A 71,917-nucleotide genomic window follows, 5' to 3' on the forward strand; every position below is an offset into this window, starting at 1 on the left:
TGCCATTTATACCCCTCTGAAGATGGACAATTTTAGAGCCATGTAAATTTGTAAGTAGAGGCTTCTTATTGGGACTTTAGGAATTCTTCTTTCTTGCTTGCCCATTAGGCCTCGGCCTCTTGCCTATGGCCCAAAAATTCTCTCAAGGGCCAAGTTCTCATTAAACAATCGGGCCCTCTCTTGCCCGGCCTGCTCAGCACTTGCGTTGGCCTTTGCCTCTGCCACCTCGGCTTTCTTCCGAACTTCTTTGAGCTCATCCCCCAAAACAACTCTCTCCTCTGCTGACTGGCTCTCCAGGTGACGAAGCAGTTCCATCAGCTACCCATCACGGGCCCAGACTTCCTTTAGTTCTTTCATTTTGGAGTGGACCAAGGCCTGGGATTTGGCAACCCGAAGCGAGTTGAGATAAAGTCCGGGAAAGTAAAGAAGCATGTTAAAGTCTTACCTGAAGAAGACCGAGAGCCATCTTCTCATCCACTTCCCGATCGTGACCATTTGCACGGCTAACAGGTCCACCTCGGGAGCATCTGGAGGGTAGTTCAGCCTGAGTCATCCTGAATTAGAGAGACTATGGGGGCAAATAGGGGTCAGGGGTCAAGAACCGGGATTTGTGTTGGAGAATCCACCAGGTCGACATAGGGCTTTCCTCGATCCCTCGAATCAGAGCCCTCACCCTCAGCTGAAAGGCCCGGCACTCAGACACAGAGATTACGATCTCTGGCCTCGGCGCAATTTGAGATGGCGTCTTCCTCTTCCAAGACAGTTTCTCGACCATCTCGGGAGAAGCCTGTTCAGAAGCCTCCACCTCACTTTTCTTCCGCTTGCATAGATTCATGCAAGCGGCGCGGCGGAGACGGAATTCTCTTTTCTTGCTTGTTTTCTCTCTTTTCTCTCTTGATGGCTCACGATTATTGGATGAGTTTTCTTCTGAATTTTCGTGCTAGGTGGAGTGAAGAAGATGGTGAAGGCTTGTGGTCAAATAAGGTGGTGTATGGAAGAGTAAATGATGTCAAGTTGGGGGGAAACATGCATGATGAATGGGTGGTCTTTGTTTTGTTGTTGGGGAAGTTAAATGGTGTCAAGTTGGAGATTGTGTGGAGTGGAGAAGACCGAGACTTGTCTTCCCAAATTGGTGTAGGATTTGTTTAAGTTTTGCTAAGTAGAATCCTATGTTAGATAAGCTTGATTAAAAGGATAATTAAGCATAATCTTGATTAGGGAAAAGCCCTTCCCTACCAAAATCTCCATATATAACCGACACAATAAATTGTCCTGAACCAAGGTAGTAGTTCGGAAGCATTTAGCTGACATGATGGCCAAGAAGTTCAAGAACTTGGGCTCGGGGGTAAGGGGATGAGGAGATTGGGAGGCGATTTCATTAGCCCAACCCATATCACATACTCAGTGCTCGGATTCGGGAGCTTGAACATAGAAGAATCGGTTGGGCCATCCTTTATGGGAGGTGGGGTTGTCGCCCAGAAACTTGCGTTCGATCTTAGGGCTGATGTAAAATTTACCCAAGCCAATTTTCTTAATGAAAACAAACATAATAAGAAGGCCTACTAAGATCTACAGAGCGAAGAACTTAATAATAAATCCTTAGGATAAAAAGGATGGCATAAGAGTTCGGGAAAGAGTATTTAGGGAAATGTCAAAGTATTTGCATGACTCTTGGATAGTGAGGGGAATGGGGAAACGGAGGCCCATATCCACGTGGTCAGTATAGAAAGTGTGATAACCAGGAGGGGGAGTATGGGCTTGGTCCTCGGCCTCAAGCATGGCCAGGTCATAACCAACATGCATGCTTGAGCCCTCCCTAATTACATCACCTCTATTATGGTTAAGGTAGGATCCGACTACCTCATATCACCTTAGCCCCTCTCTTCTCTTAAGGCGTTGCTCTATGGCCTTAACGGTCATCGACCGACCTATGTCTATGAGCTCTATCCTCATCAATATCCTCAGAGACCGAGGAACTGGCTTTCAGATCGGCTATGCCTACCCTTTCACCCCGGACATTCACACCTCTATTTGGTGGGCATCTACTTTCTCGATCACCTCTTCAAATATTGTATGATCAGTGCTTGACATTCTAAATTTGGCTGAGAGAATATTTACTGGCCAAATGGTGATTCAAGTGGGAATTTTGGTGGGGACAGATAGCAAATTTGGCAGAATAACGATGCGAAAGTGAATAAAGAAAAAACAAGCTCTATTTATAAGGGAACAAATTATCACAGCCACACGATCAAAAGTTAAGGGACAGTTTCGATGCAGCCAAATAGCTAAGTAGTTGCCTCGAGAAATGCAGCGGTCAGAAAATATGTATCGCCCGTTCTAAATAGGACGGTTGAAACAAATTGATTACGTGTTGAAATCGTGTTCGGCCACTTGTACGGACTGGAAGAGATCCGCGAAAGCACAAAAAATCACACACATATCCGTGTGCTTGCTAAAGCATTCTGGTCGGGATCGTCTCCCGCCAATTTCGACTGATCGGATGAGGTCTAAACAAACATAGAATCTGGGAGGACACAATTAAATGTCATTCTTGTTTGGGTCGGTTGTTACTCTAAAGGTTCTGAACTTCGTACTTCTTTTAAACAAAAAAAAGAGGTACTATTGATATTCCCATGATTTCCAACCCAGCACGGATATATTTTGGCCTGAGCCCATCACTGCGTGGACTCAACATCAGATGATGGGCCCCAGATGGCCGAATCCATTTAAAATCGATCACATGTCTTCCGAGCATAATCATCTGACAGGCCGAGTACAAGGGTTCCGAGCTAAAAATAGCCAAGATAAGTATGAATCTGTTCGGTAGTATGCGTAGTCCTAGCCATATAAGAACTCTCGAACGAATATTTGATGATAAGGAAAGAATCCCGAAAGAAAAAGGATATGTTATTCGAATATGTGAGATAAGGCAAAAATCCATGCAATCTAGTATTTTTGGGAGACTTACCCAGCAAAGGTTCCTGCAATCTTAGAATTCTTGTCATAATAGGAATCTTACTATATGAGAGTTATTTCCATACAAAGTAGCTAGTTTCATCTCTATAAATACCAAGTACGTGTTATGATTTAGGAGGATGGCTTCACACAAGCACTATTATATTTCGGCATACTGACTTAAAATTAGAGGGATTTTCGGCACCCTCTAACGTTCGTTCGCATGTGCAGACTTTAGATCGGACCTCGGAAATATTCCGGTTTGCCTCAAGCTATTCCAGACCAGCATCTTGCATAACCGATTTTACTCTCCAAATCGAAATCTATGTATGTGAATTTCTTTGCATCATCAAACTTTAAAGGAGGAAAACTTCTCCTTATTCCACTAATTTAGTTGAAAATTCATCATGTAAGTTCCAAAACTGTTTTTCCAAAAACCAAAAATCATATAGCACACATCATGTGTGCACGATCATTAGTAAGAGATAATACACATCACGCTTATTTACACACATTTTATTTGCAAATATTTTTGTTTTTGAGGTGTTTAAAGTGCATGTATGTGTTTTTTTTTTTAAAAAAAAATTGCATGGATGTTAAAGAGTACTAATTTAATAAATGGGATTTTATTTATTTTTATTTTTACCACGGTGATATATGCCGTTATCCCGTTTAATTTAATGAAATAGAGAAGAATGAAATTAGTATTTTAGTTTTTTTAATTATAAAAATATTAAATTAACATGGCGGCCAAATCCCGTGCATGCAATTTCTGAATTTATTAAACGATGGGTCAACTTTGGCAAGCATTTGATGACGCGAATTCTACCATCGAGCGAAACAAGTCAAGCCGCCGAACAAGAACTGTTTGCTGAGAGTGGAAGTAGGCAGAGAGAGAGAGAATAAACATTAATATTGTGAATTTCGAGCAACATAATCGGCACAAAAACAGGTAATAATCACGCCTACTCGGGTTGTCGATGGATCTGTGATGTTGTTTCTGATGATTCATTGATCGGCTTTCTCCGAAATCAGTAGAAATTTGGTGTTTCTTCCCTTTTGGTACTTGATTGAATGATATATTATATCTTCCTGTTAGAGTAAGTCAACGGGTTTTCTATATTTTTTGAGTAAGATGTGATCACTCATTTGTGATTCTTTAGATTGCTGTGAATTTCGTAGGACGGATTATGGAAATGAATGTGCGTTATCCTTGTTCTTTCAGTTAATCGTGGAAGAAAATTGATGGTGAAAGTTGTTCTACAAAGATATTATGACTGTGAAAGCTTTTTCTTGAGGACTTTGCATATAGATAACAATTGTTTGAGTAATGCATTCAATTGTTGATGTTGGTGCAGTTGTATATTGTTCAGTACTTCAAAAAATGAAAGAATTAAATGATTATCGAATCGAAGTAAGATGTTGTGTATGAGAATGGGAACCATGGAGTGTACTCCTTGGCGGACTCTTAATCCATGCTCCACCTGTAATAAACTAAAATCATGTGCATCAGTTAAAGTCACAAGAAACTAGCTGCGTGTAAGCTCGCCCTGAAGGATATCGAATAAAGAACTCGGCTCTCTTATATAAGAGTTGTTGAACTAGGATTATATGTTCTACTTTAGTGTCGTGTTACTAAATTCACATGCCTGCTGTTTGATTAACATGAATATGGCCAGTAGCAATCGTCTTCTTTTTTTCCCTTTTCAGGTAAGATAAAAGATGAGTTCATTAGATGTTGCCAGAGCAGAGCTTGCTCTTGCTATCATTTATCTGAATAAGGCTGAAGCCAGGGATAAAATATGCAGGGCCATACAATATGGTTCGAAATTCTTGAGTAATGGAGAGCCTGGAACGGCTCAAGATGTTGACAAATCAACTAGCTCAGCTCGAAAAGTTTTTCGTTTATTTAAGGTCAGCGATTCAAGTATTTTCTACGAGGAAAGTGTAGTTTCCATTCCAGAGAGATATTATGTTCTAACGTTACAGATGAGGGATGTTTTGGTCTTATATCTTGGTTGCATGCTTAATCTTGACAGAGTTTCTATGTTCCTTTGTATTTTACAGTTTATCAATTGTCTCCATCCTCTCATCAGTCCAAGCGCTCCCGAGACTCCACTTCCTCTGATTCTGTTGGGAAAGGTATTGAATCCTTGATAATGATTCCATTTGATCTTCTTCTGGGCTCTATTACCATTTTAGTTGGTCCAAAATGCAGTCGACAAATGCCCTCTTGTCCACTTTCTTGTTTTTGGATCAAATTTCATGGTTGGGTAGGACAGGAATATATAAGGTAAGCCTCAAAACTTCTCTAATTCAGCCCTTATTGGTAAAAATTTGTTGTTGGAGTGAGCAAGTGTTTTCTTGATGCAGAACAAAGAACGTCTAGAACTAATTGGAAGGATATCTCTCTTCTCTTGGTTAGGCGCTTCTGTCTGCACCATTTTGGTTGAGGTATATTGCCAACCTTCCACTTCAATTTTGTAGCCTGAGCATGAAGTTTTTGTTTGATTCCTGTTTAAGTTTAGTTGTAGAGAGGAATAAAACAAAAATAACATAAAATTTGTACAGTAAAACCATCAGGCAGTAGTATCAACTATCAACTAACAAATGACCAAAGGGATGAAACTCTTACTATGCTTTCTCCATTTTGGATGCAACCAGCACATTCTCATGGGTGAAAAAATAGCTTAAACGTAAATATGGTAAAGAAATTTACTATAAATAAATCAAAATAAAATCAAATTATGAATTAATGTAGGTACCATTAAATGTTATTAAATCTTATTGGCTTTGATTTCAATCGATCCTGAAAAGGCATACAAATCAACTAACATGTTTTGTGTGCTTACATTTGTTGCTTCAGATTGGTGAGCTTGGTAGGCTTTCAGCATCAATTAAGAAGTTGGAGAAGGAACTGAAGAATACCGATAAATACAAGGTTTGTTGTATGGATGTGACATCACATAATTTGGTTATCTAAACCTTGAATTTGTCTTGTTAATACATTCTTTTGCCATCCTCTTTGATTGTTTCATTACAGAATGAAAACTATCAAAGTAAGATGAAAAAATCCAACGGCAGATCGATAGCTCTTGTAAAAGCGACCATGGACTTGGTGGTTGCAGTTGGCTTGCTTCAATTAGTACCCAAGAAAGTCACTCCTCGGGTAACTGGTGCCTTTGGATTTGCAAGCTCTCTCATCTCCTGCTACCTGGTATTTCTTTTTTCATGTTGCGTTTTTTTTATATTCTTCTATAGTTTGGAATGATAGACTAGTTGTTTAAGATGATGAATCGACGCATTTTGATTATGCAATGCTGTTTCCTTGTTTTGTGCAGTTGCTTCCTTCACCACAGAAGGCGAAAACAACCTGAAAAAGGAACTTTATTTTGTCGACATCGCTCAGTCATGAATCCGTGCATGATGCTGGACAGTCGGTTGTGGTTCGTCACCTTGTTTGATGTCAACTGTTGCCGTCGCTCGTTTCAGTAAAAAACACCATATTAATAATATATTTGCACCTTCCTAAGGTGATCAGCTGAACCATACCAAATGACTGCTACTACTTTCACTATATTAATTAGCAACATCTTGCAGATTTACAAGGCATTATGTTCTTGGGTATTTTCATGCTCCATGCCTGTATGGAGACTTAAATTTAAATATTTTGACTATTGCTTAATAGAAAATATTTAGTGCGAACGAAAGATCCAGAAGGAGAGAGATATATAAATCTAAGGCATAGTTTGGTACACATGATAGGATAAACATGTGATATATAATATAAGGATAAGTTAATGATAAATAAGATGTAAGATATTATATTTCATGTTTGGTATGATTTTAATAAGAGTGATTAAATTTATATATTATATTATAATGACAAAATTAACCTTATCATAATAAATTTTATAATTTCAAATTTGTTGCTTGAGTTCATATTTCTTATCTGTTCAAGCGCCGACAGTGCTTGCATGATTTATTTATTTTTTTACCTAATTTTATATATTATATAATATGATAATTGAACCCTTGATTTTGTGAGTCAAATATCAATTTTTAAGGTTAATCGCGTGATACTAATAATTTTATCGAGATTTATACAAATCATTTATATAATTATCTCAGTTCATTTATATAATTATCATATTATATAATATATAAAAATAAATAAAAATATTTATTTGATTTTAATTTCTACCTGCAAGTAAAATGAGATAACGATATGGTTTATGATTTTTATATATTGAGGGCAGTTAAGTTATTTTTTAGTGTTTTTATCAATATATTAAAATTATCACATCTCATAAAAGAGATATTTTATCCCTATATAAAATTATTTATCACGGGCCCATGATATTATCATTGGATCTCTAAAAAGGTACCAAACGTGGGATAAGAGAGGATTATCTATTAATCCATCTCTTATTCCATTTACCAAACTATACCTAAATATACAAGGAGAAAATATATGAAAAGTCAATTTTAGATTTATATTTTCTCTTCCACTTAAAATCTAACTTAAATATGGTTTTCCAAAAAAAAAAAATCTAAATTAAATGGTATAAATGATTGCCAGTTTCACTCCCATAACTTTTAAACATCTATAATTTATCAGCGATGCTGCGGGATCTGCTCCTTTTCATGAATTTCTTAGAATTATTAAAATGGGTTGACGGATATATACAAGAGATACATATCTTCTGCAGTGGGAGGAAAACAGCCATATGTTTTGTGTAAACAAAACGACGTGATCATCTCAATTCAAAATAAAAAATACTTAGAGCTGAGTCAAAATGATGGTTTTGAATCTAAATTTACCAACTTTCGACAAAAAGTAAAGTCTGAAGTACAAATGTAAAAATTTTCAATTTGGGTACACAATGTCACCTCCCATTGCAGAGGATTCGGATCCTGCTCACAAGGGCCGACTCGACCAAAATAATATAAATATAAATTTTTTGAGTTTCTTGGGGTTTTGAGTTTCATGGGGGGAGTTGTTTCTTGTCCATCGTGTAACTTCCAAAACATCCAACATATATAATTACGGTAATGCAGAATTGGGTGATGATAAACATATTTATCTTAAAGAATTAATATACCACAATTACTGAAACTTTTGGGTTGTGAAAGTCATTCTTCTCCATTTTGTGTTCGGTATCGGACCACAAACAAGTTATTATATGTCGGAAAAAACTAGTAAATGTGCTCAAATTTGTGAAGTAAATAAGCGTTTAGCCAATAGACATGAGTACGATTCCTCTCACCAACATCTTCTCATCGCTAAGGGCTTGCCAATTACAATATACCTTGCTAGCGACAAGACTGAAGAATAGCGGTTGCGGATTAAAAAAAAAAACTAGCTATCCAACTATAAAGTTCTTAGGAAAAAATATGTTTTTGATGTTAGAGTAGGTGTCCAACGAGCCAACTTGTGGCTTGAGATTTTATTGACTCTAACGTAAAACAATATTTATTTTAATAATATTTTACGATGTTATTCAATTATGACATTATACTTTATTTGTTTACTCATGCAAGCTGCATAGATAAAGTACTTGAATATACAATAGGTATCATGAGGTCTGCCTCTCAATGTAAGATCATGAAACTCATTAAGAAATGTACTGTATATTCTAAACAAGTTCCTATTCGAATCAACCGCCTAAAACAAGGATAAAGGTCGCTCGAGCTCGAGACTAGCATCTATGATGTAAACGTCATGTTTCATTAGCAAAGACATCAAGATGTCCATTCACATAGATGAGTGATCATACGATGATGCACTGAACAACCATTCATCAGATTTTCCAAGTGATTCTCACTTATCGAGTGAAATAATCCGCGGTTATGGTTGTACACCATTAGCCTTTTGACCCAAGACAATGTAGGGGCTATACGTACTAGCATGCACTTTGATCCGTTTACCGACTTTATTGAGGGTCGTCAGGTGGCGAAGTTGGATGTAGTTTCGAAATACGTAGTAGCAAATGCATTGTAGTCTGTGGGATTCGTCGTTCGCCTACGAGTGAATATATATTATGTGATCTGATTAGTTAATAGTGCAAGGAGTCTCTAACCAGAGCGAGAAAGATGCTTTAGGGAAATGTGTTTTTCTAGTTGCACATACCATGCCACTATTAGTACTCAAAAATAATGCACATCGTTATCAAATTTATATGCAACTCTCAATATACCAATGGTTGCAGATTCGATCGGGATATATGTGTTGAAAGGACCGTGTTGTACGCTAACTATGACTTAAGGTTCTTGCAGGCACTATCAGTGATTCCTAAAGGATCATGGGGCGATGCTATTAGACGCACTTACCATAATCCGATGGGTGCAATCAGAAATGAGTTCTGACAATCTTGATGAATGTGTTGATTAAAAGAATGGAGCTAACTAGGGTAAGCCCAAATAAGAATAAATGTTATTCTAAATCACATGGAGATGTGAATCCACGACTAGCTGTATCCCTGAATCATTAAAGGTCACACAAGTATCGAATTCTGTGTTCCCGTTGAGAAAGTCAAAATTCAAGGAGTTGAATTTGACGACTTATAGTTTGATGGAGATCAAATAGAAAGCTTATGTAATGCCCGGTTACTCGTACAAATGATTAATAATGCGTTTATGTAATTTATTATGTGGTTATATTGGCTCATTATGTTTTACATGTTGATTGAGATATCGATAGCGAGATTGAATATGATTTATATATTGTCCATGGTGTATTGAGAAATGAGAATGAATATATGTCTAAATAGTGATAGTAAGATGTGTAGATAAAGTAGTGTAATGGAAGTTGATATGAAAATGCAAGAAATGAGATGAAAAATATGACAGTTCTTACGGATTTTAGCATAATGATTTGGATATTGATCCAAATTGTGTGAGGCGATAACCATTAGAAAGCTAAGATAGGTCACAACTTTTATATTTTGGGTTTTGTCCATATCATTATGGAAGACAAGCCAAAAGCACCCCAAAGTGTGTCGTGTGAATCGTCATTCCTACAATTACATATTTTGGTATATTGAGCATAACTTTTTGCTCAGACCTCCAAATGATATGAAACTAATTGGAGATGCAAGCCAAGATATAGGGCTACAACTTTCATGTTTACCACTTTTTCAGATTATGAAAGAAAGAGACGTTTCTGGAGCAATCTTTGATGAAACTGTGTGCAGGGACAGAAGGATCGGCGCCCGAGCGGTAAGATTTTACCGCCCGAGCGTCGGTGCACTACAAATTCAGTATTTGGGCAGAAAGTTCCGTGCTCGAGCGGTAATATGTTACCGTCCAAGCGCCGCTGCACATATAAAGTGATAAACTTCGAATTTTCTAGGCATCTTCATCAATCCCTCAGCTTCTTTAACAGTATAAACTCGAAAGAAACCAAGAACTCTTCCTCCAAAAGCTCCTTTCTTTTTCTTTTCTTCTTCTTCTTCTTCTTCATTTTGAAGCTAGACTTGCATTATCCATCACAAGAACATCCTAGATGTGTAATTTTTCATCTCTTTTGATTGGTATACATGTAGAGGACATTAAAGGAGTGACTTTCACCTAGTATAGACATAGTGATTGGTTTATTGATGTATTTGACAGTATAGAAGCGAGAAACATCGTCTCAAACTAGTATTCGTACACTTGGACTGCAAGTTGGCATGTTCTTGAAGTAATACATGCGTACTATTATGAATTTCAAATGCTTTGTATTGTTTATTGCTATATGTACATTGTTAGTATGCTTATTGATAAAAATATAGCATCATATTCCATTGTTATGTATTAAATATGAAAGAAATTCATGAATGTTGAAGATAGGTTTCATGTCATGAACATGAACATGAAAGAAAAGAAAATGACTGATTTTTATATGATATATGAGCTTGTTGACATCATGGGTGGTTTTAAGTCCACCAAATCACCTATTGGCCAATATATGTTCATGGGACGTGGGGTTGTCACAGGGCACCCTGACGTCCAACACAGTAGTAGCTATATAATAAAACAAGCACAGTAGTACATGTCAACTAATGAGGCTCAAGTACATAAATGAACATGAATATATGCTATGGTATGACATGGTTTAAAGATTCATTGTCGATCACGACTTGATATGTATTTTCCTTCGATGCATATTGATACGTATAAATGCCAACTTATTGAGTTTTATAAACTCACGTAGCTCATGTATTACAGGATCAGGTAATGAAGATACATAGGATACCAGTTCGTCAATGGATGTTTGTGACGTGCCTTACCTCGACAAGAACCTGGGTGTCTTATTGTATAGCTTCTGCATATGTATTATAGTGGATTATATGTCAGGGCAGGGTTTGAAACAAGTTTCATCCAGGTTCTTATTGTATAGCTTCTGCATATGTATTATAGTGGATTATATGTCAGGACAGGGTTTGAAACAAGTTTCATGACGTTTATGAATATATGTATAATGATTCAGTGTATGTTTGAGTATGATTATATGTATGTATAGATTTTGTTGCTTGGGTTGTTGGCTTATACAAAATGTAGGGACATCATGCCAAAATTTTTATAAACTGTCAAATTGATGTCCCTTGTTTGAATTGCTTCATGATATAGGTATATCGTTCAAACACTATTTTGATTACAAGTATAAGTATCATTAATCATGTCAAGTACTGAAGAAGGGTGTCACAACTTATAAAAGAGTTTATAAGCAGATTTCATAGGATGGAAGAAATGGAGTGATACCCCTCTAAGGGTTCGGGATAATGGTGACCATTTCCGGGTTAGTGATGACCTGGGTTATCGGTTGAATAGCCCGGATCAGAAGACAGCTGTCCGGGCACTTCTTCTCCACCCGGTTTCTCATACAGGTACCCAGGTAACCAACTACCCAGGCCACCTCGAGAATTGCACCACACTCGAGTGTGATCGATACAGGCAGCCTAATCCGTCAGAACCACTTGGGCTTGGAGTGTCCTAGAAGTCATCAGAAGCTACAAGTATGGGCAGCCGACTTGTCATACTTAGTAGGTGGCACAAGAATCGAGGTACCTACCCCATTTTCTACTATAAATAGCAGGTATTAGTGTCATTTAAACATTCGGAAATCTTTGAACTAAAATCACTTACATATTTCCCTTCAAATATTGCTTGTGTTCATAAAAAAGCCTGCTGACTTAAGCATCGGAGTGGCCACGCCGGACATCCCTCTGGCGCCCATTCACGAGTTACTTTCTTGTTTACAGGTGTTGATCCAAGCCATTATCTTCACTCAAATTTCCAAACATTATAAATTATTGATTTGGTCCGTTGAAGCCCCGTACCCGGCTCACCTATTTTAACGAGATCACATCATTGGCGCCGTCTGTGGGAAAAACACTGAGTTCGAGACGTTGATATGGCTCGTACGAGAAGAACCAACCAGGGTAATTCTCACGCCCAGGGTGATGGGGGGCAAACTTCAAGACAAGCTGATGTTAATAACATTGGAACAAACCTCATTACCCTGACCCCTGAAGAGTTAAAGAAAATGATGGCCGATGCCGTTGTGCTAGCTATGGCCAGGAAGGAGGTCTCTCACCCTGTCAGACCACCCGGTGATAAACAGGGACGTGATCAGGGACTTGAGCAGGAGCAGGAGCAGGGGCAGGGAAGGAGGGATAACGAGATGGTAGGAGTAGACGAGGGATCCAGTGCTGGGTCCAAATCTCCTACCGTGGCAGAGGAATTGATGGAATTAAGGCAGAAGATGAGGGTCTTGGAAGGACAGTTGGAAAGACGGAGCGTTGTCCGGGCAGTCCCGAGAGGATGCCCGTTTTCTGATATCATCGTCCGGGAGCCTCTTCCTGGAAATTTCAAATCTGCGAAGGTGAAAGACTATGATGGCAATGCAGAACCGGAGGAACACCTGGCCAGGTTTGAAAATATGGCCATGTTGCACTGTTACACTGATAGAATCAAGTGCAAGGTGTTCCTAACAACACTGGTGGATTCAGCTCAGAGGTGGTTCGAAGGCTTGACTTCCCAAAGTATCAGTTCCTTTGAAGACTTCCAGAAGGTGTTTTTACACCATTTTAGCAGCAGTAAAAAGTACAAAAAGACTGCTTTTAGCCTTTTTGAAGTTAAGCAGAACCCAGAAGAGAGTTTAAGGGCCTATATCAGAAGATTCAACAGAGTGGCCCTAGACGTCCCTACTTGTGCCACTGAAACGAAGACTATTGCATTCACCCAGGGTTTGAGAGAGGGTGAGTTCTTCAAGTCACTTACTAAGAAGGTGCCGGGAGATTTCGAGGATCTATTGTCGCGAGCAGAAAAATATATCAATATGGAGGAAGCTCAGAAACAAAAGAGGGACTCTGTGAGAAAAGAAAAAGGAGACCGGATGTCTAAGCCCGAGGAGAGGGGACAGAAAAGTGGCAATACATGGCACTTTTCTCATCACGTGCCTCTGAAAATTGCTCGGAGAGAGGAAGTGCAGGAGTGCAGCAGAGATTTGGCCCCGGATCATCAGTTATCCCGGCCAGAAAAAAGTGGATTTTGCTCTTTTCACAAAGTATGCCACCATAACACTGAAAACTGCAAGGCACTAAAGGGGAATTATGCCTCATCCTCCATCCCGGGACCCAGTAACAATAGCCAGAGGCCGAGAGTGCCACCTTGGACATCTCGGCCACCAGGATCCAGCGCCCGAGGAGGAAGTGTGAGGAATATCCCGAGGATTGAGCCCGGTAGAAGAAGGGAGCCTGAGCCCGAGAGAAAAAAGAATTCGCCCCCTGCCACAGGAATGATCAAAATGATATTATGAGGCTCTACTGATGGAGATTCTAACCGGGCGAGGAAGGGGAGAAGCAGGAGGGAATGTTTGGAGGTAGAAGGAGCAAGAAGGAATGAGGCGATCATTAGTTTTGGCCCGGAAGATTTGAGAGGGGTGAGTCTGCCCCACAACGACGCCCTGGTGATCCAAGCCCGAGTGGCGAATTATGATATTCTACGGGTCTTTGTGGACTCAGGCAGCTCTGTAAATGTAATTTTTAAAGATGCCTTTGTACAGATGGATTTGCAGGGCTACCACCTAGAGGTTGTGGAGACTGCCCTCTTTGGTTTTGCTGGCCATATGGTTTACCCGGAAGGGGAGATCATGTTGCCATTAACCTTGGGTTCTCAGGATCTTAAGAGGACGGTGATGACTTCATTCACCGTAGTGGATTCCCCGTCATCATATAATATCATTTTGGGGAGACCGGCTATGAACGAATTGAGAGCCATAGCATCCACATACCACCAAAAGATAAAATTTCCAGTAGGAGCTCGGGTGGGAGAAGTCCGAGGAGATCAACCATCCTCTCGGAAATGCTATGTGGAGGCAGTTCGGGCGGATCAGAGTAGAACAAGGAAGGAAGGGAAGAAGGCAAGGGTGGACGGGGAAAGAACGATGGGGAGAGGAGAGGTGCATTTTGTGGCAGAGGAAGAACAAGAAGTAGTAGAAATCGGACCAGGCCAGCAAATTCGGGTGGCCCGAGATCTCAGTATATCCACTCGGGTCAGTCTGATTCATTGTTTAAAAACTAATATTCATGTGTTTGCTTGGTCCCAACAGGAGTTGACATGGATTTCTCTCTTGATAGCAGAACATCAATTGAACATCCTCCCGGGATCTCACCCAGTAAAACAAAAAAAGAGGCACTTTGACCCTGAAAAGGACAAAGTAATTGATGCGCAAATTAAGTAGCTTCTGAAAGCTGGCCACATTAGGGAAATTCAATTCCCCACATGGCTTTCGAATGTGGTCTTGGTACCCAAATCTACCGGGAGGTGGCGCATGTGTGTAGACTTCCGCGATCTCAACAAGGCGTGCCCCAAAGATCATTATCCTCTGCCCAGGATTGATCAGCTGGTGGATTCCACCTCGGGCTATGAATTGCTAAGTTTCATGGACGCATACCAGGGGTACCATCAAATCCCTCTGGCTAAAAAGGATCAAGACAAAGCCAGCTTCATCACCTCGGAGGTACATTTTGTTATATTGTAATGCCTTTCGGGTTGAAGAATGCAGGGGCTACTTACCAGCGTCTGATGGATAAAGTCTTTGAGAAGCAGCTGGGACGGAATGTGGAAGTCTATGTGGATGACATTCTATCCAAATCCCGAGAGGGTGCCAGCTTTATTAGTGATCTAGAAGAAACTTTTGCGACTCTCATGCATTATGGAATCAAGCTTAATCCTGCCAAGTGTATTTTTGGCGTGAAGAGTGGCAAATTCTTGGGATTCATTGTGACAGACCGAGGGATCGAGGTGAATCAAGAGAAAGTCGAATCTGTGCTAAGCATGCCATCTCCCCGATCTGTCAAGGAGTTACAAAAGCTAACTGGGAGAATTGCTTCCCTTTCCAGATTTATTTCCCGATCAGCACACCGGAGTTATCCTTTTTTTCAAATCTTAAGGAAGGCCCAGCAATTCGGATGGGATGAGAAATGTGAACAGGCCTTCCAGAACTTGAAAATTCATCTTGCCGGGCTCCCGGTGTTGGTGAAACCAGAACCTAGAGAAAAATTATATGTCTACCTGTTCGCTACAGAGTATGCATTCAGCTCTGTTCTAATAAAAGAGGAAGGAACTGATCAAAAACCTGTCTATTATGTCAGCCATGCTCTGAGGGGGCCCGAGCTCCGGTATAGCGAAGTGGAGAAAATTGCTTTGGCCCTAGTCATGACCGCCCGGAAGCTAAGACCTTACCTTTTGTCACATCAGGTTATTGTTCTTACCAATAGTCCTCTGGGTAGGATCATGACTCATTCCGAAGTATCCGGGCGAATGATAAAATGGACAGTAGAGTTGGGTGAATATGACATCGAGTACAAGCCCCGAGTGGCCATTAAAGCAAAGGCTTTGTCAGATTTCTTATCTGAAATGATCCAGCCCAGTGAGGAGGAGGTATGGAAAGTATCAGTGGATGGGGCATCTAGCCTGATGGGGTGCGGAGTAGGGGTGGTATTAGTGTCTCCCTTGGGAGAAAAGGTCAAATTAGCATTAAGAATTGATTCCCGGATAACCAATAATGAAGCTGAGTATGAGGCTGTTCTTGCAGGTATTCGAGCTGCCCGGGAAGTTGGAGCTTCTCGGATTATTCTATATTCTGATTCACAGCTCATCACTCAACAAATAAAGGGCATTTATGATGCTAAGGATGACAAGATGCTTAAATATTTACGGCTCATTCGAGCCCAAGCAGAAAGCTTCATGGATTGGAGTATTGAACAAGTACCCCGAGAAAAAAACAGTGAGGCGGACGCTTTGGCTAAAATGGCTGCTTCTTTATCAGAAGTTAATACTCGGGAGGTGTTGCATATTACTCGGCTGGTTCTCTCTACGGAGGAAGAAGCATCACCCATGCCTGAAGATTCATGGATGACACCACTAATCGCGTATATTACGAACCATGAGCTCCCTGAGGATAAAGCCCGAGCTCAGAAGATCAAAAGACAAGCCCCCAGGTTTGTTCTCTTAAATAAAATTTTGTACAGAAGATCATTCCAAGGACCGCTTTTGAAGTGTTTAAATGAAAAAGAGGTGGATTATGTTCTCCGAGAAATTCATGAGGGGTGTTGTGCCGAGCACCTCGGAGGAATGTCTTTAACTCGAAAAACAATGCTTGCCGGATTGTGGTGGCCCACCTTAAAACAAGATTCTGCTCGTTTGGTCCAGATTTGTGAAGGCTGTCAGCATCATTCGAATTTCAGCTACAGCCCGGCCACTCTCATGAAGCCTATTTGGGCATCCTGCCCTTTTGATCAATGGGGCATGGATATTGTGGGTCCTTTTCCGGTTGTCCGGGCTTAGAAAAAATTCTTACTAGTAGCTGTTGACTACTTTTCTAAGTGGGTTGAAGCTGAGCCTTTAGCAAAGATCACCGAGCAGGAAGTATTGAAATTTTTATGGAAGAACATTGTGTGCCGGTTCGGAGTGCCCAGGAGAATAATCTCAGACAATGGAAGACAATTTCAAGGCAAAGGAATTACGTCATGGTGCCAGGAAATGAAAATCACTCAATCTTTTACCTCTGTTGCATATCCTCAAGCCAATGGTCAAACAGAAGTTGTCAACAGAGTCATTGTGCAAAGCATTAAAGGCAAGACTTCAGGGTAAAGGAAAGGATTGGGTGGAGGAGTTACCTAGTGTCATATGGGCTTACAGAACTACTCCCCGGGCACCTACTCAAGAAACTCCCTTCAGTTTGGTATATGGTTCTGAAGCAGTTCTTCCAGTAGAGATCGTGTAAAGGCCCGTATTTCGTATTCATAATTTTGCGGAATTATAAAATTTTTTTCTAAATAAATAATTATCTTGTCCCATTTAATTAAAGTAAATATGTAAATAATTTTAACTTTAAAATAACAGCGGAAGCAAATATTGTTTTCAACCAACAATTTAAAAATAATTCAACGTAAACATGAACTTAAAAATAATCCAACGTATTAAAACTGAGTTTGAATAATAAAATATGCATAAATTAAATCATGAGGTCCTCGGGTTTACTACTGAGTCTAAAGACTCAACATGTATATATCGTGAATAACAAGTAAATATATCATAAAATCGCATGCAACGTAAAAATAAAGTATCGTAAAGCGTACGGTAAAAATCATATCAAGAATAATTATAACTACGTGCATATCTAAAAATCATACGTAAAAGCTTTGCTCAATAGAGCTCTGTCATAACATATCATAATTTTCTGGTAGAGATAATGTTTCTAAGCTAGTGGCTCATAACATAGCGTAAGCGCCTGATCAGACTAAACCACAGTATACTGGGCGGTAGAGATCAATCACAGCCCTTGGACTGGATGTCCGTACCCATACATAACCATAAACCGGTCGTAAGTCACCGGGCAGAGAGGTCCTCGGTTGTTCCTACCGACTTCCAAACCCATAAGCATAAGGTGGCCACAAGACATATCGCATATATCTCAAAAATAAACATTTTATATTTTTATGCACGTAATATAATTATAACCTTATTTTTTTTATCGGATGAGTTGGATCGTTTCCAGGCTTGCTGCGACTTACTGCTAATATGTGACACATGAAATAAATCTTAACTTGATAAAATCTTAACAATAGAACCAAAAACGAGACGATTCGGACCAACAACTTGATTTTTAACCATGGCTTCGTACCAACCCGAACCAACATTAAACCGATGTTTAACCATGATTAAAAATACCCCAAACATACTGAAAAATATGCATAATAACTGTAAAACACGAAAATGGGTGAAAGGAATCCAAAAACATAAAACACTCTTTCGAGAGTCATTTTGGCACCTTTCACCGTAAATTCTCGTACGACCTCTAAACTCGACCGAATCACGAACGGCCAAAAACATGACTTTCCTAACTCATTGAGGTACTGTCTAGTCCAAGGCCATGGGCTAAAAGCCAGCCAAAAACTCAAACCAACCTCATGAACCGAACAGCAAGTTGCTGTCAAATTACAGCAGGAGCAGCTTGTGTATTTGAGGGGAAATTCTGAAATTTAATGACCAAGGGCTTGAACCACCACCCAAAGACTCTTACCAACATCCTAAGGCATGGCATTGGACCATGGCTAAGGGCTAGAAGCCAACCACAAACCAAACCACACCCCAAAACCAAAACACACTCACACAGGAAATGGAAAGACCGAAATATGCACTTGTGTTGTTGTTTAAAACTTTTGAGGGAACCATGAACCAAACCTTGAAAGGACACCCTGGTAACGTCCTAGACATGGTAAGTGAGGGTTATAACCATGGCTACAGTCCCTAGGACAGCCAATATTAGAACACACACCTTAACCACCCAAATGACCAAAACCGTGACTCATTATTGCACCTAAGGGAAAGTTGCTGTCATTCTTTCGTTCTTGAGTGTATGGACTGAAACACATGAACCAAAAACCCCCTAACATACTCTAAATCATGCCTATAATCAGCCTTGGGAGCCTGGAACCGAAACAACTCCTGAAATCACAACAAACATCTCAAACAAAAACATAAGCCAATTCCAAGGACCTGTGCAGATTTTTCGAAAATGTTGCTGCCATAATTTCGTTTTGCCTCATGAATCTTTAACATATAATGTTTAAAAATATTTATAGGACTTGATTGAAGAGCAAAGAAACAACATATACATGCCTGGAATTTGTTTTGACAAAAACAAATCAATACGACAATTACGAGCGACGGAGTCGGAGTTGAGAATTCCTTCTTGTTCTTGTGCTGTTATTCTCGATTTTTAGCTGCTGTTCTCTTCTGTAAATTTCGAAATTATGGATGAAGGGCTGCTAGGTAATGAGTATGAAGGTTACAAGGGGTGATAAAGGAGTCTTGAAGTGCATTTAGTTGGAGGTTACAAGTCAAGAAGTTGAATGGATATGAATTGTTTTTCCTCCTCTAGTGTTGTTGTTCCTACCCTCTCCTCCTTGCTGCTAATTCACGATTTTTCTCAGATGTTTCCTACTGATTTTTTGAGCATATGAATGTAGGACATGTAGATAAGGAAGAGGAATGTTAATAATGGTGTTAAAGGGTCCATTATATACATTAAAATGAGAGTTACAAGTGAAGGAGGTGAAGGATTTTGAATTGTTTCTTAATCCCCTTATTGCCGTTGGTTTGTTCCTTATTTCCTACTGCATTTACACGGTTTTGTTGTCTAATAGGTTGAGTAGAAATGAGGTATGTTATTGCATTTAAATTTACTACCCGTTAGATAATTAAAATGAGAAATGAATACCCCATGAATTGTAATTAGGAATTGTTGGAATGAAGAGTTATCCACCTTTGAATATTTTAAATGTTGGACCCAAAATTATTACTTATTTGCATGGTGTTTTATTGTTTACATCTTGTATGTTAATTGCTTAAGGTTTCAAATACCCATTCTACATTTTAATGAATTTACACCTTAATTTATAATGACCTCTTGCATGGCATTGCATGGATTTAACTTTAAGCATTTAAATACTATGTTTAATTTCTTGAATACTTCATACTTAGATTAATTCATTCTCTCTTGTTTACATATTTTAATTTAAGCTTTAATTAAATATTGAACCTAAAAGAATTTATTTACCAACTTAGCTCTAATTAATTATATAAATTCTAAAACATTCTATTTCTTTAAATTAAATTATTCCTTGACTTAAATTAAATTTAGGAATGTCTTTCTTATTATTAATCTTATCTTCAATCTTCAAACTACGGTCCGTCCTCGCGTATTTAACTGAAAAGATAAAACTAAACTTTTGCATTTAAAATAAATAGTTATGACTTGTCAAATATCAAAATGAATTAGACCCTTCATATATATATATATATATCATTTTTAAATTTAAATAGTAATAATTATGCATGGCTTATACGTAGTCTGATTTTCGGGTCGTTACAATCTTCCCCCCTTAAATTGAATTTCGTCCCCGAAATTCGCTAATCCTCGATAATCCAAAAGTTTAGATTCTTAATTCTATTATCCCAACAACCACGCTACCGCTGCGCTACTCTGATAAAAATTAAGTCATAGGCTGTCCTTACGTTTCTTCAATCCTAATTAGATTGCCTACCAAAAATCTCATTTGCGAATCGCAACTTAAAACGACTTATGGTAACTTAGCTTTACTTTACTATCACCTCGAATTTTGACTTTTCTCATCGTTCCCAATATTAGAATTGGTGGTTCAAACTTATCATGTCTTACCTTCCTTATACTATACCCGTAATGTTCAACGACCTATTACATTAGCATTTACGCAGTTCAACTTAAAGACTCTTAGCACCAAAGGTTACTGATCAACTTCTATCCTCGGTGATACACTTAAAAATTAAATCTTATCTCAGCTCCATAACAAAATTAGTCTAAGATCCTTGAATCGAATCTTTATCTTACAACCCAAACTTATATAACTTAACTATTTACGAGTATACCCCAAATATAAAATTGTTGCAAATCTTAAACCTCAAATAACGTTAATCCATAAAACCCAATTATACAACATTGACCTTCTACCAATATTTTAAAGCCCTTCAAGTCTCAATTTTATGCTTAAACCATTTTCTTTCCAATTACAATATAGTTGAGGCCTAAGACTCTGGACTTTCCTCATTGAAACAAATGTCGCATTCTTAAGTATCATCAATGCTTAATTAAGTCTAGTGTATAAAACGTAATAAGTTATCTCATGTTAGCGATAAACTTACTCTAATAATTCAACTTCGCTCATATCACCCATAGAGTTCTAAAATTCCCATATCAAGATTTCGGATTTCTTATTCAATTAAAATCTTAATGTTAGTTCATTGGTACTCTATGTTGAACGCCTCTAATTATTTTTTTTTTATTTCACCCAAAACTTATGTATGAACACCTATCTTATAAATCTTGAAATTCAAGCTTATGCAACCCAATAATATTAGATAGTATAACTCCAGCCCACATATCCGCTTAGTCCCAAATTTCTTAATGACTTTCAAAATTCCTCAAGATAAGGTGTCTAATTCAATTCTTACATGCGTCTATCGAGTAACCTAACCATCCATCATACTCAACTTTCTAGAAAAATCAAATTCCCCCAAAGGTATAATTCTAACTGTTAAGATCCTGGTTAAAACTTACGACACATCAAACTTAAATTCCCAAAAAAAATTTCTAACTCAATGTTTATCCTTATAACTTAACTAACCGATCAAATTTTACCTTAAATCGGCATCACTTTAAATCCTTAATTTGCCACAACATGATTTCACCTAACGCTTAAATTTTCATGCCTAAGATTGATTCATCCTACAATGTCCTTGGTTACCATTCATTATAACATTATAATCCAAATATCTAAATATTCTATATTTCCTTCGAGCCTAAATAACCGAAAATTCCTACTATTTAAACCGTTCAATTCTCACTTACTACTAGATAAGTTCTCAAATTTCTTAAAATTGTAAAAATAATTCTTACTTTCCTCGAATATCGTCCAATTTTTTTTTTTTTCTAAATCTCGAAATTTCCACAATTACCCATGAGTACTCAGTATTTCCAATTTCATTTCATAGATTTCCCGTATCATAAGGTTCAATAGTCTTAAGTTTATTAAACCCAAAATTAATTCCCATAACACGTCTTACATTACTATAAATACTTAAAATCCCAAGTGTTCCTCAAAAGTTCGCATTTAATCCTTAAAATTTTGAAAATTGCAACCTGACCCTTACAGTTCTCCCAATTTACATTTTGGCCCAACAACTCTTCGAAATCTGCATCATTGTCCCTATAAAATTTTCCATCTTTACCTCATTAAACTTTTAGATTCTCGAACTCAAAATTTAATCCCCAAAATTTAGTAAATTCGAAAATAGTCCCTTAGAATTTTTTTTTTCCACTTAGGTCCTCAAATTATTAGTTATTACAATTAGGTCCCTAAAATTCTCAATTCATGCAATTCCATCCTTAAATCTAACTAGGTAGAGCATGTATCCTAAATAAATTCTCATAATTAATCTTACATTTCCATAGGTACTTAAAATCCTCAAATTGTACATTTATAATCCTAAAGATTGTCGTAGTCTTCAAATCGCTATTGCTTATATGAAATCCTCAAAAATGTACTCGACTAGCAACCAAGAACCATTAATAATTTCTTAGAAATTCTACAAGTCTCAAAAGCATTCATAATTTTCAAGATTAACTTATAACCCATAAGGAGGACATCAACTCTACTGACCTAAAAATTAATATAATCAAATCATTTTCAATATCTCCTAAAGCTCAATATTCAAATTGCTTAGATATTTCTAATTCCAAACGTACCCAACATGCATAATTCCATAATTTTTTTTAAATAAACACTGAACAATTAAAATCTGAACGTAAAAACATTTCATGAAAACATGCTTTTAAAATAATTCATGCTTTAAATAAAATACATAAATGTAAAACTTACAGACCGAAGACGTGACTTCATGAGCTTCTCGAGAGCAGTAGTAGTACAACCCTTTACAAGATCATAGGCTCTGATACCAACTGTAAAGGCCCGTATTTCGTATTCATTATAAAATAAACATGTAAATAATTTTAACTTTAAAATAACAGCGGAAGCAAATATTGTTTTCAACCAACAATTTAAAAATAATCCAACGTAAACATCAACTTAAAAATAATCCAACGTATTAAAACTGAGTTTGAATAATAAAAGGTTCATAAATTAAATCATGAAATCATGAGGTCCTCGGGTTTACTACTGTTGTCCCAAGATCGCTCACTGGTCTCCGCCCGCGGTCTCGACCTCATCAACACCTACAACAATCAAGTCTAGTGAGTCTAAAGACTCAACATGTATATATCGTGAATAACAAGTAAATATATCATAAAATCGCATGCAACGTAAAAATAATGTATCGTAAAGCGTGCGGTGAAAATAGCATCATGAATAATTATAACTACGTGCATATCTAAAAATCATACGTAAAAGCTTTGCTCAATAGAGCTCTGTCATGTCATATCATAATTTTCTGGTAGAGATAATGTTTCTAAGCAAGTGGCCCATAACATAGCGTAAGCGCCTGATCAGACTAAACCACAGTATACTGGGCGGTAGAGATCAATCAGAGCCCTTGGACTGGATGTCCGTACCCATACATAATCATAAACCGGTCGTAAGTCACCGGGCGGAGAGGTCCTCGGTTGCGCCTACCGACTTCCAAACCCATAAGCATAAGGTGGCCACAAGACATATAGCATATATCTCAAAAATAAACATTTTATATTTTTATGCACGTAATATAATTATAACCTTATTTTTACCGGATGATTTGGATCGTTCCTAGGCTTGCTGCGACTTACTACTAATATGTGACACATGCAATAAATCTTAACTTGACAAAATTTTAACAATAGAACCAAAAACGAGACGATTCGGACCAACAACTTGATTTTTAACCATGGCTTCGTACCAACCCGAACCAACATTAAACCGACGTTTAACCATGATTAAAAATACCCCAAACATACTGAAAAATATTCATACTAACTGTAAAACACGAAAATAGGTGAAAGGAATCCAAAAACATAAAACCCTCTTTCGAGATTAATTTTGGCACCTTTCACCGTAAATTCTCGTACGACCTATAAACTCAACAAAATCACGAACGGCCAAAAACATGACTTTCCTAACTCATTGAGGTACTGTCCAGTCTAAGGCCATGGGCTAAAAGCCAGCCAAGAACTCAAACCAACCTCATGAACCGAACAACAAGTTGCTGTCAAATTACAGCATGAGCAGCTTGTGTATTTGAGGGGAAATTCTGAAATTTAATGACCAAGGGCTTGAACCACCACCCAAAGACTCTTACCAACATCCTAAGGCATGGCTTGGACCATGGCTAAGGTCTAGAAGCCAACCACAAACCAAACCACACCCTAAAACCGAAACACACTCACACAGGAAATGGAAAGACCGAAATATGCACTTGTGTTGTTGTTTAAAAATTTTGAGGGAACCATGAACCAAAACTTGAAAGGACACCTTGGTCACGTCCTAGACATGGTAAGTGAGGGTTATAACCATGGATACAGTCCCTAGGACAGCCAAGATTAGAACACACACCTTAACCACCCAAATGACCAAAACCGTGACTCATTATTGCACCTAAGGGAAAGTTGCTGTCATTCTTTCGTTCTTGAGTGTATGGACTGAAACACATGAACCAAAAACCCCCTAACATACTCTAAATCATGCCTATAATCAGCCTTGGGAGCCTGGAACCGAAACAACTCCTGAAATCACAACAAACATCTCAAACAAAAACATAAGCCAATTCCGAGGACCTGTGCAGATTTTTCGAAAATGTTGCTGCCATAATTTCGTTTTGCCTCATGAATCTTTAACATATAATGTTTAAAATTATTTATAGGACTTGATTGAAGAGCAAAGAAACAACATATACATGCCTGGAATTTGTTTTGACAAAAACAAATCAATACGACAATTACGAGCGACGGAGTCGGAGTTGAGAATTCCTTCTTGTTCTTGTGCTGTTATTCTCGATTTTTAGCTGCTGTTCTCTTCTGTAAATTTCGAAATTATGGATGAAGGGCTGCTAGGTAATGAGTATGAAGGTTACAAGGGGTGATAAAGGAGTCTTGAAGTGCATTTAGTTGGAGGTTACAAGTCAAGAAGTTGAATGTATATGAATTGTTTTTCCTCCTCTAGTGTTGTTGTTCCTACCCTCTCCTCCTTGCTGCTAATTCACGATTTTTCTCAGATGTTTCCTACTGATTTTTTGAGCATATGAATGTAGGACATGTAGGTAAGGAAGAGGAATGTTAATAATGGTGTTAAAGGGTCCATTATATACATTAAAATGAGAGTTACAAGTGAAGGAGGTGAAGGATTTTGAATTGTTTCTTAATCCCCTTATTGCCGTTGGTTTGTTCCTTATTTCCTACTGCATTTACACGGTTTTGTTGTCTAATAGGTTGAGTAGAAATGAGGTATGTTATTGCATTTAAATTTACTACCTGTTAGATAATTAAAATGAGAAATGAATACCCCATGAATTGTAATTAGGAATTGTTGGAATGAAGAGTTATCCACCTTTGAATATTTTAAATGTTGGACCCAAAATTATTACTTATTTGCATGGTGTTTTATTGTTTACATCTTGTATGTTAATTGCTTAAGGTTTCAAATACCCATTCTACATTTTAATGAATTTACACCTTAATTTATAATGACCTCTTGCATGGCATTGCATGGATTTAACTTTAAGCATTTAAATACTATGTTTAATTTCTTGAATACTTCATACTTAGATTAATTCATTCTCTCTTGTTTACATATTTTAATTTAAGCTTTAATTAAATATTGAACCTAAAAGAATTTATTTACCAACTTAGCTCTAATTAATTATATAAATTCTAAAACATTCTATTTCTTTAAATTAAATTATTCCTTGACTTAAATTAAATTTAGGAATGTCTTTCTTATTATTAATCTTATCTTCAATCTTCAAACTACGGTCCGTCCTCGCGTATTTAACTGAAAAGATAAAACTAAACTTTTGCATTTAAAATAAATAGTTATGACTTGTCAAATATCAAAATGAATTAGACCCTTCATATATATATATATATAAATCATTTTTAAATTTAAATAGTAATAATTATGCATGGCTTATACGTAGTCTGATTTTCGGGTCGTTACAGATCGGGCAGACCTCTTCCCGGGTAGAATCTTACCCGGAGGACAACGACCAGAGCAGGGCCATGGAGTTGGACTTAATAGAAGAAAAAAAGAACAGGGCATTTATTCGAATGGAGGCATACAGAAATCGGGTGATGAAATCGTATAACAAGAAGGTCCGTATTCGAAACTTCCAAGTTGGGGATTTAGTCATGAAAAAAGTCAACCCCTGCTGGGGAAGTTGGGAAGCTGGAAGCCCGATGGGAAGGACCTTACAAAATCACTCGGAGAGTCAACCCGGGATCCTTTTATTTAGAAGATGCGCAGGGACGTCCCCTCAAAAGGCCTTGAAATGTGTTTAACTTAAAGAAGTACTATGCATAATAGATGTAATTATTTGACGGAAGAAATCAATAAAAAATATATATTTTCTCAGAGTATTGCGTTTGTTATTATATCTTGGGAGCTGCTATGACCTGGTTCTTAAAAAGCCCAGGGCACTACACCCTGGCTCGGGGCATCACACCTCGACCATTCCAAAGTCCCGGGACATGATCCCGGCCCAAGGCTCCGTACCTTGGTTCTTAAAAAGCCCAGGGCACTACACCCTGGCTCGGGGCACCACACCTCGACCATTCCCAAGTCCCGGGACATGATCACCGGCCCAAGGCTCCGTACCTTGGTTCTTAAAAAGCCCAGGGCACTACACCCTGGCTCGGGGCACCACACCTCGACCATTCCCAAGTCCCGTGACATGATCCCCGGCCCAAGGCTCCGTACCTTGGTTCTTAAAAAGCCCAGGGCACTACACCCTGGCTCGGGGCACCACACCTCGACCATTCCCAAGTCCCGGGACATGATCCCCGGCCCAAGGCTCTGTACCTTGGTTCTTAAAAAGCTCAGGGCACTACACCCTGGTTTGTGGAATCCAAGAAATACTCCTTCTGAGTTCAGGTTTAAATCTCTACATCTGGAGTATTAATTAAGCTACTTATTTAACGTATGGACCGGGACCCCGGGTATTCGATTGAAATTACCGTTTTCTTCTACTAAGAAATACTCATAAGTTATTGCATTAACCGGGTTGCGAAAAAATTGTCAAAAATCATATTGAAAAAAACACAGCGACGGAAAGAAATCAACATTTCCTTACAAAGTTCAAAGGCAAAAAATACAAAGGAAAAAATACAGAGTAAATTACAGGCCTATTCTAAAGTCTGCTGCCCTGATGGTTCTCCGGATTCCCCGGGAGTCTTCTCAGCCTCTTTCTCGATAGCATCATCTTTGGGAAGGGAAGCAATGGCCTTATCAATATCAGGAAAGCCCTCCTTATCTGTCGGAATCAGGCCTATCTCCTCAAATTGCTCCTGGCATTTCTCAAAGCCAATCGAAAAGTATTTGTAGGCTCTATCTTCAACAGCTGCTTGGAATTCCGCCGATTGAAGGAAAGTAGTCTTCCATTCTTCATGGGTCAGCTGAAGAAGTCTGAGCTTATCTTCAGCAACTTCGGCTCGATGTTGCTGGGCACTGGCTTCATCCTCGAGATAGCTAATCCGAGATGCCAGGAACGCAATTTGCCTCTGAGAAGCCTCCTCCCGGGCTATGCTCTCATCACGAGAAAGTTGAGCCGCGGCCAGCTCTTGATTAGCTGCTTCCAAGGAAGTTTGGAGACTGGCAGTTGTCTCCTCGTGAAGCTTCTGGGCCCGGGCCATCTCTCCTTGGAGATGGTCATGAATATCCTGAGCCGCCCGGGCTTGCTTACCCTTCTTGGTTGCCACCGCTGCCACCTCTTCAAAGGCCGAAACTAGCATCTGGGCAGCCTGGATAAGAAGGAATCTTAAAAAAAAAAAAAAAAAAGATAAAAAGGGGGGAGGGAGAGAGAGGGAAAAGAAATAAAAGAATAAAACTTATAGACAGAAGACGGTTGGACCCCTCCAAAAACCTCACACTAGAAGGAGTGCTTTTCAGGATAGCTATCTTAGCAGGGCTGAGCACCTTCTTGAAACGCTTAACACCAACAGCGGAAGCTCCCTCGAAGAAGATGTTAGCCAGAGAAAGCTGGTCGGTTGGAGGGAGCTCTTGGCGAGGTTCTTCATTGGACTGGGGGGGGAGAGGAGGAGGTGGAGCAGATCGGAAGGCGCCTTGGTCACCCTCGGAAGGGTCTTCGAGAATAACCAGCTCGGGTTCTGCAGTAGCTTTTCGTTTTCTCTGAGTGAGGGGAATGAGATCTTCAAATTCCTCCGAGTTCTCAGTCATCGCCCGGGAAGCGCCATCTTGGGGAGGTTCTTCCCGGGATACCTCAGCTCTCAAGGCTGCCGCTTCTGCATCCCATTTTTTCTTTTCTTCCGCAGCTGCCCGGCGAGCCGCCATTTCCTTCTCTCGGGCTGCCTTCTCAGCTGCACGCCTTTTAGCAAAAGCTGCTTGCATCTCAGAGTTATCTGCATAGAGGAGTGACAGGGTTATGATACAATAAATAAACAGGATAAAGGAATAAGAAAGCACAGAAGATAAAGTATGTACCGAGTTGAGAACCCGAGCCAGCCACCTCATCAATTACCCGGTCTATGGGGTCCTCAGCCCGGGCACTCAACCCGTAGGCCACTAAGTTCTCTTCTGAGATAAGAATGGAAGAGGAGTACTTGTGTCCCTCCACGAGGGTTTGACTCAGGAGGAAAGGCTCCTCAAATTTGTAGGATGGAGGAAGGGAAGGTTGTTGGGGAAGGGAAGGGAGAAACCGGGTTAGACAGGGTAAAGGACCCGGGAGTTGGATGTAAAAAAATCTTCCTTTCCATCCCTTTTGAGAGGAAGGGATGTCATCGAGGAATCGGGCGTTTAACCGGGATTTAAGGGAAAATGCATTGTCCCCGAAATGGCAAGAAAAATAATAGTGAAGGATGAGGGGGGTGATGAGAAGATTATTCATTTTAAAAAGGACATAGGCCGAGGCCATAATCCTGAAAGAATTGGGATGAAATTGATTGACAGGTACACCAAAAAATTTGGCAACATCAATATAAAAGGGATGAACGGGAAACCGAAGACCGTTCCTAACCTGGTCCCGAAAGAAAGTTGTGTACCTAGGAGGTGGGTTATCGGCCCTATCAGAGGGCCCAGGTATCAAGATAGAAATGGAAGAAGGAATATTGCCCAGCGCTCGGAGTTCCTCATCTGCCCCCAAGCGTAAGGCGCTTCGCATAGAGGAGAACCAGGGAGTTCCCGGGATCTCGACCGCCCGAGGACTCGAGACCTTGGCTTTACCCTTACCCTTGTTCTTCGCAAGAGCTCGGGCCCGGGAGTGGCCAGAAGATAAAGGTTTAGAAAAGAGAGGTTTGGTTGGAAGTGCCACTAGTTTTTTAGAAGGTTGGGTAATGGAGCGACGTGGGGGAGAGGGAGGAGAATCGGAACGAAGTGCGGAAGACTCAGCGCTAGGAGAGCCTCGCGCATTCCCTCCTGAGGTGGAAGAAGTGGAGTGAGACATTTTAAAAGAAGAAAACTTACGACGATATATGCGGTGGAAGGTTGCCGGAAATGATTTCGCACAAGTAGAGTCTCGAGAAGAAAATTCGCAAGAGCTTCGCTGCAATTTCGAATTTGAGAGTAATTTTTGGAAAACCTGTTAGTTAGTATATATAGGCGGTGGGGGAAGATCTCAGCCGTTTATTTAAAAAGCATGCGTGGACGACCACGATTTGCCTAGAAAATTGTACCAGGCATACGAGGGGACACACGCAATAATTAAAAATGTCAGACTTATCGGCTCCTCGAAATACAAAACGTTCCTGATCGTTGATAGAAAGGGCACGCGCTATCATGGCACCCCGTGGGTTACCCAAGATCTCATCTTAAGCCCAGGAGGTCTGAGGCCCCGGCATCTTATCTTAATCCCGGGAAAAGTAAGGCCCCGGTACTTCATTTTGAGCCCTGGGAATTTTAGGGCCCGGTTTTTTCAGTTGATCACTTATCAGTTCTGGATATTTATTCTGATTCATTTTATGGTACATATATCATGCGGTGTCAATGAAATACGGACAATAAGAGTAACTAGATAAACATTTTTTTTATTATTATTATTCCGGGAATTCTTTAACCGTTACATTAAAAAATTCCTCTTCTACAGAGGCTATCCACTTAATCACAAAACTCTTTACAGAGCTACCAGTGAACGCCTTCATAAAGCTAGCAGAGTCGGCAATCTTCTGCAGCGTCCTCCTCTCTTTATGAAGCAATAGCTGGAGGATAAAGTCGTCCTCAAAGAGGTCCTCCGTATCAGAAATCTGCAAGCGTTCTCGATACTTTGCAAACTTGGCCACCAGTTCAGGAATGATAGCCTCCTCCCACTCGTGAAGAAGCTGAAGTCCTTGCAGCTCCTCCCAGTAATGGAGGATCTTTTGGAAGACTTCATCTTCCAATTCAGATTTTCTTTTCTCAAAAGCCGCTTGCATAAACTCTGCTGCCATGTCGGGATATTTCGAACCACTGGAACCCGCCATTGCACTTCTTGAGGACTGAATTGATGGAATGTTGGAGAATAGGTAAGCAGGTTACTATATATATATATATATAGGAAGGAATCAGTCTCCATCGTCGATCCGAACCCAATCGGACGATCAGAGGGAATCTAGGAAATTGAGCAGGCAGATGAAAAGACGTGTACGGGTATCGAGGAAACAAGCTCATTATTACCTCGGAATACGAACAATTTTCGACGGTGTCACTGTTAACGCATGCAGCATAATGACATTCATTGGATTTCCCGAGAATACTAAACGATGAATGTACAAAACCTGAGAGATATGGAAGCCTGACACCTCATCACTTCTGCAGTATATTTAGAGACCCAAGGCTCTTATTCACTCTGGGATATGTTTTGGAGTAAACATGCATGACTGATCGGGACAGCGAGTCAAGCTCTAGCCCGACTATTTTTAGGATGTGTGGTGATACCCCTGTAAGGGTCCGGGATAATGGTGACCATTTCCGGGTTAGTGATGACTCGGGTTATCGGTTGAATAGCTCGGATCAGAAGACAGCTGCCCGGGCACTTCTTCTCCACCCGGTTTCTCATACAGGTACCCAGGTAACCAACTACCCAGACCACCTCGAGAATTGCACCACACTCGAGTGTGATCGATATAGGCAGCCTAATCCGTCAGAACCACTTGGGCTTGGAGTGTCCTAGAAGTCATCAGAAGCTACAAGTATGGGCAGCCGACTTGCCATACTTAGTAGGTGGCACAAGAATCGAGGTACCTACCCCATTTTCTACTATAAATAGCAGGTATTAGGTGTCATTTAAACATTCGGAAATCTTTGAACTAAAAGCACTTACATATTTCCCTTCAAATATTGCTTGTGTTCATAAAAAAGCCTGCTGACTTAAGCATCGGAGTGGCCACGCCGGACATCCCTCCGGCGCCCATTCACGAGTTACTTTCTTGTTTACAGGTGTTGATCCAAGCCATTATCTTCACTCAAATTTCCAAAAATTATAAATTATTGATTTGGTCCGTTGAAGCCCCGTACCCGGCTCACCTATTTTAACGAGATCACATCATGGAGGTTAGCTTAATTGCTGATTAAGGAAGGGGAGTGGAACTGTCCTTTTTAGTTAAGGAGTTTACTAAACTGGTAGCTGCCCACTATAGTAAGTAAAAATTTTGATTTTCGAAATTTTCATTTTTTATTATATAAACAAGACTTGTATCCTTGATATATCGGAGCTCTCGGATCGTCGATCGGGGTTATAATGATTTCAGAATCATTTATTTAGTGAATTAAGAATTTACTTATTAAATGATTGTACTAGTAGTAGTGACTACTAACATGTATAAATTCTCATAAATATTCTAGTGGAGTCTAAAATTAAATTAACTAATAATTTAATTTTATAAATTAAATAATTGTTATTTAATTTAATATATATATACACATTTTATATGGTGATATAAATATTATAAAAATTTAATAAATACATTATATATATATTAATTACATGAGAGTTTTAAAATAATGAAATATAGAATCCTAGTACCACAAGGACTCCTGATCGGATCAAGAGTCTCGCTCTATATATATGTCATGAGGGTCATAAGTTTTTGTCACACAACTCAAGCACACAAAAACAACAAAAACTCTCCCCTTTGCTCTTGCAAGTCACGGCCATCAAGAAAAAGTTGGTACAAAATTTTCGGCCATCTAAGCTTCCATCACCGCCACGCCGCCGTCATTGCACCGTCTCCGGATTTTGAAAATTCGGAGACCATAGTCTCAACGCAAAATCGCTTGCAATTTCTAGTGCAATCCATGCGAGGAAACCAATTTTCGATCGTGGACTTGATTAGACGATCAAAACCGGAGTTCCGTTCGTAGAGAATTACAAGAAGGGCTATCTCCGTTTTAAGCCCGGAATGATTTGGAGTCCAACGTTTTATACGCGAAGGTAAAATTCTATATGCCCTATGAATGGTTTTGAACACATGACGCTCAAGCACCGTTTTGATTGTCGAGACGTAACATTTTAAACTTTTGATGTGTCTTGGGTGCGAGAATTCGATGTCCCAACATTTTATTCGATAAGTCTATTTATATATATATATATATATACTTATAAAAGTATGGATACTTGAAAAGTTTTTCAATTGTGAACGGACATAATTACAATTCACATATTTACTTATTTTCATTATCAAGTAACATATGTAGTAATTTCACATTTAGTCAATTAATTAATAATTAATACTAATTAACCACATTTTATTGTCATAGTTTTGTGTTTTTGGCTTTCTTCTCTTATCTTTTTTTATTATAATATTAATTATGTCATATTTCATTCTATTTCATTTTTTTAAAAAAATTATTTCATTCTATATACATATAAATGTGTGGATTTTTTCAATTATAAACGAGCGTTAAAGAAATAAAGTTGAGTTATATTCAAAATGAAATGACCAATTATAAAGTATATAGATTTTTAAAAAAACTTCTAAAAATTATATATATGAAGGATTCATGATAATTAATAATTAATACTAATTAACCACATTTTATGGTTATGATTTTGAATTTTTGACTTTCGATCCTTATCTTTTTTTCATCATAACATGTAATTATGTCATATTTAATTCTATTTATTTTTTTAAAAAAATATTTCATTCTATATGCATATAAATGTGTAGATTTTTTCAATTGTATTACCATTCACATATTTACTTATTTTTATTATCAAGTAACATATGTAGTAATTTCACACTTAGTCTATTAATTAATAATTAATATTAATTAACCATATTTTATTGTCATGGCTTTGTGTTTTTGACTTTCTTATCTTATCTTTTTTTCATTATAATATTAATTATGTCATATTTCATTCTATTTCATTTTAAAAAAAAATTATTTCATTCTATATACATATAAATGTGTGGATTTTTCCAATTATAAACGAGTGTGAGAGAAATAAAATCGAGTTATATTCATAATGAAATGACCCATTATAAAGTATATAGATTTTTAAAAAAACTTCGAAAAGGTATATATATGAAGGATCCATGATAATTAATAATTAATACTAATTAACCACATTTTATGGTTAGATTTTGTATTTTTAACTTTCTATCCTTATCTTTTTTTATCATAATATTTAATTATATCATATTTCATTCTATTTCATTTTTTTTAAAAAAAATGTATTTCATATGCATATAAATTTGTAAATTTTTCCAATTTTAAACAAGCGTGAGAGAAATAAAGTTGAGTTATATTTATAACGAAATGACTCATTATAAAGTATATATATATTTTAAAAAAATTCGAAAAATTAAATATATGAAGGACCCATGATAACCTATAAAAGTGTGGATCATTGCCTTTAAATATTTTATCTTTTTAATTTTCTCTCTACATCATATTTTATTATTTTAATGCAAATTTGTAATTATATTTTTAATTTAGTTTCTAATTAAGTAATAAATTATAGTATCACAAGAAGAAATATGAAAAAATTAATTATATATGCAATAAGTAGAATAACATGATAAGTATATAATAATATAATAATATGAAGTTTAATACTAACATATTTTTTGGTTTTTTAACTAAGAATTGAAAATAAAGAGTTTAATAAATTATTTAGGAGAATTTTTATCAACAATTATGAATGTTAATATATTAATAATATCATAAAATATGAATATTTTAAAAGAATTCAATAGTTTAGCTATAATAAGAAATTTAAAGATTTTAATAGTGTTTTTAAAATATATATAATATATACATTCAATAAACAAAATTTGGTAGTATTTAAAACATCTGTTAAGAATGTTTAAGATTTAGGTAACAGGGTCTAAAGATAAAATCGACTATGGTTTTCAAGAATACTGAAACCAAAATCGGCACTAAAATTTTTCTTGACTACAATTCCAAAATCTGCTCGCATAATATATAAATTTAAGGTATAACTGTTAAACAATTAATTTCATCGTCTCACATATTATATAACTATTTTATTTAATATTTAAAAATAGGTAATAATAGCAATTTTTAAAAAAATTATATGCCAGAAAAATTTATAAATTCAATACAAAAAATTTGATAGTATGCGATCGTTTGATTTATAATTTTTAATTTATATATATGTTTTTTTAATTATTTATGAAATTTTAAGAAAATAAAAAATCTACAATCAAGTAGGTAACAGAAATATTGCATATAATTTGACTATGATACAACTCTAAAACTTAAAAACAAATGATTTCAAATGTTTAATACTACGACCTATTTGATATTAAAAATTGGATCATAAAAAAACAAATAATTTGAATGTCCAATGTACATACATATATAAGTACTAAACACATACAAATACATACATATATAAGTACTAAACACATACAAATACATAATTTATATTTAATAATTATTGTATGAGTTTATTAGATTTATTTGATATTTATCATATAATCTTATTTAAATGTATATTTCATTACATATGTTGATTTATTTATTATTTTAAAATTATATTTAACAAGAAATTAATAATCATCGATGTAGTTTATAAAAGATCGATTCTAATATAAAATTAATTATCTATGATATAAAATTCTAAAAACAAAAGGTAAACAAATTATGTAGGTGTTTAAATATTATTTAAATAGAATATTATGAGTTATATTTTACTATCAATATTATTATTTCATTAGTTTTGATGTTGTTTTGATTAGTAAGGCACAATATTTTAAATTGACAATTATTTATCGTAAGTGTGCTTAATTTATGTAAATTATGATTTATGCGTTGATAAAGTCCATAATTTGATTGATTTTTAGTTTATTATGTCTTATATATGGTGTTTGGATATATATTTTTTAAAAATTTGTTTCAGTTCATTTGGTTCTATATATTATGCTAATTATAATTTATTATATAACATAAAATTAATAGTTTGAATTTTAATTTGACAAAAAAATCGAAAGTAAATTATATAAGTTCTTAATTAATTTATTCGTCTAATATAACAAGATATTAAACTCAAATAAATAACAAAATGATTGAAATTATTATTTTAGAAAATCAAATTTTTTATTTTATTGTATAATTATTATTTATGTGCGATGCACGTGCTTCATGCTAGTATATACAAAACATAACGATAACTGTGTACAAAATTCGAAAGTTTTTTTTAGTATATAAAAATGGACTGCTCACTCAGTGAAGGAATGAAAAAAAACACCAACACTTAAAATGCACGGTTTGGATTAGTAGAACAAGGGGGGATTTACGTTTAAGACTTTTGGGAGATATGAAGATCCAATTTCTTGGTCGTCTATCCCCTAAATCTGTAGTTGATTTTTTTAAGGTAGCTGAAGATTGATCCGATTCTCTGCCTTAAAAGGGCTTTTAAATCCGACATTCTTTGAGGAAAACTTCTTGCTCGGAGATCGTCTTTGAAATCTGTCATTCTTTGGATAAAATCTGCGTTTGTGGGCAGGTATAGGACAACTGATATAATAAGGCAAGCAAGAGTAACACAACCTGTAATGGCAAAAAGTACCACAAAGCTTCTTAATGTAACACTGGTCGGAGAGTTCAAACTATCTAGACCTGCTGCACATTGTGGATCGGCAGACAAACGCTGATCGATCTCCTGAATCGTTCCCTTTTCGGTCAGCTGGACTATTGCGCGAGATATATCAGCAACAATCGGCGAACCTTTAGGAAACGCCTGTCCGTGAACATATATATATAAGAGAGAATGTTGGTTAACACAAGCTCCATTTTTTTTATTATGATTTTTAGATTGAAAGAGTAGATGCTCACGAAAGCGAATCCATCTGTACGATGGATAGGACCTATCATCATGTACTTCCCACAGTACTCAGCCAAGAAGAGCCTGATGTGAGGCAAGACATCATAATAGGCCGATACACCTCCATATTTGCTTCCCAAGGTTAAAGCTTCATCCACATATTCAGTGGAACTGAATGTCTTGATTTTTGATTCATTGAATCCTAGCCCTTCCAAGTAACCAACAAGAAACGAACCTTCTTGACACCCCACATATTGTCCGCTCTTGATAAGTTTGTTCACATCTGTGACGGTTGGTTGAAGTCTCTGTAGAGTTAGTCTAGATGACAAGCTGGCAGTGTAAGTCGAGTTCAGTAAACTAGCTACTAATGCCCATGTTGCTAAAACCAGACACAGTAAATTGGCTTGGATTCCTTCCCCTACATGTAAATAGAGTTACATTAGCATTAGAGTAGAGACTAAACAGAGTGCTACCCACCCGAGCTTATAGTTTAGTTCTGCTCCAGAACGGAAGAAGCTGCAAGTATAGAAGAATGAGCATTAATATCAGGAAAAAAAGGAGGCGGGTTGGGGGAGAATCACCTGGAAAGAACGGAAAATAAGCAATCAGGCCAGCATGTTGACCAGGGGGATCGGCAATCCTACGTGCCAGTATCCATACTGCTAGAGCAGTGGAGGTATAGAATAAAGCAGTGATAAGCCACAGTTCTTTGGTTAGAGGCTGTACAAAAGTCAATATACCATTCTCATCCTCCTACTCAATTGGAACTACACTAGTAAGACCTCCTTCAGCGTATGGCAATGTGAAGTCTGCATATATCGAACGGTTTGCTGTAATGGTGATATCTCCGAGAGCAGCATCATATTTTTCCTATCATTGTCACCAAAGATGAAAAATAAATGACGAATTTATAAAACTGACATGTTTTAGTATGAATTTCACCTGCAATGAAACTTGAAACACAAGATCATTGTAATTCCCAACTCTTGAACCCTCACGATTAAAGAACGAATAGGGAACAAATTCATGTGGCACAGCATAAGGTAATGTTGTCATGACAGAGTCGAAAATCTCTTTATAATATCCAGTGACTGTGACGGCATTAGTTACAGGGTCCACTTCCACTTTCAAGAAATCGTTAAAACCAGGCTTCACCGGCACTCCAATTCTTAGTTTTTTGCCACTTACTGGGACCTCTCATCCTTTCGGTGCTGCAGTCGAGTCTCCTGGCCAAATGATAGTCCTAAAATTTTCCTTTGAGGTCGAGTAAGAATATGTGACATTTGGATTCAGTTCCCTGGAAAATCCAATAGACGGTGTCCAAATTCCTACCTCTTTCTGGGCTTTCCCGACGATATTGACTATCTGATATTGTGTCTGCTTCAATTGTCCATTGACAAGATGAAACTCTCCAGAAAGTCCTGTAAAATATGTATTTGATATTGCTTCAAGAAGCAGAGGACCTGTTTCCGAAACTCGAAAGGTGAACAGGCCCTGGGGATCATCTACATGGGCTAAATTCTTTACACCATTTATCCCAGTTTTAACCAATGTTTCTGCTGCCATAGCAAGAGCCCACATAGTATCGTATGCCCAAAGACCAAAAATACTAACTTCGGCCAGTTTGACGTCTTGGTTGTCCCGCATAAAAGTCCTGATCCATGTCGCAGCAAAAGATTTTAGTTCTGGGGAATTGGGGATTAGAGGCTTCACCCCTAAAACACCTTGCATTGCTTCAATAACATCCAAATCAATGAAATCGAATAGATCAGTCACTCCAGTGGTGACAATCCAGGCATATCCACTATTCATCATTCCCAGTTCTTTGGACTTCAAGAAGATCCTTCCAGCAAGTGACTGCATGGTGTGCACTACAAACACTCTAGTCTGCATCGTCATCATCTTGTACAGTTCTTTGTAGATAGCATCATCAGTGGCTGTTCTAGATAAAACGCTTCTATACGATATACGAGTATTGACATCTTGCAATGCGTTAGCCAAATATGGCATGATTCCATTACCAAACTCCGTGTCTTCATAAATGACAACAGCTTGGCTAAACTGGAAGGCTTTGCATATGGAAGCAATGGCCTCGACCTGATTGGCATCACTTTGTGCTGTCTGAATAAAGTAAGGAGTCCGAGGAATGAGAGAGGGACTTGTGGCTGAGAACGAAATAATCGGAACATGAGCCCTATCCCCTAGGTCCATCACAAAGTTACCTGCGCCGATTGCTGAGGACCTATGATAGCGTCCACTTCAACCTTTCGCAACAAATCAACAGCTGATAGGATCAGGAGAACACATATATGAGAACATCTTAGAAACAATACTTACATTGGCTGAGATTCGAAGCTGTAAATTGCCAAGAAATAACATAAGTTGAAGCCTACCTGCTGCAGCAGCATCAATGACAGTATCGTTTGAATCTCGAACATTCAGAACCAGCTTAGTTTTGTGGTCTCCATGCACTAAATAAAAATCCTCAAGTGCCTGTGACAAACTACTCATTCCAATGCGCCCCACCAGAGAATTTGTCGAATTTATATCAAGAATGACACCAACTTGAATATTAACCGTTTTGATGGCGTCGCTTTGTGCTATGCAGAAAGGAAGTGTGGAAAGAGAAATGGACAACACAAATAAAAAAAGATCCAGGCCCTTGGAATCCTTCATGATAGATTCTTGCAACTTGCAAAACCGCTATATACAACAAGTAAGTTAAAGAAACTACGTTGAACCTTATACAAGTAAATCTTTTTCTTGAAACATATGAAAAATCACTTGCCAACTCAAAAGGGAGTTTTTCAACTCGATCTAGCAAACACAGAAATGAAGTTCTAGTGTATTTGTAGGAAGGATTTTAACAATGTTTACCCTGTAAATTCACTGCATCGTCCCCAAAGAAACAGACAGCTTGTAATATGGTATATCTGAAGTCTTTTTATAGATTATAAATTGAACTTCTTTAAACTTGAGGCCGGCCAATTAATGCTAGCTGAAATGTTGACAAATGAAAGAATCAATTTGCAGTGTAATTTGTCATCATTGTGAACGACGTCCAAATCTAGAAAACAAAAAAATGAAGAATTGGCTTTTCCGAAGAATTCAAAAAAAGTTGAGAAAACAAAAAGTTTAGGAAATGCCGAATGAAATTGACGACAATGATGAAAACTATAGAATATGTTGTAAGGGCCCAAATCAACTATGATGGGAAAGAGCAATCCATAACAAGCCATAGGGAAAAAGTTCAAAAAGGTGTTGACAAGTTGGAAAGGGTGCTATAGATGCAATATTACGACAGCTTAAGATGAGTGTATTCCACAATGACTTTTTTGAGTTTAAAGGTACACAAAAACTCTTATAAGATTGTCTACGATTCGACACCTTCAAGAATATCCTTTCGCTATGAATACAAAGTAACATGTGAAAGCATCTGTTTCATTTCATCCTGTAATTCTTTTGACGTCCAAAACCAAATTTTTTATGGGTTAAGAGTTTTTACGTTGTTCAAACGATCTCCTTTTCAAGCTTCAAGTGATATCCTATCCGACACGATACATAAAAAAATATTATTTTTAATGCTAAAAATATTACTTTTCACTCTAGGTATGGATCGAATCGATCTGTCACGAACAGAAGACCTACTCATAAAAGTATCGAGGAATCCAATCTAGATTTTAATGTATCCTACAAAAGTTTTTTTGGCATTCAAAATATAATTTTCAAGAGTTTTTTTTGAAAGTTAGTATTCAAACTTAAATTTTTGAATTTCTATAATAGTTTAGTGTTATCTAAAAAATTTCAATGGATTTTCAATAAAATTCTTTGGGTACAAACTTTAAAGCCCTTGGTACAATTATAAAAACTCAAAAAATTTATTCTATACGCCCAACAGATTTTGATGGAGTTTTATCTATTGTATAAACCCTTTTATAAAGAGAAAATAAAATGTTAAACTTTATCATATATTAAATTATAATTAAATATTTAAGAAGTTTTTACGATAAATAGAATAAAACTTCTATAAATTAATATTAATATTAAATAAATAAGTAATCTATGTTTTTAGCCCAGCCCACAAATGAACACTGACACGTGCGAAGCCCACTTACTTATGCCTCCCTCACTTTCGCACGCACAATTTGATGCAACTGAGCAAAAGAAGAACGAACCCTAGCTAATTCCAGTTTTAGGGTTTACTATGGAAGCAGAAGATGATGCTGCGGGAACGATGATCGAGGACGAGGATATCTGCGTCAATGGAGCTGTTTTAGACGGTGATTCGAAGCGTCACAGACCAATCATTAGCCGCGAGCAGCTCGACGTCGAGGCCTACGCGGCGCTGTACTCCGGCCGCACGAAGATCACTCGGCTGCTGTTTATTGCTGAGAAAAGTGGCGTAGCCTCGATGCAGCTAGAAGCTTTGAGAATGGCGTATGATGAGATTAAGAAGGGGGAGAACACGCAGCTGTTCAGGGAGGTGGTTGCCAAGATTGATGGCCGGTTGGGCCCGAATTATGGACCGGATAATGGATGGGCCGATGCGGTTGACCGACGAGCTGATGTTCGGAAGGAGAAGCTCGAGAATGAACTCAATGCTTACAGGGTACCGTAATTTTACATTCTATCGCATGCTAAACTCGAGCACACAAGAAATTAGTACTTGGTGCTTCTTTCTTCGGTTTTTTTTTTTTTTTTTTTTTTTTTGGGTTTACTTTACTTTTAACACTCTTATTGAATTTTCAAGCTGTTTTTATCGATGCCTTTCCAATTGAGTTTGAAAATAAGTGACCCAATCTTGGTCTGATTGGTGTAAATACACAGATTGCTGATACTACTCTGTTTTTCACCGTGACAAGTGTATTGTGTTTCTGTGTTGCAATTGGAGCTATGCAAGAACATTAATCCATTTTTATCTTAGTGTATTTTGGATCTTGTGTTAATAATTGACATTAGCTTTGATTATTCATGTATTGTCGATTTACTGAATTCTTTCATGTTTTTTCTTTGTACGGGGTGCTGGGTTGTTTCTTGCTTTTTTATAATTTTTGGAGGATTATTGCATAGTTTACCTACTGGTAAGTACATATAACATCCTTGGCTTTTGGAACTGTCTTGTTCTGAATGTTACCTGTAAATTTAGCCTGACTCTTTTTTGTGGTGTAAAGATTTAGTGAACATTGAACTATTTAACAAAACGTCATCTTATTTTTTCAAATTGTTTTTAGAGTTGAAGGAATTTTTATTTTATTAGCAATATTCCAAGACATGCTATGGTATGATTTGAGTATTATTTATAGTTTGTCAGATTCAGTGGTACGATTTCTAGAAGCAACAAATGTGAGAGACTATTCTGCTTGTTTGTCAAAGTGCCAGTTGCTGATTTGTTCAATCATTTTATTTAAATCCTAACTTTGCAGTGGCTCAAGATTTAACTCTATGAATATTTCTAACCCCAACCGTCAATATGCCTTCCTAAATCCTGATTTTAAATTGTTTATTCTCAGTCAACTAGTCCAATTTTTTTATTTTTTTGTGTGTGTTATGGAAACTTGTGTACATTTTTTTCTGTACAGCTGATCTGTATTTTGCCCTTTTTTCTTACCTCTTATTATTTATGTTGCAGACAAATTTGATCAAAGAGAGCATTCGAATGGGTTATAATGATTTTGGAGATTTTTTTTATGCACATGGTCATCTTGGTGAAGCTTTCAAAAATTATGTCCGCACGCGTGACTACTGCACTACATCCAAACATATCATCCATATGTGTCTAAATGCAATTTTGGTTAGCATTGAGATGGGCCAGTTCACACATGTTACTAATTATGTTAGCAAGGCTGAGCAAAGTCAAGATGCCTCAGACACCATTACAATTGCAAAATTACGTTGTGCCGCTGGTTTGGCTCATTTGGAAGGCAAAAAGTATAAGCTTGCTGCCCGAAAGGCATGCCATTTGAATATTTTTCGTACAAATTAAATGATAGTTTTAGTTTAAACTTCTATATTTTGAAATCATCTTGGCCATGTTAACTGAAAAGTAAGAATGAACTATGTACTGATACATATCTACGGCCAGATTTAGTTGTTCTAACAGTTTCCTGTCTACTTGCAGTTCTTAGAAACTGGTCATGAACTACTGAATAACTTCACAGAAGTGATTGCACCTCAAGATGTTGCAACCTATGGTGGTCTTTGCGCACTTGCAAGTTTTGATCGTGCAGAACTGAAGGCAAATTTACAGTGCTTAAGTTGTTTTCAATTATGCATCCATAAATTTCTCATTTATGGAATATTTCTGTTTGGCAGAGCAAAGTCATTGACAACAGTAACTTCAAGAGTTTCTTGGAATTAGTACCTGAAATTAGGGAGCTAATTAATGATTTCTATACCAGGTAACTAGACTTTGTTGCCTTTAAATGGTGTACGCATACACATGCATCAAAGGGCAAGAAACCCGAGGCTTCCATTGTGCGACACTGATGCTACACCACCCTTGTACACCCTCTGCTCAGGCACACAAAGAGGGCGCAAGAGTCAGGGTAAATGGCTTTGTTGCACGTGGCATCCTTAAGAATTGAAATGCAATCTGGTTGCTTATTCAAATATAAAACAACTAAAAATCAGAAATCCTCCGTTTTCAGTATCTTCGTCGATGATTTGTAGCATCGAAGTCCCTGGTTTGATTCCAATAATTGTTTTTTCTTTTTTTTTTTTCAGCCACTATGCTTCCTGCCTTGAATATCTTGGAAACCTTAAGGCGAACTTGTTACTCGACATCCATTTACACGACCATGTGGAAACTCTATACGAGCAAATTCGCAACAAAGCTCTTATCCAGTACACTCACCCATTTGTGTCTGTTGATCTGCACATGATGGCGAATGCTTTCAACACAACTGTTACAGGCTTGGAGAAAGAGCTTGAAGCTCTCATTACCAATGACCAAATACAGGTAATAAACACCAAATCCGCGGGTGATTTAACTGATCTAAACTCGGTTTCCAACGTTTGAGATCAACATTTAAGTTTCAGATTTGTTTGGAATTTGCAACAATTGTCCAATTTTGTTACAGGCACGGATTGACTCCCACAACAAAATTCTCTATGCTCGGCATGCAGATCTGAGGAAAGGAACGTTCCAACGTGTCCTGCAGACTGGCTGTGAATTTGATCGTGAAGTGAGAGCCATGCTTTTGAGAGCAAACCTAATCAAACATGATTATAACCTCAGAGCAGCTCGCAAGCATGGAAATGTATAGTTTGTTTGTAAGAACGAGGGAGGCTCATTTTTTTGAGGTCAGAAATCTGTCTAAAAATGTTACATGGAAAGCAAAATGGCTTGTATGCGGCTTTGTCACTCTGAGTTATCGGCATTTCGTGGAGACGGGGGAGGAGGGGTTGCCATGGGCATTTGTATCAATCAATCACACAAGTTTACATTCAAATTCGAAAAATTTAATCTTGTGTTCATAACCCTACCTGTCAATTTTGAATTTCTGGTCATATTGATTTACACAGTTCATCTATATTTGTTGGTATACAAATGTCTGATTGCTATTTTTTCCTCATCTCCTGTTTCAATTTTTCACCCAACATTTAGTGTTACATCCGTCTATTCTACTGATTGATCGAGATGCATGGGTGAATGTTCAGTTCATGGTTTTTTTGTTAGATGATAGGATTCTATATATATATATATATATATATATATATATATATATACACCACACCGAGTTATAAGATTATGCAATTGTCGTTATATTAAAAAATATAGCTTGTGATGAAAATGTATTTCAAAAATTTTTAAGTAGTAAAGTAAATCTGGTGCTTCGTCTCAATTGATATTCCGATATGGATATTGTTGGTCTCTAGCCGATCTCTTTCGATAAATGTAGCAATTTGCAATTCATGATATGGAACACATGATTTTGACTATATTTTCGTGCTGTTCTCCATCTATATGCATATATTTATTTTTCGAAAAAAAAACAAATTAATTATTTCTGAAAATCAATATAATATTGACAGTTACCATTATGAACAATTTATTCATTTCTTTCTCTTTTTCTAAAACACAATTTATTTATTTTAATATAATGAGAAAACATATTTATATTTCTTAAAATAATTAAAATTTCTTGTAGATTATGAAGGAAAAACTACTCATTGTAATTTAATATCAATAAGCAGTTCTCTTGATCATATTATTTAATAACGTAAAAAAGAATATAAATAAATCTAATATAATGCTTTGAAAAATATGTTTTATGTCAAAAAATTATTAATCCGAGTTTTTATAATAAAAGATGGATATTTTATTGCTATGAATCAAAAGCAATTACATCTGAAATAAAGAATGGCGACGAACTTGTCCGACCTACTTGACCAGACATAGAAGCAGTGATCCTAACTAATTCATGGTCTGCCTGATCTGTTAGTGAAGACGAAACTGCAACTTGGTAGATCTAAGACTAATGTTTTGCGATCTTCTATTATGAATCCGAAGCTAGAAGAATCCGAGTATGAACAATTGAGTGCAGCAACCACCACTTGTGCATCGGATTCGACCATTACATTGCAAGCCAGCTAAGAGCTTCTCTAATTCTCAACGCTTCCGCCGTAGAAGGGTGATGATCATTTCCAGGAGTACGTCCATGCATAGCCGATGATACTCACAGGAAATTTAGGGTCCGATTCCAGCAAGAGTCACTAGTCCAGACGCAGGTTTTGAAATTACCCTGAGCCTGAAATCACAAATAAGATCGTTAGGAGGGGGCCAGGAGGGTGTCATGGCGTAGCCCCTCCGACGCTCAAGTCAGAGACTGAGGATATATGGGGGGAGCAGCTAAGGGTGCTGCTGAAAACAATATATTGAATGAATTATCATACGCTCAAAACTGGTATTTATAGGAGAATACATGGGCCCTTGATGGGCATGTTTTTCATTTGGGCTAGGGATGGGCCAGGGATAATGGGCTCATCCATGGGGTATCACCAGTCTCCCCCTCCCGAGTCGAACTGAATCATAGGTTCAAAGTTCGATAAATTGCGTTGTCCTCGGGGCACAACACGTGAGTTGTACGGCTTCTTCTTGGCTGCTCATTAGTCTCCTTAAGTTTGGAAACATATCAAATCGCAATCATGTTCTGAAAGCAAAGATTTGGTCTGGGAGTCCTTCCTAAATAGGGGTCCCCTTCTCATTTTACTCTCACTTCTCGCACATAGAATTTTCTCCTTAATTCACCAGCTCTCTCCCGTCTACGTCTCAATCTACGAGCTAACCCTAACGTCGCTTCATCATCACCTCACCGCCACAGTCGCGCACACCCTATTCACCGCTTCACTCGAGCCGCCGCCCAAGCTTCGCCCCGCCGCCACCCCGCTTCGCACAAGCCAGCGCTCCTGCCCGCCCCCGCCGAGCTCGCCCCTCGCCACGCTCGGCGCTTCGCCTCGCCCAGCCGACGCGCCCCTCAACATGCTCGCCTACACCGTGCCCTGCTCGCCCCTCGCCGAGCTCGCCCCTCGCCACGTTCGGCGCTTCGCCTCGCCCAACCGGCGCGCCCCTCCACACGCTCACCTATGCCGTGCCCTGCTCGCCCCTCGCCACGTTCGCCTCCAGCCCGCGTCTCCCAGTCCTCGCCCAGCCAGCGCCCCCTAGGCCTCGCCCACGCCGATGCCTCGCCCACTCAGTGTCGACCCCTCCACACGCTCGCCTACGCCGTGCCCTACTCGCCCCTCGCCACGCTTGCCCCAGCGTCCAAGCGTCCCCGAGATCGCCCTTCGCCACGCTCGCCCCAGCGTCCGAGCACCCGAGCTCGCCCACTTGCCCCTCGCCAGCCCAAGCTCGCCCACTCGCCCCTCGCCAGCCGCAAGCTCGCCCCTCGCCAGCCCATGCTCGCCCCATGCCTCGCCTACCTCGCCCAAGCAGCGGGCTTGCCTCGCCTCCAGCTCGCCCCTCGCCAGCCCAAGCTCGCCCACTCGCCCCTCGCCAGCCGCAAGCTCGCCCCTCGCCAGCCCAAGCACGCCTCGCTTACCTCGCTCAAGCACCTCGCACCTCGAACAAGCACGCCCTCACCCTTGCGGATGATTGTTTCTGAAGAGCTTTTGGGGGCGTTGCCCCCAAACCCCCACTGACCTGACCGGGCAGGTCGATCCGTCGATCCCCGTAATTTTCGCAACGGCAAACATAATTCGTTATCGACGAACCAAATAAATTTTTCTAACACCTTCTGCCCTCGTCGCCCCCCATATTCAAGGTCATCAATTAAGCTTTTGCAGGAAAATAATTTCCACGTCCCTGCGCCCTTGACTCCTTTGCTAAAATAGTCCTTAGCAGGAAAAATAAAACTTCAACCTCCTCACCATCTAACTCCACTGCTAGGCGATGCCTTAGCAGGAAAATAAAACTCTCACATCATCATCTCGTAACTCATCTGCTAAGTCGGGCCTTAGCAGGAAAATGAAAATTGTTCACTCTCACCCTCTAACTCCTCTGTTAGACGACGCCATAGTAGGAAAATAACATTTTGCTTTTCCCAAACTCTGCTCCTCTACTAGGCGATAACTTAGCAGGAAAAAAAAAATTTCTCCTCCCTAACTCTGCTCCTCTGCTAGGCGGTACCTTAGCAGGAAAATAAAATTTTCTCCTTCACAACTCTACTCCTCTGCTAAGCGCTGCTTTAGCAGGAAAATAAAATTCTTCTCCTCCACTCTGCTCCTCTGCTAGGCGACGCCTTAACAGGAAAATAAAATTTTTCTCCTCCCCAACTCTGCTCCTCTGCTAGGTGGTGCCTTAGCAGGAAAATAAAATTTTCTCCTTCACAACTATGCTCCTCTGCTAAGCGGTGCCCTAGCAGGAAAGTAGAATTTCTCTCCTTCCTCACTATGCTCCTCTACTAGGCGATGCCTTAGTAGGAAAATTTAGATTCTCCACCCTCATCCTCTAATTCTTCTGCTAGGCAACGCTTTAGCAGGAAAATAAAAATTATTCTCCTCCTCAACTCTGCTCCTCTATTAGGCGCAGCCTAAGTAGGTAAAATGATTTTTCTCCTCCCCCACTCTTCTCCTCTACTAGGTGCAGCCTAAATAGGTAAAATTTAATTTTTCTCCTCACCATATCTGCTCCTCTGCTAGGCGATGTCTTAGCAGGAAAATAAAATTTTTCTGCTCGTCGCCTCTGCTCCTCTGCTAGGCGATGTCTTAGCAGGAAAATAAAGATTCTCCACCATCACCTTCTAACTCCTCTGCTAGGCGACGCCTTAGCAGGAAAATAAAGATTCTCCACCCTCACCCGCTGACTCATCTCCTAGGCGACGCCTTAGCAGGAAAAATTTAATTTTTCTCCTTTCCAACTTTGCTCCTCTACTAGGCGATGCCTTAGTAGGAAAAATAAAATTCTCTACTCTCACCTTCTGAATCCTCTGCTAGGCGACGCCTTAGCAGGAAAATCAAAATTTCACATCGTCACCCTCTGAATCCTCTGCTAGGCGATGCCTTAGCAGGAAAATAAAGATTCTCCACCATCACCCTCTAACTCCTCTGCTAGGCGACGCCTTTGCAAGAAAATAAAGATTCTCCACCCTCACCCTCTAACTCCTCTGCTAGGTGACGCCTTAGCAGGAAAATTTTAATTTTTCTCCTTTCCAACTCTGCTCCTCTACTAGGCGATGCCTTAGTAGGAAAAATAAAATTCTCCACTCTCACCTTCTGAATCCTCTGCTAGGCGACGCCTTAGCAGGAAAATCAAAATTTCGCATCGTCACCCTCTGACTCCTCTGCTAGGCGATCCCTTAGCATGAAAGTAAAGATTCTCCACCATCACCCTCTAACTCCTCTGCTAGGCGACGCCTTAGCAGGAAAATAAAGATTCTCCACCCTCACCCTCTAACTCCTCTGTTAGGTGTCGCCTTAGCAAGAAAATAAAGTTTTCTCACTTTTATAATACAACAACATCCACGAACTTAATATAAGAACTTGGCTTTATTAAATTTCAACTGATTACATGGAAAAATGCAAAGATGAAATACATCAACGATAAAATCCAGAATGGTATTCCCTAACGTAGTAAGCATTCCAGGGACTCCTTAAAGCCTTGCCCTGAGCATTCTCCAAGTAATAAGCTCTAAAATTAAATTTCTCAATCACTCTGAAAAGATCATCCCACTCTGGGTCCATCTTTCCCCTCTGCTCTTCTTGTACCTTCAACATGACCAAGTCATACACTTCTTCCTTTCCTAATTATGTCAACCTCCAAACGCGCTCTTTTCCCCTCCTCCCTCACTACCCCCTCATAACATCAACGCGCGGCTTTTTGGTCCCCGCACAAGACTCCAACTCCCTTCCCGACACAAAATTTCAATTTTTGATGATATGTGGAAGCTACTGCTCTGAAATCATTTAGGGCTGGCCGCCCCAGAATTCATTATAAGCGGATGAGGTGTCCATCACAGTAAATGTTGTCATCTTTGTTACTCGCCGAGGTTCATGTCCCAAAGATAGAGGGAGAACAATTTGACCCAGCGGCGGGATGGACATGTCCTGCAAACCCATATAGAGGAGTAGAGATCGATTCGAACTCAAATCTTCCACCTTCATCTGATCCAAAGTGCTCTTGAACAAGACGTTTATGGAGCTTCCATTATCAATAAATATCCTTGCCACATCATAATTGGCAATGGTGGCCGTCACCACCAATGCATCGTTATGTGGAGTCACAACGTCTCGGAGGTCTTCCGGTCCAAAGCTGATGATGGGATCTTGTGGTAAGTCTTCACCCTTAGATATCTCAAAGTTCTCCAACCTTCTCCCATGTGCCTTCCGAGCTCGCCCAGCGTCTCCATCAGTAGCACCTCCCGAGATCATATGAATCATTCCTCTCGTAGGGTGGTTATCCTCGTTCATTCCCCTTCTCGGCTCGACGGGCTCCTGAGGGACATCTTGACTTCTACCTTCCCTTCTCTGCTCCTCGATCCTCTGATTTATCCATGGAGGGCCTTGACCATGCTTAAGGGATGAGCGAGACCTCTGTCGACTCCTGGATGAGGATCCTTCTCGTCTATCCCGTGAAGGCAATTCAGCACTGCACTTTGCGACTTCTCCCACCTCCCCTCGAGCTCCCTCACTTCCATCACCTTGTCACGACTCCCATCTAGAAGAATATGGGATGAGAATTGTCCTCTGCCCCTAGCCTTATCATCCTCCCTCTCGCCCGCTGCCTCTATTCCTACCTCCTCTTTCTGCTCCCTCAGCTCTGCTTCCCCCAGGCCGTTGCTCCATCCTCTTATGCCGCTGGACATCTTCAAGATTTACATATTTTTCCGCCCGAGACAATAGATCATCATAACTTGATGGAGGTTTCTTCACTAATGATTTAAAGAACTCTCCTCCTCTAAGTCCCTGAGTAAAAGCACTTATCATGATGTCAGGAGTGGCCGCTGGTATCTCCAGCGCTGCGTTGTTGAAACGCTGCACAAACTCTCGCAAAGTTTCAGCTTCTTATTGTTTCACCACGAACAAGCTCAAATAGTTTTTTTGGTGTTTTTTACTGCTAACGAATCTGTGCAAGAAAGCAGTGGAAAAATCCTCGAAATATCGTATGGAGTTGGGCTGCAAGGTGTTAAACCATTGCTGGGCTAACCTCACCAATGTGCCCAGAAATACCCTGCACTTGACCCCATCTGAATATTGATGTAACAGGGCCGCATTCTCAAATCTCCCCAAGTGTTCCTCGGGGTCAGTATGTTCATCGTACTCTCCCACATTCAGCTGTCGAAAATTTGGAGGAAGTCCTTCTTCTAAAATGGCTAGTGAAAAGGGACTTCCTCTCTTGGGTGCCGGCGCTCTGCTTCCCAACTGCTGCCTCAACATCTGTATTTTCTTCCACATTTCTCTCATCTCACCAATCTCCCCACTTTGGTAGGGCTTTGTCTCTTCAACCCTGCTCTGGTAGCCCTCAGCATTTTCCTCTTGCTCCTGGCGAGTGGCCTGCTCTTCAGCAAACACAGATTCTTGGTTCCTTTTCATGGCTTCATCCACTGTCCGAGTGATGAATTGGCCCAGCTGCTCCAGGGTCAAGTTCCCCGCATTCTCATTGGGACGGGGTTGCTCGACCCTGGTCTCTTGAAGAGGTTGTTCAGTTCTGGTATCTTGACGAGGTTGTTCCTGTCTCGCCTCAGCATGAGACTGTTCGGGTCCCCTCTGGGGACGTGATGATGCTGAGGTAGCTCTTCTACTCCCTCTCTTCCCTACTATCTCTACTGTCTCAACTCAAATCTTCCCACAGACGGCGCCCAGTGATACTCACGGGAAATTTAGGGTCCGATTCCAGCAAGAGTCACTAGTCCAGACGCAGGTTTTGAAATTACCCTGAGCCTTGAAATCACAAATAAGGTCGTTAGAAGGGGGCCAGGAGGGTGTCCTGGCGTAGCCCCTTCCGACGCTCAAGTCAGAGACTGAGGATATATGGGGGGAGCAGCTAAGGGTGCTGCTGAAAACAATATATTGAATGAATTATCATACGCTCAAACCTGGTATTTATAGGAGAATACATGGGTCCTTGATGGACATGTCTTTCATTTGGGCTAGGGATGTGCCAGGGGTAATGGGCTCATCCATGAGGTATCACCCGATATTACATGGCCATGAGAGTCTCGAAGAATGCATCCAAAACCTGCGTGAGAAAAAACAGTTGCATCAACATTTATATTTCACTAACCCCTTCGAGGGCTTGCTCGATTTCGCTTACACTTGTTGTGTGCGTTGCGCCCGATTGTTCCCTAGCCCTTTGTTTTCTGTTTGCCAACGTTCAATGATTGCCATGGCTGATTTAACTACTAGTTCTGCAGGTTTGCTCCTTTTGTTCAAAACAAAGTCGTTTCTATATTGCCAATTTTCAAACTCTTATGGTTTAAATTACAAGTATAAATATCCCATTTTATTTCACATTTGAACATTTATTTATGTGTTGATTTAAAAGCTTATCAATCTTTTAAATTGTAGTCTAGGCTAGGCTTAATTGTAGAACATTGTAAATTCCTGGTGTTTGATTTTTTGTTTTAGATCAACGAATCACGCCGTCACACTCTTGCTAGGGAAACTGTTTCCATATCTGTCTGTTAGGAAGGGCCTCCGGCCCTCTCTCCTACTTTAATTTCGTCTGTAATTTTACCAGATTTGGTTTAATTTCGTCTGTAATTTTATATGAAGGGAGGAACGGGATATGAATAAAAAATAGCTAAAGCGAGGGAGATGAAAGCCAGTGATATTTAAGATGCATTCAAAATTAATTATCAAATAGGGTATTAGCCGGTGAATGAAGATATATATGAGGGAATAAATGAGGTATTTTCATCAACCTTTCATCATAGCAGCGAGAATTAATTACACATGTTACTAATTGACTTATAATATAGTTTATGAGAAAAATTAAATATAAAAGAAAGAGATGTTATACCATGATTGGTATATTAGAATAAATCAACTTTGGAATGAAATAATTACATGAATAAAATGATATGTTTATTATGTTCAAATGATTGGTACCAGAAAAATAAAACATAAATTGAATAAAATTAATTTTAATTTTCAAATAATATCTTAATTAAATTTCAAAATAACAATTGCTCAAAAATTATTATTATTATTAAAAATAATGAAATTATAAAAATTTATACTATATTAATTGTTATAAAATTATCTTTACCATAAAATTAATATAATTATCTATGCTAATTTTATTTTTATTAGTAGTACTTTATTTATTAAATATTTTCTTTGATAAAATATTATTATTATTATTATTATTATTATTATTATTATTATTTGTTGATACTCCCATAAGAGTTCGGGTCATGAATGCCTCGGGATATTAAATGGATAGCCCAAATAAGAGTCAATATGCAGAGTACTTGCCTCAGCAGCCTGGCATAGAGATGTCCGGGATATTTTCTCCCCGGGCAATCAAGAGCCCGGGCACTCATGCAAGTTCCCGGGAACTTTCTACCCTGGCTACCTAAAGAAGCGCACCACACTCAAGTGTACCAGTATGAGCTATCTTATGCTTGGCAATCATTGCTATCAGAACGACATGGGTTTGGCGTGTCAGATAACTCATCAGAAATAGGGTATGGGCAGCCGCCTTACCATACTTAGCAGTTGGACACTGAAAACAAGGTAATCATAGGATTTTCTCTTATAAATAACATGTATACTTCTCATTTACAGATTCTGGAATTATGAACTCTTGAACATTTCACGTATATCACCACATATACAAGCCACTTCACATTTCTTCTTCACCTGCTGACTTAAGCATCGGAATGGATACGCCGGACACCCCTCCGGAGCCCATTCACGAGTTCATTTCATTGTCTGCAGGTTGTGGTGGAAGCCCGAGATATACCTTCCTCACAAATATATCTTCCTTGCTCATTTCCCTAAAACATCATACTTATATAACCGTCTGGTAGATCGCCCCTGACTTTGCTCACCCGATTTACCCGGAACACATCATTGGCGCCGACCGTGAGAAATTGATCTCAAGACGTTGTTATGGCTCCTACCAGAAGAACCAACCAAGATACTTCTCGGGTTCCATGAGATGATGCGCTTGTCTCTGGACAAGGTGGTCTTCCGCCCACAGGACCTCCAACTGTCATTACTTTGTCCTCAGAGGAGTTGGCTCGGATTATATCTGAGGCGGTGGAGAAAGCTGTAGCCTGGAGGGACCTTTCTCATCAAGCTACACGTTCAGGAGGAGAACAAGAGAGAGGGAGCAATAGGCAGAGGAGGAGGAAGAGAGGATGGAAGAGAGATAATGAAGTGCTGGGTCCAAGTCTCCGACTGTGGTAGAGGAGTTGCAAGAGTTGAGACAGAAGATGAGGGTGTTGGAGGGACATATGGAAGGTAGAAGTCATTCCCGGGTAGTCATTAAGGGTTGCCCTTTTTCTGAAGCTATTGTCCGGGAACCTCTTCCCGGGAACTTTAAGTCTGCCAAAGTTAAAGATTATGATGGCAGTGCAGACCCCGAGGAACATCTGGCCAGGTTCGAGAATATGGCCATGTTGCACTGTTATGCTGACAGAATCAAGTGCAAAGTGTTTTAGATCACTCTAGTTGACTCGGCGCAGAGGTGGTTTGAGAGATTGGCCCCTCAGAGTATCAATTCTTTGGAGGACTTCAGAAGGTGTTTTGCACCATTTTAGTAGCAATATGAAATAGAAAAAGACTACATTTAGTCTTTTTGAAGTGAAACAAAGTCCGGAAGTGAGTCTGAGGGCTTATATTCGAAGATTTATCAGAGTGGCTTTGGACGTCCCTTCCTGTGCCCCCGAGACTAAGACAACTGCTTTCACACAGGGGTTGAGGGAGGGTGAATTTTTCCGGTCATTGACAAAGAAGACGTCCGAGGACTTTGAAGATTTGCTGGCCCGGGCAGAGAAGTATATTAATATGGAGAAGGCCCAGAAGCAGAAGAGGGAGTCGGTAAAGAGAGGAAAAGGACACCGAGTATCTAAGCCTGAGGAGATGGTACCGAGAAGGAGTAACCCGGGACATTTTTCTCATCATGTGCCCTTGAAAATCATCCGAGACCGGGAGGTCCAAGAGTGTAGCAGGGACTTGCCTCCATATCAATAGTATACCGGGCCTGAAAAGAATGAGTTTTGCACCCTTCATAAAGTTTGTTATCACAACACGGAGGATTGCAAAACACTCAAAAGAGATTATGTCCCGCCCTCTGTCCAGGGACATAATCAACCCAGCAATAGGCCGAGGTTGTCACCTTGGGCAGCTCGACAGCCCGGTCCCAGTGCCAAGAAAGATTCAAGAAATGCCCCGAGGGAGAGGAGAGATTCAGAGCCCGAGAGGAAGAAGTCTTTGCCCCCTGTCTTGGGGGTAATTAAAATGATATCTGGAGGATCTACTGATGATTCTAATCGGGCTCATAAGTCGAGAAGTAGAAGAGATTGTATGGATGTGGAAGGGGTGAGGAGGAATGAGACAGTGATTAGTTTTGGCCTGGAAGATTTGAAGGGTTTCAATCTTCCCCACACTGATGCCCTGGTAATTCAAGCAAGGGTAGCAAATTATGATATTATGAGGGTCTTCGTGGACTCGGGAAGCTCTGTAAATGTTATTTTTAAGGAGATCCTTGTACAATGGTTTTGCAGGGATATCATTTGGAAGCAGTGGACACAACATTTTTTGGCTTTGTTGGCCATGCTGTCTATCTAGAAGGGGAGATTGTCATGCCCTTATCTTTGGGCACTGGGGAGCTGAAGAAGACGGTGATGACCACTTTCACTGTGATGGATGCCCCGTCATCATATAATATTATTTTGGGACGGCCGACCATGAATGAGCTAAGAGCCGTAACATCCACTTATCACCAAAAGATTAAATTCCTGGTGCGAAGCCAAGTGGGTGAAGTCCGGGGGGATCAACCTTCTTCCCGAAAGTGTTATGTAGAAGCGGTCAGGGTGGACCAGAAGAGAGCAAGAAAGGAGGGGAAGAAAGAGTTGTGAGGAGGTGGATAGAGTGGTAGATAAGGGAGAAGTGCACATTGTGGCAGAAGAAGAGCAGAAGGTGGTAGAGATAGGGCCGGGCAAGGAGATCCGAGTGGCTCGAGACCTTGATTTATCCACCCGGGTCAGTTTGATAAATTGTTTAAAAACTAATCTTAATGTTTTTGCCTGGTCCCGAACAGGAGTTGATAGGGATCTCACCCCTGATAGCGAAGCATCAATTGAACATCCTCCCAGGATCTCAACCTATGAAGCAAAAGAAGAGACACTTTGGTCCTGAAAAGGACAAAGTGATTGATGTACATGTTAAAGATTTGTTAAAAGCCGGCCACATTTGGGAAATACAATTTTCTACCTTGGTCTCGAATGTGGTACTGGTGCCAAAATCTACTAGGAAGTGAAGGATGTGTGTGGACTTCAGGGATCTCAATAAAGATTTCCCCAAAGACCATTATCCGCTGCCCAAAATTGACCAGTTTGCGGATTCCACCTCTGGATATGAGCTGCTCAGTTTCATGAATGCTTACTAGGGTATCATCAAATTTCCCTGGCCAAGAATGATCAAGACAAGGCCAGCTTCATCACCTCGCGAGGCACGTTATGCTATGTTGTCTTGCTTTTCGGGTTAAAGAACGCAGGGGGCCACCTATCAACATCTCATGAACAAAGTCTTTGAGAAGCAGTTGGACATTAATGTAGAGGTATATGTGCATGATATCTTAGGCAAGTCCAAGGAGGTTGCTGGTTTCATTTCTGATTTAGATGAGACTTTTTCCACTCTTATGCAATATAGGATTAAGCTCAACCCAGCCAAATGTATCTTCGGCGTGAAGAGTGGTAAATTTTTGGGTTTTGTGGTAACTGACCGGGGAATCGAGGTTAAACAGGAGAAAGTCAAGTCCGTGCTTAATATGCCATCTCCTCGATATGTCCGAGAAGTGCATAAATTGACCGGGATAATTGCTTCTCTTTCCCGGTTCATATCCCGGTCAGCACATCAAATTTATCCATTTTTCCAGATCTTGTGGAAGGCACAACAGTTCGGATGGGATAAGAAATGTGAACAGGCCTTTCGGGATCTTAAGAACCATTTAGCATAGCTTCATGTCCTAGATAAGCCAGAGTCCGGGGAGAAATTATTTGTTTATCTATCCACTACAGAGTATGTTGTATGTTCAGTACTAATAAAAGAAGAAGGCTCTGATCAAAAGCCTGTCTATTATGTCAGTCATGCTCTAAAAGGCCCCGAGATCCGCTACAATGAGGTGGAGAAGATAGCCATCGCTCTTGTTATGACTGCCCGGAAACTGCGACCTTATTTTCTGTCGCATGGAATTATTGTGCTGACAAATAGTCATCTCGGGAGGATTATGACTCATTTAGCCGGGAGGATGATCAAGTGGACAGTGGAGCTAGGAGACTATGATATTGGGTATAGGCCCCGGGTTGCCATCAAAGCACATGCCTTGTTAGATTTATTATCAGAGATGATTCAACCTGATGAAGAAGAGGTCAGGAGGGTATTTGTTGATGGGGCGTCTAGCCTTTTGGGATGTGATGTAGGAGTTGTGATAATAGCTCCCCCGGTAGAGAAGATTAAACTGGCACTAAGAATTGACTCTCGGGTGACTAAAAATGAGGCAGAGTACGAGGCTGTTCTCGCCGGTATCCGAGTTGCCTGGGAAGTTAGAGCTTCTCGGATCATTTTGTATTCTGATTCACAACTGATTACTCAGCAGATAAAGAGAATTTATGAGGCTGAGGATGATAGAATGCTTAAATATCTCAAGCTCATTAAAGCCCAGGCAGAAGTTTTTGTGGATTGGAGTATTGAACAGATACCTGAGACAAGAATGGGGAAGCAGATGCTTTGGCAAAGGCTGGCCGCCTGCTTTATCAGAAGTTAGTACCCAAGAAGTATTGCATGTTTCCCGACTAATCCTCTCCATGGAAGAAGAGACAATGCCAGCACCAGAGGGTTATTGGATGATACCCCTGATCAAATTCATGGTAAACAATGAATTACCTGAAGACAAAGCTCGAGCTCAGAAGATCAAGAGACAAGCACCCAGATTTGTTCTCTTAAATAATATCTACAGAAGATCATTTCAGGGACCTCTGTTAAAGTGCTTATCTATGAGAGATGTGGATTATGTCCTCCGGGAGATTCATGAAGGGTGTTGTGGAGAGCATCTCAGAGGAATAGCATTAGCCCGGAAAGCGATGCTTGCCGGATTTTGGTGGCCCACTATTATCCAAGACTCTGCCCGAGTGGTCCGGGCTTGTGAGGGTTATTAACATCATTCAAATTTTCGACATAACTCGGCCACTCTCATGAAGTCTATCTGGGCATCTTGCCACTTTGATCAATGGGGCATGGATATTGTTGGTCCTTTTCCAATATCCCGGGCTCAGACGAAATTTTTGCTGGTAGCAGTTGATTATTTTTCTAAATGGATAGAAGCCGAGCCCCTGGCAAAGATTACTGAGCAGGAAGTTTTGAAGTTTCTGTGGAAGAATATTGTATGCTGATTTGGAGTCCCCAGGAGACTAATCTCAGACAATGGGAGACAGTTTCAGGGAAGGGAGATCACAGCTTGGTGCCAGGAAATGAAAATAATTCAGTCTTTCACTTCTATTGCTTATCCTCAAGCAAATGGTCAAACAGAGGTTGTTAACAGAATTATTGTGCAAGCCTTGAAAACTAGGCTACAGGGCAAAGGAAAAGACCGGGTGGAAGAACTGTCTAGTGTTATCTGGGCATACAGAACTACTCCCCGGGCACCTACTTAAGAGACTCATTTTAATCTAGTATATGTTTCTGAAGCAGTTCTTCCGGTTGAAATCAGACAATTTTATGCCCGGGTATAATCTTACCAGGATGATAATGATCAAAGACTGGACAATGAAATTGAATTTGGTGGCAAGAAAAGAGAGAGCAGGCTCTGATTCGAATGGAAGCTTACCGAGTCCGGGTTATGAAATCATATAACAAGCGAGTCCGAATCTGAGACTTTCAAGTAGGAAATCTGGTCATGAAGAAAGTTAACACAGCTGAAGATGTTGAAAAATTGGAAGCTCGTTGGGAAGGACCTTTTAAAATAACCCGGAAGGTTAGCTCGGGAGCTTATTACCTAGAAAATTCTCAAGGACGCTCTCTCAAGAGGCCATGGAATGTATTTCATTTAAAGAAGGATTTTGCTTGAAAGATGTAAATTATTTGTTTGAAGACATAATGAAGGTTTTGTTCTTCTCAGAAAGTGTATGAATGTGAATGTTATATCTAAACACCGGGAAGTACAAAGCTCCGGTTACTCTATAAGCCCAGGGCTCTACACCCTGGCTCAGGGCACCACACTCGACCACTCCCAAGTCCCGGGATATGATCCGCGGCCTAAGACTCCGTACCTTGGTTATTAATAAGCCAGAGCTTTACACCCTGGCTCAGGGCACCACACCTCGACCATTCCCAAGTCCCGGGACATGATCCCCGGCCCAAGGCCGCGTACCTTGGTTATTAAAAATCCTAGGGCTCTACACCCTGGCTCGAGGCACCAAACCTCAACCACTCCCAAGTCCCGGGACATGATCCTCGGCCCAAGGCTTCGTACCTTGGTTATTAATAAGCTCAGGGCTTTACACCCTGGCTCATGGCACCACACCTCGACCATTCCTAAGTCCCGGGACATGATCCTCGGCCCAAGGCTCCGTACCTTGGTTATTAACAAGCCCAGGGCTCTACACCCTGGCTTGGGACACCACACCTCGACCATTTCCAAGTTCCGGGACATGATCCCCGGCCCAAGGCTTCGTACCTTGGTTATTAATAAGCCCAGGGCTTTACACCCTGGCTTGGGGCACCACATTTCGACCACTCCCAAGTCCTGGGACATGATCCCTGGCCCAAGGCTCCGTACCTTGGTTATTAACAAGCCCATGGCTCTATACCCTGGCTCGGGGCACCATACATCGACCATTCACAAGTCCCGGGACATGATCCCCGACCCAAGGTTCCGCACTCTGGTTATTGAAACAACCCGAGATCCTGTACCCTAACTTAGAGGGTCTACACCTAGAGTGTTTATTAAGTACGAGGATTTTCATTCATGCTCAAGGTTCAACATCCTGGTTACTTATTTGGAGTGACCGGTTAATTTACAACACTTGGAAATTTTTGTGATTTCTTATTCATAAGCCGTGATTGAGATTATTTCTAAAGCCGGGGATATGGAAAGCATTAAAAAATAAATGTAAATACTGTGTATGAAGACAAAATGATTAATATTTCATTAATAAAAAGCCCGGATGCTAGAGATTACAAGGAAAGGAAATAAAAGAAAAAATTACAATCCTATTCTAAGTCTATTTGTTCAGACCCTGACTGCTCTTCCTCTTCAGGGTCCTCCTTCTCCTCTTCTCCACCCTTGGGGAAGGATGCTATTGCTCGTCCGAAGTCCAAGAAGTTCTCCTTATCATTAGCCCGGCCTCTTCAAATTGTTCCCGACATTTGTCAAAGTCGGTCTTGAAAAGGGAATAGGCTCGATCTTCTACGGCCGCCTTGAATTCTGGAGAGAGGAGGAAGGAGGCATGCAGTTGCTCCTTATCATGTTCAGCAGCAGCCAGGGCCCTCTCAGCGGCCTCTGCACGATACATCTGTCTTTCCATGCCCTCAGACATGGATTTACTCTTGGCTTCAAAGACATAGTAGTGCCCTTGCAAAGTCTCTTCCCGAATGAGGCCTTCGCTAATGTCGTCCCGGGCTTTCTCCAACTGTTCGTTGGCCTTGTCCAAAGCAGAGGGCAAGCTGACCACTTCCTCTTCGTAAGTGGCTCGAGCCCGAGATAATTCCTCCTGTAGTCGCCCCTAGGTATCATGGAATTGTCGGGCTCGATTGTTGGAAATGGTGGCTGCGGCGGCTACCTCTTCGAAAGCTGAGATCATCATTTGAACACCCTATTCAAGTGGAGTTAGTAAAAAAAAGGTGGAGTAAGAAACAATCAAAAGAACTTACGGCCATAATCTTGTTGGAGCCTTTGAGAAGCTTGGGGGTAGTCCGAGAGCTCCTCAAATGTGCCTCCTCATCATGAATGAGGAGCTGCTTGAAAAGCCTAAGCCCTGTTGGAGTAGCTCCCTCCATAAAATATTAGCTTGGGTGGGTTGTTCAGCAAGGAGGGGCTCTTGGGTAGGCTGTTGGCGGGGAGGAGGGGTCGATTGATTTGCTTGGGAGGAGCCCTGATCTCCTTCTTGGTTAATCTCAACCAGAATTATCTCGGGGCTTGTGACATCCTTTCGCTTCCACTGGAGGAGAGGAACATGGTCTTCAAAATCTTGGGAGTTCGCCTGGGAGGCCTCCAGTTCTTGCTCGGTATTTTCCCGGTCTTCAACTAGGCCGCCTCCTCCTCGGCCTTCTCTTGTTTCTTCTTTTCAGTAGCAGCCTTCCAGGCTGCCATTTTCCTTTCTTTTGATGCCGCCTTGGCAGCCCATTTCTTGGCAAATGCCTCTTGCATCTTGGGATTATCTGCATAAGGAAAGAACAAATTTATTAAAAGATAAAAATGTGCAAATTGAAAATAAGTAAAGAGAGGGGAAAGAGGAAAATTACCGGGTTGAGCTCCCGAGCTAGCCACCTCATCAATCACCCGGTCACTTGGGTTTTCTGCCCAGGCACTCAACCCATAGGGAATTAAATTTTCATTGGAGATAATGGTGGAGGAAGAATATTTACGGCCATCAACCAGAGTTTGGCTTCGGAGAAAGGGCTCCTCAAATTTATAAGCCATAGGAAGGGCAGGTTGCGGGGGGAGAGAAGGGAGAAACCCGGTCAGACAAGGAAGGGAAGCCGGGATTTGAATGAAAAAGAATCGTCCTTTCCACCCCTTCTGGGAAGAAGGGATGTCATCAAGGGACCGAGCATTTAACTAGGCAGACAGGGAGAAGGCATTATTTCCCAATCTACAAACAAAAAAATAATGGAGGACAAGAGGGTTGATAAGGAGATTGTTAATTTTAAAAAGAACATAGGCCGAGGCCATAATGCGGAAGAAATTATGGTGAAGTTGGTTAATAGGTACACCAAAATACTTGGCGACCTCGATGTAAAAGGGGGGATGGGGAACCGGAAACCATTTCTAACTTGGTCCCGGAAGAAAGTGGTGTAGGCGGGAGGAGGGTTGTTTGCCCTATCAGAGGGACCGGGTATTAGAATGGAAAAGTTAGAAGGGATGGATCCCAATACTCGAAGTTCCTCGTCAGCCCCCGAGCGCTTAGTGCTGCTCATTGAGGAAAACCAAGGAACTCCTGGGGTCTCAGATTGGGGTGGGGAGGAGGCTCGGGTCTTGCCCTTACCCTTGTCCTTTTCAGAGATCGGGGAGGGCCAGAAGACGAAGGCTTAAATTTTTGGGTTTTGGGTTGTTTGGAGGGTTGGGTAACAGAGCGTGGTGTGGAAGAAGAGGGAGGTGAGGCGGAGCACATCGCGGTGGACTCGTCACTAGGCGAGCCTCACGCATTTTCTCCTGAGGTGGAAGATGTGGAGTTTGAAATTTAAAAAAAAAGGGTAGAGGAAACTTACGAAGATGATAGAATGAGGGTGTAGCTGATGGTGGCGGAGAGGTTGCTGGTGACGGAACTTCGCGCTGAGTGGGAGGAGTGCTGCACATCGGAGAAAGCAAGAAAGCTTGAGAGAATTCGAAAATCAGAAAGTGACAAATGGAGGGGTTGTGTTGTCATATATAGGAAAAGTAGGGAGTTGATCTTAACCGTTGATCTAAAATTGAATTGGACGGCTAGGATGAACATTGGAAATTGTGCAGGTAGGCGAAAGGACTTGCACGGATATCAAAGCGTTCGATTATCATATTCTCGGAATTCGAAACGTTGCCGACCGTTAGAATTTTAGGGCATGCGTCATCATGACATTATCTTAACTGCCCGAGAATACCAAACGACAAAATATTTTAAGTCCGAGAGACATGAGGCCCCGACATCTTATTTAAAGTTCGGGAGACATGAGGTCCCGACATCTTATCTAAAGTGTGGGAGACACGAGACCCCGAAATCTTATCTACAACCCATGAAATTGAAGCTCCCGGCACCTCATCCCATCTCTGGGATATTTGAAGCCCCGATGCTTTTATAGTCTGGAATTGGTAATCTTTCTATTGAATCCCAAGCATGACTGATTGGGACAACGAGTAAGACTCTAACCCGACTATTTAAAGAATGGGTGATGATACCCTCATAAGAGCCCGGGTCACGGATGACCCGAGATATTAAATGGATAGCCCAAATCAGAGTCAATATGCAGAGTACTTTCCTCAGCAGCCGGGCATAGAGATGTCCAGGATATTTTCTCCCCGGGAAATCAAGAGCTCGGGCTCTCATGCAAGTTCCCGGGAACTTTCTACCCGGGCTACCTCGAGAAGCGCACCACACTCAAGTGTACCAGTATGGGCTATCTTATGCTTGGCAATCATTGTTGTCAAAACGACATGGGTTTTGGCGTGTCAGAGAAGTCATCAAAAGTAGGGTATGGACAGCCATTTTATCATACTTAGCATCTGAGCACTGAAAACAAGGTAATCATTAATGATGGTTAGTTCCACTATGTTAATGGAGCTTAATGTTGGGCTATAAATCAAGCACACAAGCAGAAGATGAGAGTCACATAAATGAGAATATCTATATTTATTATATCTATAAAAGTGTGGCTGATAGACAAAGTTTTTGCATTGTGATTCTACTAAATTGCCCAAAAATATGAATTATTTGTATCAACTTCATGGGTATTGATGGAAAAAGTATAAAAAATTTAAGGTCAAATTTGAGATATTGAATTTGTAAAAGTCAATTCATTATATTGGTGCTTTTTTTTTTTTTTGAACTCATTAAACATATGAGAATCATAGTAGTGTTTTTATTTTTTTATTAGAAAATTATAATATAAGAAACTTTGAAAATAATGTTATGTACAAATTGAATACATATTTGATAATAAAAATACATTAGAAAAATAAATTTTTTTAATAAATAATTCTTAAAAAATATTAAAAGAATAGATTTTTGAATAAAAAATTATATATTACATTAAAAATATTGAAAGAAAAACATTTAAATATATATTTATTTATTTATTATACTTATGAATTATACTTATGAAAGTATAAAAAGATTGACAAATTTTTTATTATAAATTTTCTAATATCTCTTAAATTTTGTATTATTAGATTAATTACATGAAAATTTTCTAAACAATTTTTTTAAAAATCTATTAATAAGTATACATTATATATTTGAATTTTTTTTTAATCTATATCTGTATACATTTCGAACAATAGACACCTAATCTGAAATGATTTGATATGATAGATAATACAATACATTCAAATGTTTACGTTGCCGACTCCATTGAATGCGTGTTGTGGTATCGAATTCATTGAAAGAGTGACTGTACGTTAAGCAGAAACAATTGTACTCCCTCCACTTGCTGGTGGCATATCACTTCCTCTTCCACATTGTGTCCAAGTTGTTTCTCGATTCACTACCACAGTTCCCAAACTTCAGATCTTCAAGAATTCGTGTGTGTGTGATGAAATCTTGAAGCTCTGTTTGAACTCGGTAAAACCAGTCTTAATGGGTCACTTGAATCTCCATTCTTCCAAGACGCGTAGTTCGCGACACTGGCGTCTGCTGGATATAGTAACCGCCACTTTTTTCGCGGCGGTTCTGCTCTTCTTCATTCTTGTATTCACCCCATTGGGAGATTCCTTAGCGGCGTCTGGGCGTCGGACGCTGCTCCGGTCATCTGGGTCTGATCCGCGCCATCGCGGGAGGCTGGTGGAGCTCGTGGAGTCGGGCCGGAACACGCCGCCGATCGATGCCTGTCCTTCGGAGATGGTTGATCACATGCCTTGTGAGGATCCGCGGATCAATAGTCAGCTGAGTCGGGATATGAATTATTACAGGGAAAGGCATTGCCCTCCATTTGAGGAGACACCGCTGTGTTTGATCCCACCGCCTCATGGGTATCGGGTGCCAGTTCAGTGGCCGGAGAGTTTGCACAAGGTTAAAGCTTTTTTGTGAATATATGGCTTGGCTTCTAGTTGATTTCATTGATTATGCTGAAGAGTTATTGTGGTTGTCTGGTGTTGATTTTTTTCCTGGAACTTTAGCTTTTTTACTAAACTTTATGCAATCGAAAAAGATGAAAATAAAAATACTGATGAGCCGCGTGATGTTGCATATTTCTTGGCATCTAGCTGGTTCGATGAATTGCTAAAGTTTTTAGAATTTCCAGTGCACTTTTTTTAGCTGTAAAGCTGAAAGGTGGGTTAATAAATGGCTGTATTCTGCGTCAACTGCCTTAAGGTTTCATTAGCTTTTTTACTTGTGAGAAAATAGGAAATGAGTTGGTACAATCGGAGTTCAAGTTCTTGAATTTTCTTTAACATGGACTTGTGTCTTGAGCTTTCTCAACCGGTTGAAGGTTGTGGATCTGGTAATGTGGTGTTGAATTTGGTCTTAGTACAAGTTTGATGAACTCGCGCACAAGTTAAAAGTTCAATCTTGCCATCGTATTATGGTTTTGTGAATTTCGGATCTTATGATTGTATCTGTGAGTTAGTTCTGGTAGATTGATTGGCATGGTTCTGTAGTTTATCTTAATTTGGCTTCTTTTCATATGGTATTTTTTTATTGTCTCAATGTTATGTATAGGTAGTTCTTCTCAATGTTATGTATAGGTAGTTCTTTCTGATTCTCTTCCCCATTAGATATTGTTGCCTTGGACTCTTTTATATGAACTGTAATTGAACTATTAGACAATATAGTCAATAATAACATCACTGCTCCTGTCGCTTTTACAGAATCGATAAAGTGACAAATGTTTATTCTAAGTCTCGAATTAGACCAATTAAATTTTGTCTGCTAGATTTATTCTATGTGATTCCTTTATTTGTTGTGTTCTTTTTGTTTGTAGAATTTTGGTCTTCTGGAAAAAATTCTAGTTTGATCCACTATTAGACTTAGTGTATATGTATGAGTTTGCTGAATGTGTGTTCCAGAGGCAGTTGAGCTTTATTATTTCTAGCTTAAGATAGTTTCAAATCCAAAGGAGGTAAGTTACTATTTGGTCTAAAAATTGAAGGCATCACCTTGGTAGTTATTCCTATTGTGGTTGTGGGGGGGAACTGAAAAAAGGAGACTCAATGCAGAATGTTAATTGGTTGAAGATTTTTTTTAAAATTTTTTGTTTTATGAACCAGTGTTTACATTTTATTTATAAGATGCTTACTAGAGTCTGATCGGGATTTTAGATGGATCACATAAGCTCAAATGGTATGATGATATATGCTTCTTACAAAGTTGGGAGACCTAGTCTTAATTTTAGTGAATAAATTGCTTTGAATTGTCCATATTAGCGTCTAAGTATTGACTAAATATTACCTTGTAACTTGTAATGGGTGATTTAGTTCAACCAATTTTATAGCATATTTATAATGCACAGACCTCTTAAGCGCCAAAGACATTTCACAAGTTCCACAGATAACATATCTTCTGTAGCGAAGCAGAGCACCATTTAAGTACCTTCAATAAGATCCTTTATGAACGCAGTTCGACATTTCATATTTAACACAAAACAATTGAAGGTTTGAATTTGGCCTGTATACTAATATCTGTTTATATACAGATATGGCATGATAATATGCCTTACGATAAAATAGCGGAAAGGAAAGGCCACCAGGGATGGATGAAAAAGGAAGGTCCACATTTCATTTTCCCTGGAGGTGGTACAATGTTCCCAGATGGAGCAGTACAATATATCGAGAAACTTAAGCAGTATATCCCTATAGCTGGTGGAGTTCTGAGAACCGCCCTTGATATGGGATGCGGGGTAATAAACTGTCATCTTTTCATATGGTTACTGATTATTGTTGTCTTTTTTAAATATCTTGATGGTCATTATATTTGCAGGTTGCTAGTTTTGGTGGATATATGCTTGCCGAAGAGATTTTAACTCTTTCTTTTGCTCCAAGGGATTCACACAAAGCACAGATACAATTTGCTTTGGAAAGAGGAGTACCAGCTTTTGTTGCAATGCTTGGCACTAGTAGACTCCCTTTTCCTGCTTTCTCTTTTGATTTGGTGCACTGTTCTCGGTGCTTGATCCCTTTCACTGCATACAGTGAGTCCTTGTCATCTTAGAAGTTTATGATATCATTTATTGAAATTTTGTAACCTATCTCTTCTCTTTTTAACGCAGAAAACTTGTTACTTTTCAGATGCCACGTATTTTCTTGAAGTTGATCGGTTACTTCGCCCAGGAGGTTTCCTAGTCATCTCTGGCCCCCCTGTACAGTGGCTAAAACAAGACAAAGAATGGAATGATCTGCAGGCTGTGGCCAGATCATTGTGTTATGAGATCATTGTTGTGGATGGAAACACAGCAATCTGGAAAAAGACTAATGGGGATTCATGTACTCTAAATCAGAATGAATTTGGACTTCATTTTTGTGAAGAATCTGTTGATCCAAATTTTGCATGGTAATGCACATGATGCAGTTTTAAAGTTCTCATTTTTTTTAATTCTGTGACTGACAGGTGATCCTGAACTTCATAATTTTGCAAATGACACATTCATTTCTGTGACGTGGTTGGTTTTAGCTTTCGACAGTTATATTTCGTGGACTGAAGTAAATGAATGTGCAGGTCTTTCAAGTTGAAAAAATGTGTGAGTCGGATAACATCTGCCAAGGGAAATTTTGCTGTTGGGATGATTCCAATATGGCCCGATAGATTGACAAAGGCTCCTTCACGGGCTAGTGTCATGAAGAATGGAATGGATGTGTTTGAAGCTGATAATCGAAGATGGGTAAGAAGGGTTGCTTATTACAAGAATTCGCTAAATTTGAAACTAGGAACTTCGTCTATACGAAATGTCATGGACATGAATGCATTCTTTGGAGGCTTTGCTGCAGCAATAACATCTGATCCTGTTTGGGTGATGAACGTCGTCCCTGCTCGCAAGCCTTCGACTCTTGATGTCATTTATGATCGTGGACTTATTGGAGTTTACCACGATTGGTGAGTAGAATCAACTCTATGTTGTATCCATTTTTCTGTAGCGTTGTTTAGGCTTGTGAAAGAGAGTCAGGTAGATGAATCAGGAGTAAATTCATTCAATGCAATAGTTGAGATGCACTATATGCATGTTTTAAGTGTTAGCTATTCTGATTGTTGAATTGAATCTTGCTTGTGGCTGATGCATGCAGGTGTGAGCCTTTTTCCACTTATCCTCGGTCTTACGATCTAATTCATGTAGCTGCTATAGAATCTCTTATAAAGGATCCGAGTTCTGGAAAGAGCAGGTATGTTATTATCTTTGCACTTTTTTCAACTTAACTATTTGTTGGCTCTTTACCACCCTAGGAAAATTTCAAGTGCATTTTCTGCTACTGGGTGATACTTGGCTATCCCTGTTGCACCGGCACAGACAGGGACACAGATAAGACGCTACATGGATATGACTGACAAATTTTTTGAAGTTTTTAAACATGACACAATGTAGGCACATCCATACAGAATATATACAACACACACATATTTCGTATGAATGAAAAATATTAAAATTTTGTTAAGATATGTACCGTTTAATGTATATTAGTCTACTAATTCTACTTTATTTTAAATTTAGGCACATAACTAAACAAGATTTCAACTGCATATGCATGCATGTAATTAATGCTCAAAAAAACTTAAAAAATTTAGTAATTATAAATTGTGTCAAGTTTCAAATAAAATTGAACAAAGTAGACCATGATACAAGGTTGTCGGTATTGATCTTCCTTGTTCATTCTTATACAATTTAATCGAAGAACTCATGAGAAAAAAGCTAGAAGGCTAAAGCCTAAATGCATCAAAATTATTTTTTATGCTTTATTTTAATATTCTAAAGTTGTTGTGTTACATAGTTTTATTATTCAAATTATGTGAAACTATGTAATGAAAACTAGTATTTATTTAGTTGTTAATTAGTAATCAATTTTTTAACTTTAAAAGAATTGGATGCAGTGGTTTAGATATAAAGAAAATAAGAAACACAAGAGTGATGTGATTATATGTCTTCCAAAATTTTGATATATTTCCGAAGAACTAAGAAAGTTCGAAAATTATTTGGTGTAATTGTAAGATCGACCGCTTTCTTGGTAATAGATGGTGGTAAAATGCAACCTCGAATCTATTGTGCAGTATTTTAAACACCATATTTCGATCGCTTTTCTTGCAAAGACAGTTATCATTTCCCAATAATCGACCTTCGAAAAATTACTAAATTGCAAGCCAGGGAATCAAATATGTGATTTTGGCTTTGATACTTATCATAGGATGGAGCACTTATTATTTAACCAAACATCAGTCCAAGTCTTGCGTTTTGATAGCTTTGCCAACATGGGCAATTATTGCTGCCCAACAGTGACCAAAATGTACCGGATATACCCATATATGTGTTGATACATGTCTCCGTTTTTTATTTTAATTTCCTAGACACTCCTAGTGCTATATCCAACATGCATGTCTCTGAGAGTCCTGTCCAACAGGTTATTATGTGTTTTCTAAAGTGTGTGTACATTACAATTGGCAATTCTTTCCCTTCGTCCCATGGTTTATTTGCCATTTTTAATATTTCCGCGGCTAGCATAAGTATCGAGCCTCCTTCTCATTTTTCTTTTTATCTAATTAGCCCATAATTTGAGACAATTGCAGTTATATTTTCTATGGCATTTACTATTCTCTCCTGGAAATGATTCTATGAGATCAATTTTCTATTTTGCAGTTTAAGATTTTTTTATGATTTCGAGCATTAACCTCTTGTGTGGTTGAGAGACGAATTTACGGATGCCCAACTTTTTAATGGAAATAATCACTCGACGTCGACTGGTTGCTCAGGAATAAGTCTCCATGACACAAACAAGCTATAATATAGCAAAGGCCTAATAACACTTGCTAGTAATTTGAGTCTTCAGTTGTTTTTCTGTTTGTAAAAGTGGCAGAAGCATTATACCTTCATTCGTTTGGACTTGTTTGTTCTTCCAGTCGGGGATGTCTTCCTTTTGCTTTTTGCACCAGCTTAATCATCTAGATTGAAATGCAGGTGTAACCTTGTGGATTTGATGGTAGAAATGGATCGAATGTTACGTCCTGAAGGCACGGTTGTCATTCGAGATTCACCAGAAGTGATTGATAAAGCAGCTCGCATCGCTCGTGCGATTAGATGGAAACCTACTATACACGAGAAAGAATCCGAATCACACGGAACAGAGAGAATTCTGGTAGCACATAAGAACTTGTGGAAGCTACCTTCCTGATCCTACTAACGAACTCTACTGTTAATGATATTGATGGTATGATTATCCTATATAAGTAAGTTCCTTGATGATTCATTTAAGTTCAATGGCAAATTGGCAATCCAAAGCATCAAGAAAACGTCCTCTGTTTTACTTTTTTGTCTCATTTATGTCATCAAAATGGTAGCTGTTATATAGGACAAAGACACTGTAAAAAGCCCTACATATTTATTTTTAATCTATATCGAAATATCATCCTTATTTCTGACTCTTGAATATTCATATATCTTTTGATTGTGTCGATATTATATTTGATGTTAGCCTCCAAATTTAAGGGCCATAGGAATTTGTCGGAGGGAAGAATTGTAATATCCTATAATCTGAAATTTTAGTTGATTTTGTCGTTTTCAGAGGTGAAAAAAGTCAACATCCCATGACGCTGAACCAGATTGCTCATAAACCTTACACGAGGTCCATGTGTATGTTGAAAAATTACATATGATAGGATAATCTAGTGACTATATAGGTTGTACTTATTCAGAAGATTTATATCACTATTAATTAAATATATTTATTATCTTTAACATTTCGTTTTTAACAAGCTCGAATCAAGCTCAAAATCGAGCTCAATTTTATGTTTTACGAGCTCGAAAACGAGCTATTAATGAATAAAGCTCGAGCCTACTTGATTAACATGCTAAACGATCTTTTAACGAGCCGAGCTCGAGCTTTTCTCGAGCTTGGTAATTTCAAGACAAACCAAGCTCGAGCTTGATAATAAAAGCTCGAATCGAGCTCGAGCTCGAGCTTCAAACAATCTTAAACGAACCAAACTCAAACATGATACTGTTTGGTTTGGTTTGGTTTGGATCGTTTACATCCCTAAATAAAATAATAATATATTAAAATATTAAACATTCTTGTCTTATTAAAATTTGAGTCAAATTTTATATATAATTATATTCACACAACGATATGTTTATATATATATATATGTATATATATATATATATATATAAATTTATCGTTCATATATCATTTATCATGTCATCTCAACAAAGTGTTGATTTTTCATTATTTCATTTTAAATAATTAAAAGTAATATGATATTACACATACTGTATAAGTTCTATGTATTCATATGATATTTGTAGTCGACTCTCGAAAAATAAGAAAAAATATATATTAAATTTTCCAATAAAACATGATTAAGTTAACCAATTTGGAAATTATTTTCCGTGAAATGTATGAGTTCTTTGGAAATTATATAATAGCGTTAAAGTTTTTTTTTTTTTTAATAATAAAGAATATAATAAATGGTATTTGAAAGGTCCTTAATTAAAAATAGTAATAATATTATAAAAAAGTGACTACATAAAATTTTTATATCAATAAAATTTGATCAGACTATTTTTATAACATCAATAGTATATAGTCCCACAAAATTTGTTAACATACTATATTGTTTTTATATGTAGTTCAATTATTTAACACGATAGATTACGTGGTTATAAGAATTTTTCATAAGACACTACAAAAAAAGGTTAATTTAATGATGGAACTAAAAAAATCGTCGATAATTTAACGACGGTTTTCGCTAAATTGAAGCTTCGATAATCGCCTACATCGTGCATCACAGCTGTAAGAGAGGCTTTCTCGCTTATTTTTCTTTTGATATTGAACCGAGGAAAATAAATGGCATATTCCAAGTTCGAAGAATCTTATTCTACTCTCATAGTAAAAAATAATAATAAATATATTTCCATTCTTCTTCCCAAATACTTGTTTCTCTTCCTTCCTCTTCAAATATTTACAATTTTCAACCCTTCCTAAAAAATATTATATGTCAAAAAATAATATTTCTAAATTTAAAATATTTTTTATCCTATAATTTCACATGATCAAATATCTGTAATAATAATTATATTTTTTTATCAACTCGTCAAATTACACACAAAATTGACCAGGTCTAGCGGTCCAATCCGCCATGCTCCGCCACTTATATTAGACGGATTTGGTTGGTAAATTTCCAACCCGCTAAAAATCCGACTGACATGTCCCACTAGCCTGTTTTGATATATGTAAATATAAGATCTGAGCTTCATAATATGTTCTCAATACTATTGGACTATGTACGTTCTTTACATTTTTATGTCAATCCAACTCATATTCCAAATTTTGGATCCAAGAATTAGGTTTGTCTGTATCATGCGGGGAAATGTTTCCAAGTTTTTCTTGAATTGATGTATGTGAAATGATGGATCTCAAATCCATCGATTTCAAATTATCAACTTGTTTAGATGGACGAAATTTGGTTGAATTTCATATCAAGTTACGCAATTTAAATAGTAATTGTGGTGAATTTCAAATACAAACTATCGGTGTTTTTTAATATTCATCCATCAATCTAAGCGTAACCCTAAAACATCGTAGATAAAACCTCAGTTGAAGGTAACTGAAACCTCTGCTATTCGTTTTATTAAATCGTGCTAAAATTTTTTTTTTTTCAAACATCACATAGCATTAGGCCGAATCATAAAATATTTTGGAACCATTTTACAAGAAAACAATCAACTATTTTATCAACCC

General features: G+C 39.0%; 4 protein-coding genes and 1 pseudogene across 7 annotated transcripts; 4 read left to right on the forward strand and 1 right to left on the reverse strand.

Moving 5' to 3' along the window:
• The first annotated feature begins 3,743 nt into the window (after nt 1–3,743).
• Nucleotides 3,744–6,567, forward strand: LOC142531869 (peroxisomal membrane protein 11C-like). Of its 3 annotated transcripts, none has more exons than XM_075638139.1 (8): nt 3,744–4,017; nt 4,666–4,869; nt 5,023–5,097; nt 5,174–5,248; nt 5,329–5,409; nt 5,822–5,896; nt 5,999–6,172; nt 6,297–6,567. In XM_075638139.1, the coding sequence occupies exons 2-8, from the start codon at nt 4,678–4,680 to the stop codon at nt 6,330–6,332; spliced, it is 708 nt and encodes a 235-aa protein (XP_075494254.1). In that variant the 5' UTR covers nt 3,744–4,017; nt 4,666–4,677; the 3' UTR covers nt 6,333–6,567. The 3 variants fall into 3 exon arrangements, with proteins under 3 accessions (XP_075494254.1, XP_075494253.1, XP_075494255.1); XM_075638138.1 differs by having other exon boundaries at nt 3,747–3,907; XM_075638140.1 differs by having other exon boundaries at nt 3,923–4,059; nt 4,671–4,869.
• Nucleotides 6,568–35,946: 29,379 nt separating this feature from the next.
• Nucleotides 35,947–39,163, reverse strand: LOC142531372 (glutamate receptor 2.6-like; annotated as a pseudogene).
• A 1,431-nt stretch (nt 39,164–40,594) lies between these two features.
• Nucleotides 40,595–43,944, forward strand: LOC142531557 (COP9 signalosome complex subunit 1-like). The gene is made up of 6 exons (XM_075637734.1): nt 40,595–41,074; nt 42,095–42,415; nt 42,584–42,700; nt 42,778–42,863; nt 43,189–43,423; nt 43,545–43,944. Exons 1-6 carry the CDS (start codon nt 40,670–40,672, stop codon nt 43,728–43,730), a joined length of 1,350 nt encoding a protein of 449 aa, XP_075493849.1. The 5' UTR covers nt 40,595–40,669; the 3' UTR covers nt 43,731–43,944.
• A 12,995-nt stretch (nt 43,945–56,939) lies between these two features.
• On the forward strand, nt 56,940–57,785 carry LOC142530619 (uncharacterized). Its single transcript, XM_075636442.1, has 2 exons — nt 56,940–57,232; nt 57,539–57,785. The coding sequence occupies exons 1-2, from the start codon at nt 56,940–56,942 to the stop codon at nt 57,783–57,785; spliced, it is 540 nt and encodes a 179-aa protein (XP_075492557.1).
• A 5,590-nt stretch (nt 57,786–63,375) lies between these two features.
• On the forward strand, nt 63,376–69,856 carry LOC142530887 (putative pectin methyltransferase QUA3). 2 transcript variants are annotated; one of them, XM_075636787.1, is made up of 8 exons: nt 63,376–64,052; nt 65,677–65,880; nt 65,961–66,171; nt 66,269–66,530; nt 66,696–67,070; nt 67,259–67,354; nt 69,136–69,385; nt 69,740–69,856. In XM_075636787.1, the coding sequence occupies exons 1-7, from the start codon at nt 63,621–63,623 to the stop codon at nt 69,347–69,349; spliced, it is 1,794 nt and encodes a 597-aa protein (XP_075492902.1). In that variant the 5' UTR covers nt 63,376–63,620; the 3' UTR covers nt 69,350–69,385; nt 69,740–69,856. The 2 variants fall into 2 exon arrangements, with proteins under 2 accessions (XP_075492902.1, XP_075492900.1); XM_075636785.1 differs by lacking the exon at nt 69,740–69,856 and having other exon boundaries at nt 69,136–69,676.
• The last annotated feature ends 2,061 nt before the right edge of the window (nt 69,857–71,917 follow it).

Source organism: Primulina tabacum, chromosome 17 (assembly GCF_025594145.1).
Source record: "Primulina tabacum isolate GXHZ01 chromosome 17, ASM2559414v2, whole genome shotgun sequence".
NCBI lineage: Eukaryota > Viridiplantae > Streptophyta > Magnoliopsida > Lamiales > Gesneriaceae > Primulina > Primulina tabacum.

What these genes read in the sequence shown, in the direction of transcription:
- LOC142531869 (XM_075638139.1), top strand. Translation starts at nt 4,678, where the DNA reads ATGAGTTCATTAGATGTTGCCAGAGCAGAGCTTGCTCTTGCTATCATT. An exon ending in AAGTTTTTCGTTTATTTAAG is followed by an intron (nt 4,870 to 5,022) that starts GTCAGCGATTCA and finishes TGTATTTTACAG; the next exon opens with TTTATCAATTGTCTCCATCC. An exon ending in CTCTCATCTCCTGCTACCTG is followed by an intron (nt 6,173 to 6,296) that starts GTATTTCTTTTT and finishes TGTTTTGTGCAG; the next exon opens with TTGCTTCCTTCACCACAGAA.
- LOC142531557 (XM_075637734.1), top strand. Translation starts at nt 40,670, where the DNA reads ATGGAAGCAGAAGATGATGCTGCGGGAACGATGATCGAGGACGAGGAT. An exon ending in ATGAACTCAATGCTTACAGG is followed by an intron (nt 41,075 to 42,094) that starts GTACCGTAATTT and finishes TTTATGTTGCAG; the next exon opens with ACAAATTTGATCAAAGAGAG. An exon ending in ATAAGCTTGCTGCCCGAAAG is followed by an intron (nt 42,416 to 42,583) that starts GCATGCCATTTG and finishes GTCTACTTGCAG; the next exon opens with TTCTTAGAAACTGGTCATGA.
- LOC142530619 (XM_075636442.1), top strand. Translation starts at nt 56,940, where the DNA reads ATGGAAGAAGAGACAATGCCAGCACCAGAGGGTTATTGGATGATACCC. An exon ending in GCGATGCTTGCCGGATTTTG is followed by an intron (nt 57,233 to 57,538) that starts GTGGCCCACTAT and finishes TGGAGTCCCCAG; the next exon opens with GAGACTAATCTCAGACAATG.
- LOC142530887 (XM_075636787.1), top strand. Translation starts at nt 63,621, where the DNA reads ATGGGTCACTTGAATCTCCATTCTTCCAAGACGCGTAGTTCGCGACAC. An exon ending in GGCCGGAGAGTTTGCACAAG is followed by an intron (nt 64,053 to 65,676) that starts GTTAAAGCTTTT and finishes GTTTATATACAG; the next exon opens with ATATGGCATGATAATATGCC. An exon ending in CCGAGTTCTGGAAAGAGCAG is followed by an intron (nt 67,355 to 69,135) that starts GTATGTTATTAT and finishes ATTGAAATGCAG; the next exon opens with GTGTAACCTTGTGGATTTGA.